The sequence below is a fragment of the Cinclus cinclus genome, chromosome 17 (assembly GCF_963662255.1).
Source record: "Cinclus cinclus chromosome 17, bCinCin1.1, whole genome shotgun sequence".
Taxonomy (NCBI): Eukaryota; Metazoa; Chordata; class Aves; order Passeriformes; family Cinclidae; genus Cinclus; species Cinclus cinclus.
Window position 1 is genome coordinate 4,607,651 of NC_085062.1, and position 63,949 is coordinate 4,671,599.

Consider the following 63,949-nt stretch of genomic DNA (forward strand, 5'->3'; position numbering starts at 1 on the left):
CCCGGTGGCTGCTGGTGGCCTCGCTCTCCCCAGAGCTGCAGCCCATCCCTGCCGTGCTCCGGCTGGTGGCAGGAGCTCAGGTGGGCAATGCCCGGCAAGGTCACGGTGCTGCCGGCCTGGCACAGCTCTGGGGCCGGCAGCAGCTCCTGGCTAACTCTCTCCTCTCTCTCTGCCTGGCGTGTCCCCTCGTGTCTCTGCACAGCACCGTCCTACCTCGCCACCACCATGGCCATCTCCTCGCGCCTCGCGCTCTGGGAGCAGAAGGAAAGTCTCTGTCCAGGCTGGCACTGGTGCTGTTTTGGGGCTGGGTGCTCGGTGCTGGGGGGGGGGGAGATGTCACCGCAGCAGCCCCCGGGGTTGCATCCCCACAGCTCCTTGTGCAATTCCTTGTGCTGTGTCCAGCATCCCAACTCTGGGATCCTTCACAGCCTGAGTGCTCTGGTTTGAGTGATTTTTGCCTGCCTGGGTGAGCCTGGCAGGAGGCTGCAAGGTTTGATGCTGGTGTTGCTGCTGGAAAAGCTGTGGGAAGTGGGGCTGTTTTTTGCCCTGAGCCTGGCACAGAGGGACCTGCGGGGTTGCATGTGGCTGGGATGATGCTGGAGCTGCTTCTTGCGTGGCTGCAGCCAGGATGGTCCCTCCTGTGGCCAGGCCAGGGCTGCTGGCACAAGAACAGAGCTGGCAGCGCACGAGGGCTCCTGCCACGCCAGCCCTCGGGGGCTGCACCAACCTGGGCGCTTCTCTTTGGGCTTTTCTCAGTGCTTCTGCTCCAACAGCATCCCTGACCCAGCCTGGTGCCCATGGGTGCCCCGTGGTCTCACCAGGAGCCTGGGCAGTGCCTCAGCCTGAGCAGGGTGCTGGTGCTCAGCCCTGCTGCCGCTAACAGGCTGTGCTGGCTCCTGTCCCTGTGCCTGCTCTGTGACCCACCTCTGCTCCCAAACCCAGATTCGTGACGAGGACCGGGGGCCACCCCCATCTGCACCCCCCCTGCTCCTGTCGGTCATCCCGGGGGGGTTCATCAAGCAGCTCGTGAGGGAGACTGAGCAGGAGGCCAAGGCAGCACGGCGGAGGAAGGAGAACAGGGTGGGCACCAAGGAGGAGGTGAGCACTGAGGGTCCTCGCACGGCACCGGGGAGCTGGATGTCCCCTGGTGTCCCCAGGTGTCACACCAGGCTCCTCTCCTTTGCTTGGCAGCCCGTGGGGAAGGACAGCGAGGCCCGAGGAGGGGGGGCCAGCGAGGGGCCGCTGCAGAACGGGCTGAAGGCAGAGGGGCAGGGGGCCAAGGGGGTCACAGCCCCTCCCCAAAAGGAGCTGTCCCCTGAGAAGGCTGTGCTGGGGACTGTCACCAGCAAAACCCCAGCCTCTGCACCTGGCCCAGCAGCGTCTGCCCCCAAACCAGCAGAGACGCCCCCCAATAAAGCAGAAACATCCCGCAGAACAGCAGCACCTGCCCCCAAACCAACGGAGACGCCCCCCAAAAGAGCAGAGACCCCCTGCAAACTGGCAGAGACATCCTCAAAACCAGCAGGAACATCCCCCAGAACAGCAGAGGCTTCTTCCAAGCCATCAGAGACCACCCCCAAACCAGCAGAGACTCCTCGCCCAGGGGCTCCCAAGGTGGGAAAGCCATTGTGGCTGGGGAAGAGCCCCAAGGACTCCTTACAGGGGGGCAGCCCTCCAACTCCAGCCCCTGCACCCAGCCAGGGCCCCCAGGGTGGCAGCAAAGTCCCTGTGAAGGAAGGGGACGTGCCCAAGGGGACAGCCCTTGACAACACCAAGGAGAAGGGGACAGTCCCTGAGAGCACCAAGAAGGAGAAGGGGACAGTCCTTGACAGCACCAAGGAGAAGGGGACACCCCTGAAGCACAAGGAGCCCCCAGCCAAGGTGAAAGCCCAGACGGAGCTGTTGTCAGCCAGGAAAGAGCAAGAGAAGATGAAGAAAGATGTTGGAGGTGGCGAGAAGGAGCCAAGGGAGGTCAAAAAGTCTGAAAAAGCCACAAACAAGTCAGAGGGTCTCAAGGGGCAGCTGGGAGGAATCCAAGAGAAGTCCACAGATGTGGGGAAAGAGATGGGGAAGGTGAAGGAAGAGCTGGGAAAGAGTAAAGAGATGCTGAAAGAGAGCAAAGGCACTGGCAAGAGCACAGACACGGACCAGGCTAAAGAAACATCAGGAGGGAACAAAGAGATGAGCACGGGCATGGAAAAGGACCAGGATGAAGAGGCATCAGGGGAGAGCATGGACAAGGACCAGGTAATGTGTGAGGTGTTATCTATGTTTTGAGGCACTGATGCAGTTTTCTGGTTTCATGCAGCTCCTCCCGTTCCTGTGGGCTGGGTTGGGGCTGGCAGGAAGGCGACCCCAGGCCTGGATGAGCAGGGGGCAGAAGGGCAGGAGTGTGAAAATGTCTCTGTCTGTGGGGCAAAGGCAGTTTGTGCAGCTCAGTTTTCTTCCTGCTCCTGCCCAATCCCCCTCTCTCCTCCCTGCAGGCTCCGAGGGATGTTTGGTACGAAGCAGAGAAGGTCTGGCTGATCCAGCAGGACGGATTCACGCTCGGTAACTCTCCCTCCTCTGTCCTGGATGAGACGCGTCGGGAGCAGAGCAGGCTCTGGGTGCCGTGCCCCGCTGGGGCAGGGGTTGGGTTTGGTCCCTTGGCATCTCCTCAGGTCACAGCCAGCTGTACCCCGGGCTGGCCCAGGCTGGGGACATTCACTAGCCTGTCCTTCAGCCACACAGATGAAACCAGACGTGGGGACACCGGAGCTGCCAGCAGGGAGGGTGAGGGTGCGCCGGGATGAGGATGGCACCATCACCGAGGTGGACGAGGACAGCGTGCAGAGGGTGAGTGTTGGTCCTTGGGATATGTATTTTTTTCATATCTTATATTTACTTATGTATATGTACACAAACAACAGGATGGGACTGCTGGATCAGCTGTCTTGAAGCCTTTATTCCATCACAATCATCAGCCTCATTTTACAGAGCTAAGCACAGGAGATGGAACAGCTTCAGCTGCTAACAGCAGCAGATGAAGTTCTCTTTGTTACAAAGTCTTTTAAATACTTTGCAGCCAATAGTATAATATTAAAAGCTGGGAAGCGTTTGCTCAGGCCAATTAATGAAGCTGTAAGTACATCTTACTTTGAATAATGCTTGCTTGTAATAGCTCAAAACAGTGGATAAAGCTTCATTATTAAGCTTAGGTGTTTCTACTATCTTGCTTAACCTATTTCCCTGAGGCCTATCTTTACACAGCTCACAGCCCTATTGTTTCTTGTCCTTGCATCTTCAGCATTCTTGCATTTCTCTATCTTTCGCACAGCTTTCTGAGAGTTTTACACCTTTTCTATTTCCCACAGGTGAGTCCCTTGCCGAGCCTGGGCTGGTGGCAGGGACAGTGACCGGGTCACAAAAGATGCTTCGTGCTGTGCCCAAGGTGTGGAGGCGCCGGCGGGTCTGGCACAGCCCTGCCATGCCAGCAGAGCTCGAGGGGTCTCTGTCTCTGTTCCCACAGACCAACCCTCCCAGCCTGGACCAGGCTGAGGATCTGGCTGCTCTCATCAGCCTCAACGAGTGCAGTGTCCTGAACACGCTGCGGCAGCGCTTCCGTGCCCACCTGCCCTGCACCTACGCGGGGCCCAGCCTGGTGACCATCGCCACCGGCCCCGAGCCTGCCGCCGGAGCCGGGAAGGTGAGAGAAGGGACCTGGGACACCAGGACATCCCGTGGGAAGCGGCCACCAACCCTCCCGGGGACAGTGGCGGAGGGCGCCGGGCACGGCGGGGCCGGCAGGTGGCACCGTGGGACTGTCACAGTGCGGGGACAGTCGGGATGCTCTGGGGACGTTTGGGACCGGAGATGCTCTGGGGACGTTTGGGACCGGGGATGCTCTGGGGACGTTTGGGATCGGGAATGCTCTGGGGACGTTTGGGATCGGGAATGCTCTGGGGACGTTTGGGACCGGAGATGCTCTGGGGACGTTTGGGATTGAGGTTGCTCTGGGGACATTCAGGACAATGGCTGCTCTGGGACACTCAGGACCAGGGACGCTCTGGAGACATTTGGGGACTTGGGATGCTCTGGGGACATTTGGGACCGGTGATGCTCTGGGGACACTCGGGACCGGGGATGTTTTGGGAGGGGGATGCTCTGAAGATACTGATGGCCAGGAGTGCTCTGGGAATGCTTGGTCTTGGGGCTGGGGATGCTCTGAGGACTCAGTCCCCGGTGATTCTTCACCCTGGGGAGCAATCATCACCCTGAGTGTGAGTATCTTGAGGATTTTCTATGTGAGAAGCCTGTTTGGGACGTGCTCTCTCACTCTATCCCTGCCCGCAGGTTCCCAGGGGGAAGCGGGACAACCTTCCCCCGCACATCTGCTCGCTGGCACACAGAGCCTACAGGAATCTGCTGATGCAGCGGCAGGACCAGGCCATCGTCCCCCTGGGGCACAGCGGGGCAGGCAGGACCCGGTGCTGCCAGAGCGCTCTGGAGTACCTGGTGGGCACGGCAGGCAGCCTGGACGGCAGAGTCTCAGGTGTGGGCACGGTCTGAGGTGTGGGCAGGGTCTGAGGTGCGGGCATGGAAGGCTCTGCATGCTCGGTGCTGGTCACAGACAGCACACAGAGCCTGTGCAGGCTGGGGGCACACAGACACACGAATCCTGGCCCGATTTGTGCCCCCTGGGGTGGCTCCTAAGCCCCCGGTGTGGCCGCGAGTGCCACTGTCCCCATCTCAGACTCAACGGATTTGCTGCTCTGATAAACACCGGTGTGAGCAGGGAGGGAATTACTCGAATGACCCCGGTGCTTGGGGCAGCGCTTTCCCACCTGCTCGGGTTACGGGTGACGTGGGAGGAAGCGCTGCTCCAGCGTGGCTTCAGAGGGCAAGGTTGGATTTCGGAGCTCTCTTGGGTACAGCGTGCTCTTGTGAAGGGCTGAGGGATGGCCTGGAACAGGCTGGCACATCCTGTTCCCATCAGTGGGCACCCGGTGTGGGGTGCTGACCCCGTGCCCGTTCCCCAGGGCTGGGACAGACCCAAGAAGGAGCAGGCAGATGTGAGGCAGGAGGAGACACCTCCTCCAGAGCTGCAGGGTGGCTCAGGGGGCTCTGATGATGGTTTGTTTTGCAGTGGAGAAGATCCAGGCAATGTTCACAATCCTAGGAGCCTTTGGCTCGGTGACCACCAGCCACAGCAGCAGCTCCACACGCTTCTCCATGGTCCTGTCGCTGGATTTCAGTGCCACTGGCCAGGTCACTGCTGCTCACCTCCAGGTACCTGTCACCTGGTGAGATGGGAGGGTTGTGGCTGAAGATGGGGGTCCTTGGGGTGGGGATGAGCCTCCCCTGTGCTGCATTTCCCAGCCAGGCTGAGCGTGAGGAGCAATGCTCCGCTCCCTGCTCTGCTCCCTGCTCCTCCTAAACCAGAGGTGCCCAAATGGCCCCTGAGCAGAAGCTCTGTCAGCAGCGTGGCAGGGTCCCCCAGCCTGTCCCCATCTCTGGCAGGGAGCTGGGAGCAGTGCTGGGATGAAATGTTGATGAGGAAATGTATAATTCAGCATTTCAATAGCAGCACCTCACAGCTGCCTGGAGCTGAGCCTCAGAGGGCTTTTATCACCGGCAGGGCTCTTATCAAAGCTCTTTAATTAGAGCTGCCCGTGCCCCTGGGCCTTGTCTGAGGGAGGAGAGGGCTGGAGCCTTGTCTGCTCCTGGGGAGCACCAGGGCTTCCCACCGCTGCTCCTGCTCTGCCCTGGGCGCCCACGGGGAGCTGGTGGCCCGGTGGAGCTGTCCTTGTGCAGGAGTGGGAATGTCCCCGTTGTACCACCAGAGCCACCCTGGCACGTCCGTGGGACAGTGTGATGGGGAACCCCAGCTCTGCAGACTCACTGCTGGCTCCAGGGCTGGCACTGAACACCTTTGGCAAGGCTGGAGGTGACCTGGGCTTGTCTTGAGCCCAGGCAATGACTTATCCCAATCCTGCAGCATCTTTTCTGGGGCCATGGCACTGCCCAGACCCCTGGGAGCTCAGAGGGACCGTGGCTGTTGCTTTCATGCACTGAAGTGTTGCCTGGATCATGATTCAGCTCTTGCTTGCACAGCCCTGGGTGGGAGGAGCAGTTCCCAAACCCAGCTGAGTCCCTGCAAGGAGAAATCCAGCCCCTCCTTGGCAGCTCCCAGAACATCTCCCCATCTCCCTGTCCCCTTTTCCCTCCCCAGACCTTGCTGCTGGAGAGGGCCCGTGTTGCCCAGCAGCCCGAAGGAGAGAGCAGCTTCAACATCTTCCCACTGCTGCTGGCAGGGCTGGATGTGGCAGAGAGGTGGGTGTGAGGCTCCAACAGCCCCGGGCTGCCCAGAGATTCCCCATTCTTTATATCCAAATTCCCTCCATCAATGGGATTTTGAGACCCCCCTGATAAGAGATTGTGAAATTAATGCAATTAATGGGGTTGCAGGGATCTCTCTGCACATACAGAGACTTTCTATGAAATGAGGGCATTTCCTGGTGCTTTTTTTGCCACTCCACTAAAGCTAAAATTGGGGTGAGAAATGAGACAGAGCTCACTTTCCCTCTCTCTCACTTCTGGTTCTCCCCAGGCTGTGTGCCCAGGAGAAGGCTCCTGGTGCTTGTGTCCCTGCATAGGGCAGTGCTGTGGTGGCCTGTCCCATCCAGGAGCCTCAGATAGTCCTGTAAAGGTGGCTGGGGATGCTGAGGGTAGGCAAGGAGGGAGCTTGACTCTCATTTTTTTTGTGACTACTCCCAGGACGATGCTGCATCTGCACCAGGTGGCTGAGAGCAATTCCTTTGGAATCAAACCATTCACAAAGGTAGGGAGAGGGAAATGCTGGAGCCTTTGTCACCACCAGTTTGAGAATGACTTGGAGTCCCTGGTTCCTGGGTGGCTTGTGATGATGCCACTGTACTGGGATCCTGGAGGGGAGGGAGGGAATGTTGGGATGTGAGGGAGGGTCTGTCCAAACAGCCCCCCAGCACCCCCCTGACAGCCACAGGGGAGCTGCTGGGACTGGGGCTGCCCTGCCTGGGATGTCTGCTTGGGTTTTGCACATGTCACAGCTACCTTGGGACCAGATCCTGCTGCTCCAGGGTCACCTACCCCTGATGTTCCCCTGCAGCAGCAACTCCCAGCGGCAAGAGCATCCTTTGGGCAGCCCAGAATGTGAATTTTTGGGGTTAAAGCTCCACAGCTGATTCCCACCTCCAGCCCCTCATTAGTCTGAGCTGTCTGCAGAGCCCCAGCAGATTGTCCATGAGCCAAAGTGCTGGGATGAATTGCAGCAATTTGCAGTTACATCATCTACTGATGAATCCAATATTCCATCTTCATTAGGGAGCTCCTGCTCCACTTTGGCAGCCAAAGGAATTGGCTGCTGGAGCAGCAGTTCTGGGGAGGGCACAGCAAGGTCCTCACCCTGCTGATGCAGCAGGCTTGGGTTCAGACACGGGGTTTTACCCTCCTTCCACAGCTCTGATTTCTGGGGATTTGCCATCCCAGAATGGAGAGTTTCCCCTGGTCTCTGCCAAGGAGGGATGTTGCCTGCTGGAGCTGGTGGCTCCCAGCCCCACAGAGCCAGCTCAGGGACTGTCTGTGGTGGGAGATGGCAGGTGAGGTCCTGCTGCTCAGCTCTGGGCAGGTGTATGGTGAAGAGTGAGGGGACAGGGCTGCATGGCCAGCCTGGGCTGTGGAAGGTGTCCCTGCCTTGGCAGGGACTTGGAAGGAGATGAACTTTAAGGTCCCTTCCAACCCAAACCACTCGGTGATTCCATCATATAAAACATTCACCTCCAGCTGCCGCTCTGCACACACTCATGAAGTGGGAATTACACACCTGTATGACAAGGTGATGCACCCAGCTCGCTCCTAACACCAGGCACCCAAGGAACCTGACAGTGGCTTCCCCACTTGGTCCAAATTTTCTGAGGGTCCGTTGCTGTCCTGATGGTTCCACTCTCCCTTCTGTTGGGCACGGTGCCCAGCAGTGGCAGTGACATCCCCTGGCTCTGTCCCCCTGCAGCCTGAGGACAAGCAGAGAGCCTCAGTGACCTTCCACCAGCTCCGGGCTGCCATGGGCACGCTGGGCATCACCACAGAGGAGCAGATGGCTGTGTGGCGTATCCTGGCTGGAATCTACCACCTGGGAGCTGCTGGAGCCTGCAGAGGTGAGGGGAATCCTGCCTCTGCTTCCCTCACACCTTGTCTGACAGCGTTGGGTCAGACATCACACACACACACACACACACACTTGAACAGAATAACAATGGTGTCCTCCTCTATTTCATGTGTTTTCTGTGCTTATATGGAAATAGGGTTTATATATTTAGAAATATATATAGAATATATATATATATCCAGAAATATATGTAATATATACATATTCTATATATATTTAGAAATATATAGAAAATATGTGTACATTTCTATATCTATATTTTATATACCATATATATTCTATATATTCTATATCTATTTCTATACTCATATATATTTCTATATTTATATATAAAAATACAGTTTATATTGAGTATACAGTTTATATATTCTTAACAATTCATGATCTTAAGTCATCGAACAAGAACTTATTCATTGGTGCAAGGCAACTAGCGCCAATATATTTGGCAAAAGTTTTTCAAAAAGTAAATAAGGCAGGTATGCATGTTTACTTATGCACATAGACTAACTACAAAAAATTTTTATGTGTCTTTTTAGATCAGTTTTCATGCTAACGGCTTTGTCTGCTTCTTTGCTATGGATACACTCGGAATTCATCAATTGCTGGTTTTTTTTCCTAACTCAGTTTGGCTTACAGGCCAGCTGTCAAGCCTCCCTGTACTTGTCTACGTGCTTGGAGTGGGGAGGAATCAGTGTTTGGGGATGTGCAGGGATGATGCTCATCCCAAGGCTGCTCCATCTCTGGTGGTTCCAAGTTCTTCCCTGCTCTTCCTCCATGCTGGAGTATGGGATGACAGGGTCCTGCCCCCGTGGGGGCTTCTGGAGCAGGTCTGTCCTTGCCACATGGGGACAGGACACTCATGCCAGCTCCTTAGGAAGGACTGGGGTGGGTGACTCCTTTGTTGGCACCTTGTCCCCAATGACACTGTGAAGGGACAGCCTCAGGTAGCACTAATTTCATCATCTCTTGAGTGTCTACCACAGTAACTGAATTACAATAGGCTGAGTCTGGATGAAGATTGTATTTATAGAGACTTTGTTAATACGGGCGAGCAGAAATTGCCTTATCCCTTACAAATTATTTTAGGACCTTCTCTAACCCATTTTAGAGGCAGCCACATTGATTTATACACTTCAATTTATGAGGGCTGCATAAAGGCTGCCATAAACTAAGCCAAAGACATTTACAAATGTCTCTGCAACATGTCATAACACATCTTATGGTAATTTATGCCATTAATCATTTATTAATTATTTTAAAAGGATAGATGCTGTCATGACTTACAGTGAATTCTCTTTTCTCCTTCTTTCTGGTGTTCTCTTTCCTCATTTCTATCTATCTTAATGCCCTTCCAGCTTTTATAGATGACCCTGTGCTCTCAGGCTAATGAATGTCAGAAGGCACTTGGCCAAAAAATTTGAAACTCCTTCTGCCCTGTGAGTTTTCAGGAGAGCAGATTTTGGAGACGTGTCTCATTTTGGGAGTGCCAAGCTCAAGGGCAGCTGGAGGGATGCCACGGGGAGTTTTGCTTTGCTCAGACTTCCTGCACATTCTGTCCTCAGCCCTCTGTAAATCAGTCTGGGAGGGAATGGAATGCTGTATCCAAGAAATGCTGCTCCATTCTTTGAGCAGGAACGGGAATGGGAGAAGCAAATCCAGGCAGGGCTGCAGCCCCGAGCACACTCTGGTGTGGGATTAACACGCAGAGCATGTCTCAGTGTCGCTCACTCTGGTATTGATTCCCCCACCGTGTGTCAACAAAAGGGGAGAAATGAAAGGAAAAATGGATAAAAAATGGATCAAAGCTGGGTGGAGCAAAAGTCTCGGTGGGGGCGACGACTCTTTTAATGTGGTTAAACCTGTCTCCCGATAGCCATCTCTTCCCTTCCCCTTTCATGCCCTTTGATGCTGTGTATTCCAAATCCTCTCCTTGAAATCTCACTGAAGGGAGCCTTGGCACTGTTTTTCCAGGGCATTCAGGAGCACCCCCATTCACAGCCCCAGCCCCAGCACATGTTAAATGACCCCCAGTGTGGGTTAAAGGCACCTTTTTCCCTTCTCTCCTCACTCGTTCAGTTTGTGCAGGAATAAACCAGGAGGGAACAGCACCACCTCTCCCTGGCTGGGGGTGGAAAATGCATTTGCAGCTACAAAAACGCTGAGAAGAAAAGGTTGAATTTCAAAAGCTCGTTCTGCTCTATCCTGGCGTCAGCCCTTCCTGCTGCCTTTGAAATGTATTAGAGCAGCTCTTTTATTAGGAAAGCAGCCTGGCAGCTGGAGGCCAGCAGGACACCCCGGGCACCATTCACCTGAGTGCTCCAGTCCCTTTGTGGGCTGCAGAAAATCGCCTGGTTTAATTTATTTGCTGCCCCTGTAAGCAGAAGGGAGGTTTGGGGTGCGGCAGGGGGGGCGTTCAGCTGGCTCTCACACTGTCCTTTTGCTGGCTGATATCAGAATAAATCATCGTGGCTCCCAGCTCCCTGTGGGCTTCCCTTCCTCCTGTAATGGAGGTGGATGCCCTTCCACCCTCCTGGTGCTGCCACAGGTGTGTCAGAAGTCACTCCAAACCCCCTGGCACAACAGTGCTGCTGAAAATCCAGCACCCTGAACTCCTTTGGATAGAGGAAAACCTCAGGGCAGGAGGGCTGGAATGTGCTGTTCAGGTGGAGGACACTGAGCTGCCCCAAACCCTGCAGAGATGTCAGGGGCAGCAGGAGGGACAGGAGCACCCAACCAACCAGGGGAGAGTTTTGGGGTCAGCAAGACCACCAGCAACAGCCCAGGGTGAGTGCTTGAGCTGCTGGTACGTGGGGGCTGCTGCAGCCCAGGGCATCCTGCACAGACCCACCCCTGTGGCATCATGTCCTGGGAACCCAGGAAATTGGGCAACGAGCAGCTTGGAAATGGGCTGGGGCTGTAGCAAGAGAGGCTGAGCTGTCCGCATGAGTGCTGACCCTGTGTTTTCCTTCTGCTTCCCTTAAATGTTACCTGGGCCAAAATAATTTCCTTCAGGTCTTAAAGTCAGTGAATTTTCCACGGTCACATCACACTCAGGAGAGTCACATGGAGCTGCTGCTGGTTATAGTTTATGGAGGGTAAAATGGTGCCTGGGGATGTCAGGGCTGAGTGGACCTTCTTGATTGTCCCAGGGATGCTGGAGTGGGCAGTGTGGGATGCTGGAGTGGGCAGTGTGGGATTCCAGCCAGCTCTGTGCAGCCTTGTCCCCCCCAGCCCCTCCAAGTCTTTGGCAGGCAGAGCTTTTGTGTCTGACAGGAATCAGCGTCTGTCCAGCCAGCTCAGACAAGAATAAGTGAAAACAGAATAAATCAAAGCCTGGAGTGTTGAGGCAATTCCCCTGCCTGCTCCAGCACAGCGCTTGATGTTGGAGTCCTTCAGTCAGCATAGAAAACACTGGGAAAGGATCAAAGGGGAAGGGAGAAGGGGGCTGACTCTCATAGGTGTGAGAGCCCTCGAGCCCTGCTTTGTGCATCCCCTTGGCCAGGAGTGGGTTCCCCATGGAGCTTCCCAGGATCTGGCCACCTCTCACTCTCCATCCCACACCCACTTCCCTGTCACCAGCCACCAGCCCTGTTTTAATTTTAGCTGCGACCCCCCTGAGCTCCTCACCCACCACGCAAAAGTGTCACCCTGAAGCCTCTGGGTGACTTTGGCTGCTCCCATTTGTGCTCACCCCAGTGTTCCTGAGCTGTGCTGCCTGGCTGCCTCCACTACACCTTTCTACCCTGGATTTGTAAAAAGATTAATCCTGCAGATTACTTCCCTATTGATTTTAATCATTAAGCTGGAATCATTATCACCGTATGTGAGTGATGTCTGCTCCTGGCTGTAGGGACAGCAAACACTACTGGGACCCTGAAAGGTGATCCTGGATTTCCAGGGATTGGTTGGTAATCCCATCAGCTCCCACCAGCACATCTGCTGCTGTGCTCCACTGAAACTCTTAAAACACTGGTGTCATGTGGTTTGCTTGGTCCCTAACTTGCCTTGGACCATTTTGATTTTGGGGGTGCCTGAGGGAGGGCGTGGGGGTGTTTTGGTGATGCTGAGGCAGAGCTGGCCCTGGCTGAGCCCCCCGTGCCCCTCTGCAGTTGGCAGGAAGCAGTTCCTGAGGTTTGAGAGTGCCAGCCGTGCTGCAGAGGTGCTGGGCTGTGACGTGGAGGAGCTGGGCACTGCTGTCTTCAAACACCACCTGAGGCACATCCTGGCACAGGTGACAGCACGGGGCCGGTCCCAAGCAGAGGAGAGCCCACCAGGTACTGGGATGCCCCATCCCTTTTCCCTTTATTTCTAGGGGGGTGGGGAATGGTGGGGCAAATTGTCACCTGTTCTTCTTAGGCTGTGAGCGAAGCCCAGTTCGGTCTGTTAATATTAATAAAATCATTAACTGTGCTGCCCTTAGCTCTCCAGCTGGCCCTGCCTGACCCTCCTTAGGGACACATGAAATCAGGTGAATTCAGATAAGTGATGTGGCTTCAATTGTGTGAGAGCTCTGCCTAGAAAAATGGGGGAAATCCCCAAACTCCACAAACGGAGCTGGGCTGGTGGTGTGCTCTGAACACCTGTGTCCTGCAAAGAGATCTGGATCAGGGATTGTGCTGCTGAGCCGCCATAATCCTTAAATTATTGTATGGATCTAATTCGTGGAGGCAGATCCAGCACGTGCAAGGTGGGAGGGTGAGATATTGCCTGGATTTCAGGTCAGCCTTCCCACACTCCTTAAAGTTTGGACTTGATGATCTTGGAGGTCTTTTCCAACTTTCATGATTTTGTGATGCTCAGCAGCAGAATTCTGGCTGGGCCCTGCATGTTTTCCTGATAAAAGCAAGGACCTGAGGAAGTTGGTCTTTGACATGGCAATAGTTTAATTCCTTAAATCCACGTGAGGCAGGAGAGGAGCTGAAGGCAGGCAAGGGGATGTGCAGGGGTGATGCTGTGGAGACACGTGGGTTCTCCTGCACCACAATCCAGGGAATCCTGGGTCCCACCTCAGCTCTGGGCAGGCTGAACTTGGCTGGAAATAAATGTGTTCCTGCTCTTCCTTTCACTGTGCCAGGGCCAAAGCTGACAGGAGTGGAGTGTGTGCAGGGAATGGCCTCGGGGCTCTACGAGGAGCTTTTTGCTGCTGTGGTCTCGCTCATCAACAGGTACCAAAGAGCTGCTGGGCACTGGGGATAGGGGTGGCAGCCCCTTCTCCAGGGGCATGGAGCAGGTGCCTGATTCCTGCTGGAAAAGCAGGCAGTTGTGCGATCCCACATCTTAATGTGGGAACGGCGCTGGCACTTTGGGCTCCCGTGTCCCACCCTCTGCTCTGCTGCCTGTGGGTAAATCCTGGTGCTGTGTGTGCCTCTTCCCAGGTCCTTTTCCTCCCAGCACCTCTCCATGGCCTCCATCGCCGTGGTGGACACCCCTGGCTTCCAGAGCCCGCGGCAGCAGAGGAGCGAGCGAGCGGCCACCTTCGAGGAGCTGTGCCACAACTACGTCCAGGAGAGGCTGCAGGGGCTCTTCTATGAGAAAACCTTCCTGAGGGAAATGGAGAGGTACAAAGAGGTGAGGAGCAGGGGCTGGGAGAAGCTCCCAGCACCTGGGAGTGGGGTTGCCTTTGTCCTCAGGGGTCCCCGTGTCCCACTGTGGTATGAGTGAGCAACTCAGGAGCTTTACTGGGAGGATTGCAGCAGAACTGGGGGAGTTCTGCATGGAGCAATGCCTCTCTCTCCACCCCCTGACTCACTTCTGAATCCTCTTGGCTGTTTCTGATGTGCCAGAGATGCTTTCTTGACATCTTTGTGGAAACTGCCATGGCAGGGAGTTGGAATGAGATGATTTTAAGGTCCCTTCTGATCCAAACCATTCTGGAATTCTATTATATACTTGCTCCAGCTCAGGAGACTTTTTGCCCTTCTGTTGCCACAGCTGACTTCTTCCCCAGGTGATGAATAATTGAGAATAGAAAGGAAAATGATAAATTATTGCAGAAATAAGCTGTTGAGAAACCTACAGGCAGAGATGAACTTATTAAAGGCTTGAAGGAGTTACCATAATGCCTCTAACCCTGGGAAAATAACTGAATTCCTACGGTTTAACACACACATCATTGAGTAAGGATAGATGTGCCCTTCCCTAGTGATGTAGACTTCCAGATGCCATCCCACGACTGAAACAAGCTCTCAAATGATGTTTTCCAGGAAAATGTTGAGGTGTCTTTTGATCTTCCAGAGCACTCCCCACTGGCCACACTGTCCATCATAGACCTGAGCTGCTCCCAGGTACCCTGTCCTCTCTGTATTCTGCTGCTCCAAGCAGTGAGGGCTCCAGAGGCAGAGTGGGACCCTGTGGAGCATCCCAGAGCAACCTGAGGTGTTGCAGGGAAGTGGGCGGGGGGGGGGGGGGGGGGAGGGGGTCGGGGTCACAGCGTCCACCGGGACCTTTTTGGCTTTTTAAAATAAAAGGTCCCTCCCTGACCAAGCTCTGCACTCCATTACCCTTTCCAGCCTGGGCTGATGGGCTCCTCTGGGACACTGTCACTGCTGAGGGTGATGTCCGGACATCAGGGTGATGTCCAGAGCTGGATCAGGTCGGGGGGCTTTGCTCTGGGGTGGGCAGTGGGAGCAGGATGGAGGGAGCAGAGCAGGCTGGCGTGGCTGTGGCTGCAGCACAGAGCCCTCGTGTTCCTCAGCAGCCTCAGGTGCTCTCGGGCAGCCCTGGGGCCGCTCGCCGGGGGCTGCTGTGGATCCTGGATGAGGAGGTGCTGATCCCAGGCTCCGGGGATGGCACTGCCTTCGAGCGCCTCTGCTCCTACTTCGCCACCAAGGGACCCGACCAGGAGGGTGAGTTGGGCTTGGCTTGACCGCCCAGCCTCTGCCATCGGCATTCAGCTTGGGGAGTTTGGGAGATGTGGAGGATTAAACCCCTCACTGGGCTTTTCTCTGGGCTGGCCCCGGGGTGCTGTCACTGTCACAGGTGATGGACACCTGCGCAGGTGTGAGCAGACACTGCACTTCGAGATCTGCCACCAGCTGGGCACGGCCCCTGTGCGCTACGACCTCACGGGCTGGGTCAGCAAGGCCAAGTTCAACCTCTCAGCCCAGAATGCCATCCAGGTGCTGCAGAATTCCACGGTGTAAGTGCCAGGAGGTGCCACAGCGCCCAGGGGGAACCCTGTGCCCGTGGGAGGAGGATGGAGATGTCCCTGCCCGGAGCTGCAAACCTGTCCCAGCTCCTGAGACAGAGGGTGGTGTGGGGCATCCCTGGGGAATGGTTTCCCATTGCTAGAGGGCAGCGTTAGGTGGGATACTGGGGAGAATTTCCTGGCTGTGAGGGTGATAAGGCCCTGGCACAGAGAAGCTGTGGCTGTCCCAACCCTGGAAGTGCCCAAGGCCAGGCTGGACAGGGCTTGGAGCAACCTGGGCTAGTGGGAGGTGTCCCTGCCTGTGGGGGTCCAGCACAAGCCGGAGCTGTGAGGTTTCACCAGCAGCTGCCCAAGTTTTCCCACTGCTTTGAACAGCCTTGTAAAATAAATTGGAATTGAAAGGGAACTGAAGTGCTGCAGGTGTCTGTGCACACAGGGGGATTTTAACCCTCCGCTTGTGTACTCCTGCCTCATTTGGTTCGGGCTTCAACCCAGGGAGGCTTTAACAGCAGTGAACAGCTCCATGCTCAGACCAGAGAGGATGGAGTGGGTGGGGGTGTCCCAGCATCCTGATCCACTCTGCAGAGCAGCACCAACTGGGAATTTGGGGCCCTGGGTGTTGCATCCCTGTCGAAGAGGCTGGGAAACCAATCCATGTCTGCCCTGGCAGAGCCACGGTTCGGGAACTGGTGCAGCCACGGGCGAGAGCTCCGCTGTCCTGCCGAGCCCTGGCCGGGCTGGCCGGGCGCTCCCAGGCTGCCCTGCACCGCAACGCCTGCCTGAGGAAAACCTTCGCCAGCAGCTTCGCTGCCGTGAGGAAGAGGTCGGTGTGTGCCCAGATCAAGCTGCAGGCGGTGAGTGCCAGGGCGTTGTGGCACAGAGCGTGCTGACCACACACCGGGACCTTGCCTTGCTCCCTTAGCAGGGAGCCCACACCCCCCAGCAGTGATCTCCTGCCTGTCCCCATTGTGGCTGGGGCCACCGGGAGTGCTGTGCTGGCCTGTCCAGTGCTCAAGGAGGGCCCCCCCCCAGGCAAAGAGATCAGGCACAGATCACACCCAAGATCGTGCACAGATCACACGGATTACACAGCACCTCGATGCTTTAATCCTCTTAAGTGCTCAGACAGTAACCAGCCCTCGGCGCTGGGCACATGCCAGGCTCCTGCTGCTCTCACACCTAATTAAGTGTCCAAACTCTCTCGAGGAGATGAGGCTCAGGCTCTCCCTGACCAGCCCGTTTTGGGGTCTTTCCTGTCCCTGGCAAATCCCCTCCTCCCCATGCCCCAACCATGATGATAATCAATCCTTCCAATCCAAGCCGTTCCATGATTCTACAAATCCTGGTAAATTTTCTGGCCACCATCTGAGCACATGGGACTTGAGGAAGGAGGGTCCTGCTCACCACCTGTGTTCACCCCTCTGACTGATGCTGTTCCCAACTCGGAGCTGACTCCTCCACCTGCCCAGACAACCTGCAGGTGCACAGGGAGCATTTCCCACTGCCAGAACCTACTGACTCTTTGTCTCCTCCATCCCCACTGACCTCTGCTGCCCTCCAGGATGCCCTCACCAACCTTCTCCGACGGTCCCAGCTGCACTTTGTCCACTGCCTCCTCCCAGGGATGGGCAGGGAAGGGCCGGTCCCTCGGTCCCCAGCGCCGCCAGATGCAGCCCCACAGCTGGATGTGGTGGCCCTGAGGACACAGCTGGAGGGGACCCAGCTCCTGGATGCCCTGCGCCTCCACCGTGTTGGTACGTCCAGACCGTGCCCTGGTCTGTGCCTGTCCCAGCTGCTGCTCCCTTCCCCTGGCTCAACCCTTCCAGCCTCTGCTCATCACCTGCTTCTCACCAGCAGGCAAAGAATCCCCTCCTTCAGAAATTCCCCATTCAGAAATTCTCCTCAATTTTTATTCCTGCTTTTTGCAGAGATTCTGACCCCCTCTCATGCCTGAGCTCTGTGGCTGCAGCTCCAGTGCAGCTCCTCTTGGAGCATGCATAGATCAGGCTGGACCTGCACTGATCACAGCCACAGCCCATGCCACGGGGAGAGGGAGCTGTGCAGGAGATCCAGGGGCATGTCCTATGTGGCACGAGGTGCTGGGGTGTCATCTGGTGTCACATCCAGTTCATCTCAGTGCTCTCTCCCTGCCCTCACTGCAGAGGTTTCTCTCTCATGGCAGCTCCCCATGCCCCCACCACCCCCCCCACCCGGTGCCCTTTGCTGTGCACAGGATGTCCCAGCAGGTCCCTCCCTAGTGTGCCAGTGCCCTGGTGCAGCTCCCAACACCCCTGTGTGTCCCCAGGGTATTCGGATCGGCTGCTCCTCACCCAGTTCTGCAGGCGCTTCCAGGTGCTGGCTCCAGAGGTGATGAAGAAGCACAGCTCTGCCTATGAGGTGCCAGATGAGAGCAAGGTGTGTTCTGGACTGGGAGGGCACGAGCTGAGACCTCCCCAGTGGGGCTGTGAGGATGCCAGAGCTATTCCAGCAGGACAGGGATAGGAGAGGACAGGATGTGGGTATTGCTGTGGCCCACCAGAACAGTCCCTCTCCCTGGGTCCCCCAGAACCTGGGACTGAGGACAAGCCAGGCAGCATTCCCAGGGACCCAAGAGAGCAAGGACTGTGGAATCTTCTGCACTGGGCATCACCTGCAGCCCGGGGTGACTCCTCACCTCACCTCATCTCACCCCATGATGCTGAAAGCCAAAAGAGCTCAGGAAGGAATCAGGACATATGCCAGTTTTATTTGTTTCCTAGTAAATTTGTAGCAAAACCAGCTCAAAGCCGTGCCTGGAATAAGGCTATGGATGAGCCAAGAAGAGCTGAGAGGAGCTGAATTAAAGCTGGGCATGTGCTGTGTTGTGCAAACTTCAGCCAGCATGTGCAAAGGCAGTTAAGACTTCGGGATTTAATAAGACAAGTCTGACAATCGGGAAAGGTCAATATTGCTATGAAATGCTGTCGGAGGCAGAGGGTGCCTTGTCAGCACCGTGTAAGCAGGGGATTTGGAAAATCCCATCCTCCCTGCAGCTTACTGCCACGAGGGTTTGTCAGCTGGGAAATGCTTCCTGGGACACGGCATTAACCTGGCTGCTGGAGCAGGAGAGAGGCTCATCAGCTGTGAGGGGACAGTGCAGGGAGAGCTGGCCCTGTGCTTGTGCTGGGCTGGGACTGTCCCACACAGCCCCACACCAGTCTGAGTCCCAGCAGTGCTGCCAGAACAGGCACAGCCACAGCACTGGTGCTTCCTCACCTTCCTCACGCAGTGTTTGAGGCTCTGTGATCCATATCCTCATTCCCTGGTGTGCTCCATCCCCTCCTTGCATGGCTACTGCTGAGGCCAGGGGTGCAGTTCTGCTGCTCCTGGGTCTGTGGTGGAATATTGCTTCTCTTTGGAGAGGAGCTGTGTGAGGCTGCCAGATGATGTTGTGTGGAACGAGGTATTAGCAGAGGATATTTTTTTTACAATTTCCATAGCCCTGGGACTTTCAAACCATCCATCCATCCATCCATCCATCCATCCATCCATCCATCCATCCAGTGTGGCTGCCCAGGGGAATGGCTGGTGTTGCTGGCTGTTATGTTCATGTTCTGGTCCAAAGCTTGGAGTAATTTAGTTCAGTCTTTTCCTTGGGATAATCTCCTGGTTGAATCCTCCAGGAGTTCTGTGCTGTGCCAGTGGGCTCAGGGGGGAACTCAGCCCTTCCCCCTGTTTTTGGCTCCATGGGATGAGCTGTCGGTGAGGTGGGCAGGAGGGGAGCACCGAGTGCAGTTGGATGGTGCTGGGACAGGCACTGTCCCCTGTGTCACCTCCTGCCCGTGCACCAAGGCTCTGCCAGACCAGGGATGGGAACAAAAGGGGAAAAACCTTGCCTTCAGCTGCAGATCTCTACTCCCCATCCTACTGAAAGCCTCAGGGGAGGAGAGTCCTTGCACTGGGACCCGGGACTGGGCAGATGGGCTTTGGCAAGGGGAGGAGGAGAGTAGGGCAGAGCTGGATGAACCCTTACTGGAGACAGGGGGGATCTCTGCACCCCATTTCAGCAGCTCATGGCAGGCTGTGAGTGTTTCCTGAACAGTGCCATGATGTGTGCCTTCTCCCTAGGCTATTGAGGCGCTGTTCCAGGCACTGGATCTGGAGAAGAAGAGTGTTGCCATGGGGCGCACCCAGGTACGATGACTGTGCCCTGTTTCCCCATTGCTCTGGTGTGTGTGGGCACAGCCCCATGCCAGGTTCCCCAGCAGCCCATAGACCCCCAAACTGAGGACAAAGGCTCTCCTCCACTGCTGCATGTGGCACCAGGTGGGCTGGGAAACAGACTCGCTAAATATCAGATCAAAAGGCTCCTAATTCTCATCTGAAAGCAGTACCCAGGGTAAATCCTGTACCAAATTACCAAAATCTAGCCAGCTTCTGGTGGTATTTAAGTTCTTAATTACCACTGATGTCTCCTGGGATTGAAGGGGTCTTGGGCAGCTCGTGGGTTTGCTGCAGAGCAGGAACTGTCACAGCAACCGCACTTGAACTTCAATGGTGATGGTCTCAAAGAAAAATTAATTTCATGTGCGTGCTTGCCTTCAGCTCTGGAGTTTGTAAAGAAAGAATTCATGGAACGGTTCTGTGGAGCAAAATGACTTTCTTTTATCCTGCACTGCGCAGTTTGTAATTATCTCCTCTCTGGAACCCTCGTTCTTAATCAATAGCGTGGTGGCAACCCCGGTCACATTTCGTTAGGGATGAGTTCGCTTCGCCGTCGCTTTGAGCATTGATTTTGTACCAGCTGCAAAACTTGCGGGGTTGGGGAGTTAATTCAGACATTAATGAGGCAATCGAATGGGTGGTGGAGCAATCATGGCATCAGCTCGGGAGAGCCACTTTCCTTGGGATTGTGCTTTGATTCAATTTGGCATCATTAAAATGCAGCTCTCTCAGCAGAGCCCCGGCCTCGCCCGTGTCACTCTGGGGTTATAAAAGCTGAGCCATGCTCGTGGTTGGGAGCTCCTGATCCTGGATTCCAAGGGCTTCTCCCATCAGTGACCCAGGGACACTTCTGACACTCAGAGATCGATACTGGCCTGGGTTTGATGGCATCAGCAAACCTGTGTCATTTCTGAGGTGTTTCTGACCAGTTCAGAGAAAGAAAACAATCCGGTTTATTTTGGTTTCGTTATTGTAACACATCAATTTTCTGTTACCTGTGTGCATCTGTGTCAGAATCCATGGTCAGTGGAGGTATCCATCCATCCATCCAACCATCCATCCATCCATCCATCCCCACAGTGGGGGGAACAGGCAGCATCCCACGGGAAAAGTTTTGAGGAATTACACTTTGTGATGGTCAATACCTCTGTCAAGCAGGAGGAAGGAGAGGTTTCAGCCCCAACCTGGGGCCTGTAACCTGTTCCTTGCTGCCAGGTGTTCCTGAAGTCAGGAGTCATCTCCAGGCTGGAGAAGCAACGGGACAAGCTGATAGCCCAGAAGATGACTCTGCTCCAGGCTGCCTGCAAGGGCTTCCTCAGCCGCCAAAAATTCAAGAGATTGAAGGTACCCACCCTGTGGGCTAGGGATATCTGAGCCCAGCCAGGGCAGTGCTTCTGGGATATGGCCCACAGCACCCAAATAACAGCTCTTCTGAACTCCTTTGAAGGGTGCCAGCTTTTCCCTGCACCATGAGATGCTGTGCTATCATCCCTGGTCTCCTCTGCCACCCTTCTCTCTCCAGCCCTGTGTCCCATCCTGGTCCTTCCTGGTCATGGCTGCTGAGGGTCATGGCTGCTGTGTCCCCACAGATCCAGCGCCTCGCCATCCGCTGCATCCAGAAGAACCTGGTGGTGTTCCAGGCAGTCAGGCACTGGCCCTGGTGGCAGCTGCTGAGCCACGTGCGGCCCCTGCTCAGCGTTAACCTCACCGAGGAGCAGCTCCGTGCTAAGGAAGTGAGTGCCAAGGACTTGGGTGGGATGGGTGGGACGGGTGGGACAGCACAGGACAGCACAGGGTGCTTTAGGGGCTCTGCCTTGTGGATTGGTCAAGTTGGAAGTCACTTCTGCCCAGGCAAAGATTGTTTTCCTACCATCCAGGAGTTGCCATCTGTTCTTAGCCCAGTGTCACGTTCTGCAGAGCTGTGGAGGGAGAAGCTTAGAGGGACAGTAGCAAAGACATCATGTCCCCAGAGTCAAACCCCATCCCAGGGTTCCCCCACTGCCCTCCTCATGCCCTCTGCAAGCTCCAGGAGCTGTGTCCCTTGAGCCAGCCAAACCCCTGAGTATGGGCTCGTCAGCCCATGGGGTGCTAGAGGATGAGCATGCAAACACCCCTGTGACAGAGGGGACTCTGTTCTGTCCCCAGTGCTGTGCTGCCATCCAACTGTGTTGTCCTGGGTCATGGGAGATGCTAATGGACATTTTTTTGGCCCAGGAAAGGCTCCTTTCATCCCTCTGCATGCTCTGAGACCTGGGCTAAATTCTTTGTCCATTTTCCCTGGAGTCCTGCTCCTCCTTCTGCCTTAGTGAGGTTTTAACAAGATGTTTTCAGGCTGGCTCAGATGAAATTAAAGCTGCCCAAGCTTCTGTTTTTTGTCTCTAAACCCACCCGGGATCCATCAGGCCCTATCATCTGTTAACCTCTGTTTTTATCACGGCTCTGCACGTTCTGCTCCTGCTCTGTGTAGGACATCAAAGTGGGACAAGGCTTCATGGAGCAGCTCCTGCTGCCTGGGAAGGGATCACAGCCAGCACCATGCCTTTGCACTGTGCTCTGATACCTGCCAGGGCCCTGGGACACTCCCTGGGCATGATCCAGGCCCCTGGCTGTTCATCCCAGGCTTTTGAGGTTTGCTGCTCTCTCATAAAACATGCTCTCCACACACCAAAGCTGACATTCCCTCCGATGGAATTCATGTCAGGAGCTGTAGTCCCAGCAATTTGCAGTGAGCAGCCTTCAAGGTTGCCTGGTAAATTTTATTAATAAGGCAGCTATGTCTCTTCCACTTATTTTGAACAGAAAACAAGGTTTTCATAAATAAACCGAGGATGCTGGAACTCTCTGTGTGTTTTTTTCCAATCTTCCCTAGGAGGAGCTGGCGGCGCTGAGAAGGAAGCTGGAAAAATCTGAGCAGGCATGCAGCGAGCTCAGACAGACTACAGAGAGTCTGGAGAGCAAGGTACAGCCCCAGAACCCTTGATACATACCCCAAAACATCTGATACAGACCCCAAAACATCTGATACAGACCCCAAAACCTCTGCCACAGCCCTGTTTGGGAAAGGAGCTGATGGGGATGAGCAGAAGCACCATTTCCATCAGAGCAGGAGGAGCCATGGGCAGGGGCAGCTGCCAGGGATGGTCCTCTGGACAGGGCTCAGAACAGGCTGCAGTGTCCAGCTGAAGAATTCCATTCTGGCATCACTCCAGGCTGCCCAGAGAAGCTCTGACTGCCCCTGGATCACTGAAAGTATCCAAGGCCAGGTCGGATGGGGCTGGGAGCAGCCTGGGCTAGTGGAAGGTGTCCCTGCCCATGGCAGGGGATGGAACTGGATGAGCTTTAAGGCTCCTTCCAACCCAAACCGTCCTGGGATTCCATGTTCCCAGCTGGCTGCTGGTCCTCTGTGGGTTCTGCTCTTGGATGTGCAGCTCCTTGTGATTGTGCCTGGGATTTTGCCAAGCATCACGAGGAGAAGGAGCTCCCAAGGTTTCTATAAATACCCTGGGTTTTCCCAGCTCCCTTGGCTGCAGCAAGGCTGAGCTGGGTGTAGGCTGCAGCTCTGCCTAATGGAGGCATTAGCCCCCAAGGCCAGGACCCTCTTCATCACTGGGAATGGGGTAAAGATGATTTAGTTTAAGCTCTTTGGGAGTCATGAGCAAGACACCTCCCTCAGGACAGACCTAGGAAAACACCATTTCTCTCCAGGGAGAGAAGTCCTCTGAGATTTGCTTACTGGGTTAAATTTGTGGGACTCCCTAAGGAGCTGGTGCCTGCACAGTGTGAGACACCTTAAAATGCTGTCAGACACAGGAAAGGAGTGTTGCAATGCTGTGTTTTCCTGTTTCCCCTCGCTGGACCCGCTGAGCAGGAAGGACCATGGGCCTGTCTGCTCTGCAGAAAATGGAATTGATTTTCTGGATTAGTAGTTCTCTCCTTCTGCTCCTGGTTTCAAAGGAGATTTAATGTAATCAAGTAGGACAATGGAGAGCTGTGATGAGCCCTGCCTGCAGTGCAGGAGCCTGGTGACAGTGGTGACACTGCTCAATGCTGCTGGGCACTCCTAAAACCAGGCAGAGCTGTCAGGACTCTGGATGGATGTGGGATGGCAGAACCCCCCCAGCCATGCCCAGACTGACCCCCTGCTCCCCCAGATCATCGACCTGACCACGGAGCTGTCGGACGAGCGGTACAAGGGCGATGTCACCTGCCAGGCCCTGGATGGGGAGCGGGCGGAGCGGCTGCGGGGCACCCGCGAGCTGCAGGAGCTGCAGGTACCCCAGCCCTGAGTCCTTGTGTGGTGACAGTGGCCGTGCTATCCCCCTGACACAGCCCTCCTGAGTGCCCCAGAGCCGGGTAGAGCTGCTCCCTTCCTCCCTTCCCTAGAGCAAACATGACCAAGTGCAGAAGAAACTGGAGTTGGTGGAGAAGCAGCTGGAAGAGGCCCAGCAGCTGGTGCAGCTGCGTGAGATGAAGATAAGTGGCTCTGGAGGAGGTAGGTTTTGTCCCCCTGGAGGCAGTGCATGCTCTGGGCATCCAGCCTGACCTGTGGGGTCACAGAGAAGAGGGCAGAGGTTTGTCCCCCCCAGTCAGTGCCACTCTCCAGCCTCTGGCCACTCCAGAATGTTCTGTCACCCTGCATTGCTCATCCAGTGGGAGCTGGCAGTGACAACTCAGTCACACGACTCTGGCTCTGGCACGGCGCTGGTGGTGCTGTGCCCCAGGGTGCTGCTGGCACTGCCTGGCAACCCTGGCACTTCAGGGTGTGCCTGAAGCATGTGGAGTGAAAAGCAGGCAGCTGAGGAACAGGATGGGATGGGATGGGATGGGATGGGATGGATATGGGATGGGATGGGATGGGATGGGATGGGATGGGATGGGATGGGATGGGATGGGATGGGATGGGATGGGCACACATGCTGTGCCTGAACCAGGGTACATGTTCTATGTGAGTGGGGCAGCCCTGGGCACACAAAGCAGAGCTGTGCCCCATAGGCTCTGTGCTGGTGTCGGTGCCTTGTTCATCCCCAGCACCCACCCTGCACCCCTGGGTGTCTCTCGTTGGCAGAGGACGAGTGGCAGGTGAGGTTTGACTGTGCCCAGACCGAGATTGTTTTCCTGCGGAAGCGTCTGGCACAGCTGGAGGAGCGGCTGGAGGCAGAGCTGGGCACCAGGACAGGGCTCGAGCAAAAGGCAAGTGCTGCCAGCCCAGGAGGTGACAGGGACACCCAAGGCAGCAGGGCTATTCCAGGGCTATTCCTCTCCCTGCTCCCAGCAGCTCTGCAGGGCTGAGGCTCAGCACAGCGTCTGCTTCTTGTTGCTGCTCCCACTGACCAGGGAAAAGCAGATATTTTCTACTAGTTTGAGCTTCAAAAATCACTTTTGCATAGCAAACTTCCATCTTGCTCAAGTGTGAGAGTGGGCAGAGGGTGAGGAGCTCTGGGCAGAGGGTTTTCAGTGGTGGGTCTTGCTGCTGCTCTGGCTTTAGGAGCTGTACAGGGTTTGCTCTCCCCATCTGTCACACTAAGAGCTGCTGGTGAAAAGTGCTGGCAGCTCCCGAGGAGGGAAAAAGCCAACGTGCTTTCCTGAGAAGTGCCTGGGAGCCAGGTCACTTCCCATAAGGATAAAACAAAGAAATAAAGATTTCTCATGGTACATTAAATAGTAATGAGAAAGAAGCTGAGTAAAGTAGGAGCTTGAGTAGAGCGAAGCAGCCCATTTGCTCTCAGTTAGTTCGGAATTACAGGCTTCATTAATGCAGGATTTTGCTTATTTAAAGTCATTCCTTAACGACTCCATTCCCTGGCGTGGGAGAACTCTGCGTGTCTGTCCCAAACACAACGTGAATCCTTGGGGATTCCAGTCCAGACGCTGCTTTTAGCAGAGGAATAGGATCAGGCATCGCCCCGGGGCAGCTCTGCTGACTCAGCAGGAGGGGCTGGGATGCTGCGGGCACTCGGAGGGGTCACAGCACCTCAGGTTGTTCTGGTTTAGTGAAAATTCTTCTGGGTGAACCAACAGAGGGGAATGAAGTGAGGCTGAGTCCTGGTGGGGGTTTTATCCAGGGGATGTGTGCTGTGGGGTCAGTGGGATTCCTCCTCTGTGGGGTGTATGGGGGGTCAATGTACCCTTCCTTTGTAGGGTGTGTGTGCTATGGGGTCCATGAGTCCATGTGTCCCTGTGCTGTAGGGTGGGTGTGCTGTGGGGTCCTTTCTTTGAATTGAGTGTGCCGTGGAGTCTATGGGATCCCTCCTCTGTGGGGTGTGTGGGGTCCATGTGCCCTTCCTTTATGGGGTGTGTAGGGTCCATGTGCCCTTCCTTTATGGGTGCGTGTGCCATGGGATCTGTGGGGGTCTGTAAGGTCCCTCCTCCACGGGACATGCACCCCATAAAGGAGGGGCACATGGATCCCACAAACCCCACAGAGGAGGGAACCATGGACCCACGGGCCCCACACAGGACGGACCCCACGGCACACACATCCTACAAAGGAAGGGCACAGGGATCCCACACACCCCACAGAGGAGGAATCCCACTGACCCCTGACACATGTTCTGCCGAGTCCATGGGGCGCACGTGTCCATGCTCTGCGGGGTCCCTGGGGTCCATCCACGTGTCCCTGCCCGGGGTCCATGTCCCACGGTCCCTCTGTCCCCTCCTGCAGCTGGCCGAGGCGCAGGCTGCGTGCCAGGCGGCGCGGGACGGGGCGCAGCGGCTGCGGCGGCGGTGCCAGCGCTTGGGCTGCGAGCTGGAGGATGCCCGGGTGCTGGCTGAGAACCAGCAGAGCCGCAGCCACGAGCTGGAGAAAAGGCAGAAGAAGTAAGGAAGGAGGGTTGGGGGTGCTGGAGCAGGAGCTGGGGAATGGGGAGGATTGGGGTGGGTGAGGAGCTGCTGTGAGAGTGGAGCTGTTTTCATCTGTTTCAGCTGCTGGGTGTTATTTTCCCATCCCGTTCTGTGTGACAGATGTGTGGGCTGATCCCAGACTGGTTTGGGTTGGAAGGGACCTTTAAGCTCATCCAGTTCCATCTCTTGCCAATGGAGAGGGAATATCTTCCTTCCACTATCCCAGATTGTTCCAAGTCCTGTCCAGCCTGACCTTGCTGTGCTCCCCTCCAGGTTTGACCTGCAGTTAGCCCAGGCCCTGGGGCAATCTGCCTTTGAGAAGAGCCTCCGTGAGAAGCTGTCCCAGGAGAACACGAGCATCCGCTGGGAGATGGGCAAACTCCAGCAGAGCCTGGAGGTGAGAGGAGACCCCACTTTGCTGTGTTTACCCAGTTTTGGGAGCAGCTCTGGGAGCAAAGCTGTTAGCTTTGCAATTAGAGCAGAGGCAATCATGAAACTTGATTCTGATTTCTCTTAGCACATTTCAGCGTGTTTAAAGAACTTTCTCCTTCCAGAAGGGCTGTTGCTGTGTATAAATGATCCCCATCCCACGATTCAGCTGATCAGGATCACCCCCATTTTCACTGGGGTCACTTGTGCTCTTCCTTACATCCTTACCCCCAATCCCACCTTGGGCAAGGTGCTGATCTGTGCCCTGTGGGATGGTGCTGCACCAAATGCCACTATGGGGGCAGGGGCACAGCTTCTGGGGTGGAAGGAGCCCCCAAGGTTGCTGCCAGCACCCCCAGGCAGCTGGGGCTGCAGGGAACCCATGGGGGACACCCCAAGGGAGTGGGAAGATGAGGTCAGTATCAAGAGGGAAAGGTGGGGATTAGGCTCTTGGAGTGGGGTGGGGGCTGCCCGACTCCTGCTGCTGCTCTGGGGGGTTGGGATGGGGAAATGCTTTGGAAATTCTGTGGGTTCTGAGAGTGGGGTTTGAGTGTCCAGGCTCTGATCCCTGCTCTGCCCAGCACAAGGAGGCCGAGGTGGCCAGGCTGGAGCAGCAGGTGGCTGTGCTGGCTGGCCAAGTGAAGGAGCTCAGCAACCCTGGGGCCACGGACACGGTGCCTGCACTCAAGAAGAAGCTCTGGGACCTGGAGGGCAGCGCTGCTGAGCAGAAGAAGGAGCTGGAGCAGCAAACAGCTGCTGTTGATCACCTGGAGCAGGTAATGTGGGACTGGGAGGGGCTGGGGGTGTCTGTCCCCACTGGTCACATGGAGCCCAGGCCGACACCGTCCTCATCCCCTCGGGGCTGTGCATCATCTCTGGGTGTTCCAGGTCCACGAGAGGCTGGAGCTGGAGATTGAGAGGATGAAACAGATCCACCAAAAGGAGCTGGAGGACAAGGACGAGGAGCTGGAGGACATGCAGAAGTCCTGCCAGAAGAGGGTAGGTCCTCGCAGGGTGGGTTTGATGCTGAGTGCTCTCCAAAGCTCCCCAAAGCCCTTCCAGGGGTCTATGTTCCCAGGGAAGTGCCCCAGCATGAGCCTCAGTCACAGCCTGGGGGTGCAGATCAGGCTTTGGGTCAGGGCTGAGCCACTGCCACACCAGAGGAGCTGTTGGGGACAGCATGTGAGAGCCACGTGTGATGCAGCACATGTACCTGCTGCTCCCTGTGACACCAGAGTCACACCAAGGGCACCAACCCCAGGGCTTCGTGTTTGGGGATGATTTGCAAGAAATATCCTTTCCTCAAGGCCATGAGTTTGGTGGGTGCAAACACGAATTCCAGATCTGCAGGGGCAGCCTTTGGGCATGTCTGGGTGTGCCTCAAATAGCCCATCCTGTCCCCAATGTCCTGCAGGTGCCTGGAGTGCTTCTTCTTTTCTGCACTGGCCCTGCTGGGAGTAGGAGGTGCTCCAGGGGAGATGGCCCATCCCTGGTCCCCAAAGACCTTGGTGCACTCCCTCTCCCGGGGAATGCCAAATCCCCACTGTGGCAGTGGCTCTGCCATGCTGGGACTTGGAGGGGTGGCAAGGCACTGAGCTGGGTGGGTTTCTCCCACACAGCTCCGGCAGCTGGAGATGCAGCTGGAGCAGGAGCATGAGCAGAAGCAGATGGTGCTGCATGAGAAGCAGGACCTGGAAGGGCTCATTGGCACCTTGTGTGAGCAGGTAAGGGGACAGTGCCCTCCCAGGGGCTGCTCTGTGAGCGATGCCCTGCCCTAAAAACAGGAGTGGGGATAAACAAGTGCAGCCAGAGCAGCAGCCTGGTGTTGGTGCACGTGGAGCTGCTCGTGGTGTTCTGTCCCTCATCTCTCCCAGATACCACCCAGCCACAGCAGGTACTGGGATCTGGAGGCGTTGGGACTGCAGGGATCCACAGGAGCCACATGATCCCACTAAGGACCCGCAGAGGGGAACTGTTCCCTTTTGTACAGAATTATCCAAACCAGGGGAGGCATCTGCTTTTTTGCTGGTGTTTCAGGAGAGTCAAACTAGCCAGGTCTAGCACTGGAGTGCATCCAACCACCTAGAAAAGCAGTTTATCCAATCCTGCTCATTGCAGAGGAATTATATCCCAATAACATTTGGTGAACAAATCCTTTTTCCCTCTCTGATGAGTCTGTGGCAGCAACTGAACAAAAGCATGCTCAGTTCTGCTCCTGTTCAATCAGCACGTGAGGGGCTGGACTGAGCCTCTTTGGGCAGCATTTATCAGCCTGGGCATCCCTTGGCATCACCCAGAGGCCACCCTAGAGCTCTGGTGACTGAGGTCCCACCTGGCCCTTTGCCCAGGGCTGAGGATGGCACCAGCTCAGTGTCACCATCTCGGTGGTGCTGCACCCCAGGACTCCCCAGAACTCAGTCCAGAGGATCTGTCCTGATGCCTTCTGCCTACCCTCATGCTGCCTTGTCCCAGTGCCACTCACCCTGGCACAGAAACCAAGCTTTGTGTCCTCTGGCTGTTGGCACAAGCTGGATTTCACCATTTCACCAGCCCTGGCAGTCATGTGTGTTCATTAAATGGGATGAATCTGTGATCTTTGCATCACTGGAGTGAGGGACAGATTTCAAGTAGACACAAAATGGTCTGATGAAGCTTATCCAACACATCCCTCCTGCTCCTGGCTTAGAAAATGTTTTGGGAGCTGTCACAATAAATAGTGCTGTATCAAAGCAGGGGATTGTTACAACAGTCCAACATGTCCTGCTTGTTTAGTGGAGGGGAGCTGAGATGGATGAGGAGGCAGTAGGAGCTGGGGGGGCTCAGGAGGAAAGGTCCCTTCTGCCTCCAGGGCAGTCCCCAGGTGTTGCCCCAGTCCCCCAAGGACACTCCTGGTGTAAGGGAAGGGAAGTGGGGCCATGCAGCTGGGATTGCTGTGAAACACAACCACAGTTTGGCAGCAGCTATTAAATCAAATCCTGGCTTTGTCACTTAAAAATCCTGGGCTGCAGTGGTGGGAGGGGGCAGCTGCTTCCACCATGGCACCAAATTTATCCCCTGTGGTTGTGGATGGACCCTGAGGGACAGAAAAATGATGTGAGCAGCGTCCAGGATCCAGCTGGAGGGATGGCACAACAGCAGTGGTGGTGCTGCAAACACCGTCTGGTTTGCAGAGGACAGTTCATTTAAAAATGGGAAGAAAACAACCAACCCAGAAAACTAATTAAGGAAATGGAGATGCCAGTGATTTCTAGTTCCAGCAAATTCCAGCCAGCTCCAAACCAGGCTACAAAGGTCAAATCCACACAGTTGATTTTAGCCAGTGAACAGAAAATACGAGATGGAAGGGGTTTGAAACGAGAGCTGTGGAAAACCACCCAAATGGAAAATGTTCTTCAGATATGCTGAAATCAAGCATTGAAACCTATTTATTTGGTGGTTTTCTAATTCCTTTATCCCTGTAACCATGGTTGCTCTCTCCCTCTCTCTGGGGGTAGCATAGAGGGTGGGTTTTTTTTAAGGTGCTTCTCACATCTGTGTGGTCAGGCTGTCCCTCTGGCCACAAGGATGGTCACTGGGGAAGATGTGGCTGATGGGAGACCAAGGGCGGGCAAATGTTTGCAGAGGAGCAGCTCTTTGGTGAGGAAAAATATGCAACACCTTGGAGGTGCTCAAGGAACAACTGGCCGTGGCACTCAGTGCTCTGGTGTAGTTGACCAAAATATCCCTAAACCGTGTGGGGAACTCCTTGGGGTGGGGTGGAAGGGCCCGATGGAGGTTTCAGGGGACAAAACACCACATGTCCCCTCCCCAGATCGGCCACCGCGACTTCGACGTGGAGAAGCGGCTGCGGCGGGACCTGCGCAGGACCCGCGCCCTCCTGGCCGATGTTCAGCTGCTGCTGGCGGCCCCAGCAGAGCCCGGAGGAAGCTCCCAGGAGCTGGAACACCTGCGCAGACAGGTAGGGAGGGATCTGTGAGAGATACAGGGAGCATCCCCAGCTCCCCCGCTTTGACTGAGCGCTGGCTCCCGGGTACCGCCTAGAGTCTCCTCGGAAGGAGCAGTTCCCTGTAATTAAGCCAACGCTGGTGAAGTGTTTTTCCCCTTTCTTTCCTGTTAATTTCTTTCTGTTCGGTGCGTTTCTGTGTGTCTCCTACTGCTGTTGCCATAGGGATGCCGAAAGCAGGAGAGGGATCGGGTGGGATTTGCCGTGGTTTGGGCGCAGGTAGCCCCGGGCTCAGCGGGGTTGGGTGACCTGGGGAGCGGCTCCAGCTCTGTGCCAGCTTGTGCCACCACCCTGGGGACCAGCTCGGCCCCAGGGTGAGCCTTTAGTCCTGTAGGATGCCCTGCCACGGGACAGGGGCACCACGGGGCCATCCATCCCCTTGTGGGCCGTGTATTCCAAAGTGCCAAGCAGGGGACCCAGCTAAAGATGCCGGCCCTCCGAAACCACTCAGGAATGAATGTGTTCTGCACATTTCCCCTGGAAACGATGGAATCTGGAGGCACGGGCAATTCCAGCAACATCGAAATGTGATCGGGAGGGTCGCTGTGCATAAATAACAGCTGCGAGCTGCAGCTGTTCCCACCTGTGCTGAGGGAGAAGGGGAAGGTGAGCTGGGTCTGCTGGAACCAGCAGTGTCCTGTGCCTGTTCCCATCTCCTTGCCCTTGCTTGTGTCCATTACCTGAATGTCCAGGGCAGGAGATGTCCATGGCTGGGACAGGCAGTGGGAATGGCCATTTTTTGCATTCACATGTTGTTAAATATTATTGACCCACTGCTGCACTTAATTAATCCCTCAGTGTTTCCCAAATCCTGCTTCAGGGCTGGAGAGGTTGCACTGCCCCTGTTTGTTCTCAGTCCCTGGTGGGAAGGAAATGTAGCAGGGCCCTGCCCTCAGGTCCTTTCCATGTGCTAATTTGAGGGATGTACATCAATGCTGAGGTGTTTCTTGTGCCCATCCCGTGGCCATCCTGCAGTGTCCAGCCCCATCTCTCTGGGGAATAATACCCAGCTCACTTGGGGAACAGAGCTGGAGAAGTAAATCTTTACTCTAGAGAGTAAAGTCATAGGGAGAGCAGCTGAGGGATCTGGGGAGGGGGCTCAGCCTGGAGAAAATAAGGCTCATACAGGAGGGGGGACCCTTCTGGCACTGCACAACTCCCTGGCAGGAAGGGACAGCCAGCAGGGACAGGCTCTGCTCCCAGGGAACAGGGACAGGATGAGAGGAAACTGCATCAAACTGTGCCAGCGGAGGCTCAGGTTGAGTATTCTTAAGAATTTCTTTGTGGAAAGGATGGTCAGGGAGTGGAAGAGGCTGCCCAGGGAGGTTTGGAGTCCCCACCCCTGGAGGTATCCAAGGAAGGACTGGACGTGGCACTCAGTGCTCTGGGCTGGGTAACAAGGTGGGGATCAGGTAGGATTTGATGACCTTGGAAGTCATTCCCAGCCTTAAGGAGTCTGGAATTCTGAGATTCTTGTCTTCCTGCACACCTCAGTGCCCACAGCAAGGCAGGAGGTCACTCTCTCTCCCTGTGATTCCATTCAGTCCATCCCTGGGCTCCCTCACTCCATGCTCCCTTGTGTTCGGAGATGAGCAAACAGCCTGGATTTGGGGAATGTGGAGTTTTTGCTGTGCCACCAACACTGAGACTCTGCATGTGTTTAAAATACCACATGATTATTCTGTCCTTTAAAGTGAAACAATTTCTAATGGCATTCATGACGACTTTCTCAAAAGCCAGTGCATCCTACTGCCAGCCCACGGACCTTCAAGAGAAGAAAAACTTTTCTAAAATGCTACATTTCCGTTAATCAAAATCCATATGGCTGGAAGTGCAGCATTGTTTCTTAATAAGGCTGAGGCATCCATTTTATGCAGGTATTTAACAGATGGTGTTCACAGCAAACTAATGTTGTTCCACATTTCATACATTATGCATTTTTTGGTGGGAATTTCAATTTATTCTTCCCAAGTGGGAAAATTCCATTACACAAAGTGAATTGGAAGCTGATGTTTAATGAGGGGTCCTGGAGATACTTTTCAGTCTGACTGAAGTATCAGGAGTTTGGTGGGAATTGTGGCAGGGAAGAGGCTGGTCCAAGGGCTGATTGTGGATGCAGCTGTTTCTGGAGCAGCTGGACAGGTGGGAAAGTCCTCGGCCATAAAACCAGGAGCTGATCTGAGTGGCATCTTCAACTCATCCCTGCAAAGCTCAGAGATTTTTTTTTTTCAGCTGACAGAAGAAAGTTTGAAAGGTCTCAATCTCCTCAAACAGTGGAGGGAAGCAAGCCAAGGATTGCTCCAGTTATAGTATTCCATGATTCCCACCACTTTTTTTTTTTTTTTTTTTTTTTTTTTTTTTTTTTTTTTTTTTTGAGGCAGAGGGATAAAAGAAAGTAAACCCAGAGGAAACAGCCTCAAATTCTCAAACTCTCACCATGGTGTGCAGCTTTTCCCGTTGCTCCCAGGAGCTCCACAGGGAAACCAGGACCAGGCACAGGAAATGAGCAGTGAGCGGAGGGGTTTAGTTGTCTTTTTCGTAAAGAAATAAACCCCTAAAAAAACAGGGGAAGGAACTGGATGTTCAGGTACAGCCTACAGCAACTCCTCCTCCCAGGCAAGGGGGGAGTTTTGGGGATGACGCTGCAGCTTCCAGATGTTTGCAGCCCATTGAAGATCGCTGTGATCTTAATGGCTGAGCTGTAAAACCCGAGAGCAAATTAGCGTTTATAAATGGGATCTTCCACGTGGATTTGCAAATGCAATTTACGCCACGTGAAAAGCCCATTTGCAAACCCCGAATCATGAATTGCTCTAATCAGGAACTACATGTAATTCACATAATTTTGCAAATTAATGATCCCAGCTCTACCTCACCGAGGAAGAGGGAGGATGTGCCGTGGGGGCCCTGGCTGCTGGACTCACCAGGACAGTCAGTGATGTCGGGATCTGTGCTGGGAGGTGCCAGGGAAGCTTTGCTTGCTCTGTGAACCAGGAGCAGACAATCTGAGGAGCAGCACGGGTTTAAAAGGTGGAGAGTCTGTGTTCTTCAGCAAGGAAAAATGCTCTGTGGGAGTGGAAATAAACGTGTGTGGTGCCGGGGACAGCACCATCACCTTGTGGTTTCTGCTCCTTTAATGATGCCCTGTAACTTTTCCCAGCTGGAAGAGAGCGAAGCAAAGTGTGCAGAAGCCCAGCGATCCCAGCAGACAGCAGCTCAGGAGCTGGAGAACCTGCACACGGAGCTGGAGACCCTCAGCAGAAACAAAACCCTGGTGGGTTCCTGGAGATGTGGCCAGGGCAGAGCAGGTGGGAGGACCAAGTCCCACCTCAGGGGGTTTGGCAGCAACCAGCAGCTGCTTTGCTAAATCAGCCACTACCATTAATAAATCACCTCAGTGTTAATTGCTCTACAGAGGATATTTACAAAATCTCCCAGGATTTACTAAGTCTCCAAGGATATTCACTAAATCACCTGGACTGTTTGGAAACAACAGCCCCCAAGGCGGTTTAATGGGTGGGCAAAATTCCTGCAAGAGAGCAGCATCCCATGGTCCTGCTCTGGCACTCTGATGGGTTGGAGGCTGTTGGCAGCACATCCCAGAGGGGACTGGGTGGGTTCACACATCCCAGAGGGGACTGGGTGGGCTCACACATCCCAGAGGGGATTGGGTGGGTTCACACATCCCAGAGGGGACTGGGTGGGCTCACACATCCCAGAGGGGATTGGGTGCACTCCCTATGGGATCTCTGAGCCAGTGGTCCCCCATGCAGGTGGACGAGCAGCTGTTCCAGCTGCAGCATGAGAGAGATGACCTGCTGAAACGCATCGATGAGGACCAGGAAGACCTGAATGAGCTCATGGAAAAGCACAAGGCTCTGATCGCCCAGGTAGGAGCTGGGGCAGTGTCTCCAACCCTGGGAGGGCTCTCAGAAAGCCCTGCAGGCTGGCACAGAGAAGGTCGTGGCCCCTGGGGGTGCACAGCAGGGTGGGGACCCCAGGACACAGATGTTGTGGTGAGGAAGGGAAGAACCAGCTCCTCTCACCTGCAGTTTTGAGTCTTTCCAGAGATGTTTTGCCCCTAGTTTCAACACCTGGGGAATCCTACAGCTGTCCCTCTGGGTCATTTTTATTCTTCCTTTCACCATTCTCTCATGCAGAAGTTAAAAAATGCTGCCAGACAGCCCTGGAGCTTTCAGTGCCATATCCAAACTATGTCAGGCTCTCCCAGAGGATTGTTCTGGGAGCTGAGGGACCCCAAAGCTCCCATGGGAGAGGGACAGGCTGTCCAGGCTGACAATTCACAGTCTGGTGCCCCTTGCAGAGGTGATAGGGATCCAGATAGGGATCCTGTGTCTAGAAGGGCCCTGAGGACAGAAATGACAACCTGGTTTCTGCCCTGATCCACAGATATTTTTTTCAAAAATTAGGGAAGCTGTAGTGAGTTGGGAGAATTAAGCTCCATCAGGGCAGTCCAGGAGCAGCTCACTGTCCCAGTGGCAGGAGGTGCAGGCAGGAACCAGCCCTCTGCTCCGAGCCCTTGGTTCTGATCCTGCTGCTCCCACTCCAAATTTTCTGTTTCTGCAGTCAGCCACAGACATCGCTCAGATCCGGGAGCTGCAGACACAGGTGGAGGATGTGCAGAAAGAAAAGCAGAGCCTTCAGGAGAAGGTAATTCCTGCAGGAGAAGGTAATTCCTGCCCAGTCTGTGGCACCCCTACTGAGACCTCTTTAGGCTGGAGAAATCTTTTCCTGGCAGAGCTGTTGGGATGCACAGCCTGGCTTCTCCCTCCTCCCTTGCTGAACAGCTGGGGCTGGGATGGGCTGACCCCAGGGCTGCCCTGGGGTGGGCACCAGCAGGGGCTGAACCCCCTCGCCTCTGTGGCTCTGCCAACCCTCCTGGAGTGGTGGATTTAATTTTAAACACATGAGTAATCCCATTAAGTTAAGTGCTTTATTGGAGCGTGGCTAAGCTGCCCAGGAATCAGAAGCAGGACTTGCTCCCTCCAAGGCAGAGCGGGTGGTGCTTTGGAGATAGGCTGGATGAAAAGAGACAACAATCCCATAGTTCTAGGTCAAATTCAAAATCTGAACCCGAGCTGCACGGGGATCACTAAAAGGGCAGTTTCCTTTGGAGGTCTCGGTGTAAGAGCTCCGAAAACAGCTTGGTCCAGGCAGCTTTCCACAAAGACTGTGAATTTTTACGCCTGCTGTTCTCAAAGAGTCCGTGAGGAGAGAAGAGCAAAGGAGCCCCAGCCACGTGTCCCTGGCCAGCAGGTTCTCCATTCAGAGCCACACACTGATGTCAGGCCTGTGCTGTGTGGCTTTAACAGCCAGGAATTCTTTGGGAAGTGAAGGCAATGCTTGCAGTGCCCATCACCTCAGGGGCCAGGAGAAACCCCCAATGCATGTGAGGGACTGGGGAGGGGTTCAGCAGAGGGGTTCAGGAGAGGGGCTGGGGGATGCTGACACAGCCCCTGCTCTCCCAGCTGCAGGCAGCTCAGGCCAGGGTGGCACAGCTGGAGCAGTGCCCGGCCGAGCGCTCCATCGTCAGCCGGCAGGAAGCGCGGATCCGGGACCTGGAGAGCCAGCTGGACTTCCAGGCTGTGCAGATGAAGCGCTTCGAGGTACCCCCTCCTCACCTGTGGGGAAAGGAGCACCTGGGAAGGGCTGGGAGGAGGGGTTGGGGCAGCTCAGATGGTTTGTGGCACTGCTGTTACCTCCGCGTGGGGGTTTCTGATAGGCTTGGTGCTCACAGAGAACTTTCCAAAACCTTTCCAACTTCACCAGGTGCTGGTGCTGCGCCTGCGAGACAGCATCATCCAGATGGGAGAGGAGCTGGAGAAGGCAGCTGAGTCAGAGGCACGGGAGAAGGAGAACACCAGGTACTACCAGAGGAGGATGGAGGAGATGAAAGCTGACATGGACGAGCTGGTGCAGAGGGAGCTGGAGTCCAGCCGCCGGCGCATGGAGCTGGTGAGGGGGTGCTCCTCCTGGGGTTTGGGTGGTTCCATGGCCACGGGAGGGGTCTTGCTTCAGCTAGAGGTGACCCCTCATAACCCCCGGGTTGTTCTGAGGGCCCCAGAAAAGTCATTTTCTGTGTGGTCCTTTGTGTGCTCTGGGGATGGAGCTGTTCCCTGCGCAGGTACTCCCTGGGTTCTGGGCTGCTCCTCTGGGAGGGGCAGGGAATTGTTTTGCATCTCTCTGCGGCCCCAAACCATTGAACCAAAGCTGTCCTTGAGGACCTTCATGTTCCCTTTCTCCATGGCTGGTCTGGGAGCCTGGACAGTCACTCCGCTGTGTGTTGGGGTTTTTTGGTTTATTTTTTTTGTGGGAAGGAGGTGGCTTTGCCTTCCCCACTCATAGAAATGCAGTTCTTGTGTGGATGTGGCACCTGGGGACATGGTTGAGTGCTGACTTGGCAGTGCTGGGGTAGAAGTTGGGCTGGATGACCTTGGAGGTATTTCCATCCTAGATCAATCTAGGATTCCAAGTTACTCAGGTCATTCCTGCAGCTCCTCATGCTGGCTCTCCTCATGCCAGGCAGAACCACAGTGGGTGGGAAATGCCTTGGCCCTGCAGCAGGCCCCAAGTGCTGAGTGCTGGGTGTGCCAGAGCTGGGTGTGCCAGGCTCAGCCCAAGCACCAGATCCTCCTGGAGCTCCTGGCTTTGCTAAACCATCCCCATGGCTGCAGCTCAGACAGTGGCAACCAGCAGCTAAACCTGCTCTGAGTGAGTAGAGCCCCATCTGGGTTTGGAGAGGAGCAAAAATAGATTCACCTTCACTTTTCAGCCCTTTCCCAGTGTTACTTTTCATGTTGTTCCTTCCAGTAATCCAAGGGAAAGCCTCGCTCCCGAGCTGTAATTGAAATATATTGCAGTTCTGCTGGCAGCAGGGCTGAATTAAGAGCAGTTATTTTATCAATAATCTTTTAGTTAGCAATCAAGGAGATCTCAGGATTCATTCTGCCCAGAGGCTGCCAGCCTTCCCGAGGGGAATGGTGTGAATGATTCCCAGTCCTCTGCCTGCTTTGTCCTTGCCCAGCCAGGCTGAGCCCTGTGCACTCCGGTTGCCAGAGCAGCCTCCCCTGGGCTTGGAATGAGGTCGGATCTCTCAGCCTCTGAAGCTCTGCAGAGCCATGAGATGGGGGAGTGAGAGGCTCTGCTGAAGTGCCATGGGCATTCTGGGCTCCCTGGTCCTGCTGCTTTCCCTGTGGGACTGGGGGAGCTGTGGTTGCTCTGATATTGGGTGGTTGTTGCAGCTCTGCTGGAAGGGCAGTGCTTGGAATGTGGATGCTCTGGATGTTGGGATAGGGGTAGGTTCTTTTTGCTGTATTTTTGGGGTTGTGCCTATATTTTTATCAGCTTTTTGAATGTTTCATATGAGGATGTGAGTGACGGGTGAAGGGAGGTTCAGGAACTTCTTGGCACTCTTGTGTTCTCCTAAATAAAGTGCGCAAAGAGGTCGGAAAGGGATTTTAGAGGCACCTCCCTCAAATAAGACAAAAACCCCTGTAAACAGCTGAACCTATCAGACACAACTGAGAGGTCTGGGTTTATCCAGACACTCAGATATTTGGGGTTATCTGGCATCTGCAGGAGAAAGGAGCGGGTGGGCTCCCCCAGACACACCTCCCCATCCCAGCTTTTCCATTGCTCCATGGGAACTGGCTCCATGTGCACAGCCAGGGACTGCTGTGACATTCCTGGGAGCAGAGGCATTCCCCAGGCTGTGTGTCCTCTTGAGAGCACTTCACTAAAACATGGGGCAGAGCTGTGATCGAGGAGCCCGGCCGAGCTTGTCGGGAGCCTGGTGGGGAGCATCAATAGTTAATAGAAACCCACTTATGGCTCTGCTCCTGCTAAATCCCCCATCAATTATAAATCCAGCGTGAATTATTCACTTGACATTACTAAAGTCGTGCTCTGCTCCTAACATTTTTTTTTAATTTATTTAAATACATGGTGGTGAGGTTGTGGACTTACCACACACTGTTGAGGTTTAAAGGGGGGGGGGGGTGTTGAAGGGACAAATTTCTGGCAGGGACTGGGTTAGAAATCCTGTCTTGTTTCAGAGCTGCTGCCTGTATATGTAGATATATATAGAGAGCATATATATACAATATACAAAGTAGAAGGTATTTTGTTCTCACACCTCATATTCATCAGTGGTGGATCCACCGGAAAATCCCACACCACCATCCCCGGCCAGGCTTAGGGTGTTTATTCCATCCCTCCTTCTTTTCCCACCCAGTTTAGGTCAGCTGGGAGGCAGTCTTGTGCCATTCAGCAGGGAATATCCAGTGAGGAGCAGGGATGAGAGCTGGCTGCCAGGCAGATGGCTCTGCCTTATGAATTTTGTAAGAAGGATGGGTTTTGAACACTTTCCAAGCATGTTTGGTAATGATGGGGGTAGGACTTGGCCCTGCTGGACTCTCTTTGCTCTGGCTGCACATCCTGGGTTTCCTCCCTGGAGCTGGAGCTCCTCTTCCAATAAAATTTGGATCCCAGCCTCATTTCTCAGCTGCTGTGCTGACACCCAGAGCTTGCCAGACCGGCCCCAGCCCCCTGGTATCCTCAGACCACGGCACACTCAGAGTCATGGTGGGGAGGGAGGGGTGGATTTCCATCTTGGAGTTAATCCAGGGGATCTTAAACCCAAGCCCTGCTCTCTGTGTTCATTGCGTGTAACACTCATGCTTATCCCCTACGTGTGTCCCCTGGCGAGGCTGCGGTGCAGGGAAGGATGGAACAGGGCTGGGAAAGATGGAGAAGGGCTGGGAAGGATGGAGAAGGGCTGGGAGCAGGCATGGAGGAGGGATGTGGGACAATGGGTGGCTGTGAGGGTGTCTGGGACAAGGCACTGTCCAGGATTTCCCTCCTGAGGCTGCTCTTAGGGAAGGATGATGCTGGCTGAGCTGCCTGCACAGCTCGAATTTCATGGGAAAATTCAAGCGTCTGGATGAGGACTCTGGGATGAAAACTCTGGAATGGGGTCCAGCCATGGGCAGGAACCCCTCAGGTCTCTTCTCCTGGAGAGCCAGGTGCCTTCCTGATGGAATGCCTAAGGAAAAACAGAGGCTGATCGGGTTGGATGAGCCCTGGCTGGCCCGAGGTACAATCCAGGGACTTGCTGGGTCTCCTCCAACCCCTCTGTAGCCAGCACAGCTCCACTGCTCCCCCTGCTCGAGCACACCACGGGTGCTATCCTAAAATCAGGTTTCTTTAATGAAGCTGTGAAATTCATCAGCACAATAATTAACTAATTTTACAGAAAACTGAAGTACAGGTGTGAAGATACTCTTCACAAGTTTTTTGATTTTGTTTGTGTTTTTTTTTTTTTTGCGAGAGCCTCAGTGTAAATAAGCTTCTTTTTTTTTTTTTTTTTCTGGTTCTTTTGCTGGCAGATCTTTGTACCTTGGTCCCGCTACGACCATGTTGTGTAACACAATACAGGCTGAACTCAAGGGCTAGGGGGTTTTGCTAATTTGCAAGCTTTTAAAGATTTTTGTTTTGTTTTGTTTTGTTGTTTTTTTTGGTTTTTTTTGGCGCTTCCAGTGAACTTGAGAAGCAAAGCGGGAGCTGTTTGTGCCCGCAGCCGGGAATGCCACGCTCCCACCCAGGCAAACGCTCAGCTCCCAGCCGGGTCCCAGCAAACCCTCTGATGTCTCTGGAGCTCTTGTCCCCATCCCCACCTGCTCCTGGGTCCTTGCAGCTGCTCTTCCCTTCAAGAGAGAATGTCTTTTAGGAAGTGTAATGACAATTATCATCAAAGGCAGCCAGGTCCTTAGAGGTGAGGGTGAGTGATGGAGGAGCCAGGAGCTGCGTATGCGCTAATTAGGGCTGTTGTGATTCTGCTTTGCCATTAAAAGAGTAAATTCCTCAGGAATCCATCAGCGGTGCTGGCTGCAATTACACGGTGCTCGCCCCATCTCACTCAAGCCTTCAACTGCGCAAATTTTGTCGCTTCAGACTTGCCGAAAAGCCGCGAGTTAAGGGCTTAATTAAAAGTAATAATGATGGATGAATTCCGCAGGTGCGCGCTAAGTTCTTCGAAGAAAAGTGATCCAAATTGGGCTAATTAGATTACACTTCACTTGAGGTGGATGGGAGCGAGTGTCACAGCAGAACCATAAACAGAAATACAAGGTGGTGACAAGGACGTGGGGCTGGATGCTCCGAGGTGCCGGCTTGGGAATCCTTTGGAGTCCCACGGATCATTTCAGTGCTGGCTTTGTTTATCTCCTTTTAACTTCTCTCCAAATAACTCCGAGACAAAATTAACTGGAGGGGGGAAAAGCCTCATAAGAAAAAGCAGGTTTAGAAAAATCCCTTTTCCATGAGGGATGTGCAGAATCTTTTCACTGGGAACCCCTGAGCAAGGGCAGGAGTCCAGCTGAGAGCAGCTCCCCGTGGGTTTGCTGGGTGCCAGCCATCACTGAGTGAGCTCCTGTCCCTTTGTGTTGGGGAAATCTTTAATCCAGGCTCCCTGTCAGCAAGAATCAACCTCAGCCTTCTGAAATCATGGTTTCTGACCCACCAGCAGAGCCAGTCCTTTGCTCTGGGGCAATCTCTCCCCTAGTGTGAATGGGAGAATCTGATTTGGAAACTTATTCAGAACCAGGCAGAACGTATATTTTATTTATTGATGATAAAATATACATCAGCCAGGGATTCTGAGCTGGTCAGGCTGGTCCTGCTGTGCATGTCTGACTGGTTTGATGGAAACAGCCAGAGGTGCTGGTGCCAAGAGGAGTTTAACAGCAGAGGATGCTCCTTTCAGCCCCTCAGGTCCAGCTGTGGTGCAGTTTGCCCAATAATATGAGTTTTCTCAACTGATATATTTTCTCCTTTATTTCTCCCCTTTTTCTGCTCAGAGGAAACAAAAAGCCAGCTCTTCCCAGTGTCGGGATGTCAGTTCTCAGCCCAGGGACTGTGTAAAAAAGAGAAAAGCTTCTTGGATTTACATTTAGAGAGAAACAACGTGTGTCAAAGGTGTCCAACAATTCCCTGTGTGCCAGGGGCCTGGTGCTGGGATGGGCCTTGTCAGTTTGTGTTATGCAGACAGTATTTTTCCATCTGAAATTGAATCATATTGGCAAAATTATTCCTTTCCTTGAGACAATTGTAGGGTATGGAGAAAAACACAAGGTGTCTCCGTGGATGAGAATTGGGACAGCTGGGATGTGGGGTTGAGCAGTGTCAGCTCTGTTTTCTAGCTCACATTCAAATTACCCCTCGGATGGCCTGTGGGTAGGGGACCCCAGGGTCACCCCAGTGCCCTGCAGGTCCCCTTCCCGGGGCCACCAGCGTGGGTGCCACAGAGTGTGGGTGCCCAGGGATGTGCTGGGGGTGGCAGGTGGGGCCCCAGCTCAGCAGCATCCCCTGGGGTGGTCCCTGTCCCCTTAGTGAGGTCAAGGGGGACCCCTCCAGCCCCCAGGACATTCTGTTTGCTGCTCCTACACCCATGCCAGGGGATTTCTGTGTCCATGGCCAGAGGAAGCAGGTTTGGGGTGTTGGCAGGGGGATGTTCCGTGCCTCCCTGCCCATCCCTGTTAACTTCAGAGCAGAGGAGTGGAATGAAGTGAAGCCACTGAACTATATTTAATTTGTGCCATAGCCTACAGATGAGGAGCTGGGTCAATAGAGGCTCTTATCAGCCTGTGGAAGGGCTCAGCTCTTTATCAGGCAGTGGTTTCACTCCCTGCTCCTGTCATCCCAAATAGCTGAACACAGGCACGTAGGCACCCGGAGCTTGGGGCTCTTTTCTCCTCTCAGGGGTTGTTGTTTCACTAAGTGTGCCCTGTTCTGAGCCCCTGAGGTCCTTGATGAAACAGCTCCTTTCCACCTTGTGCCTGAGCGAGGAGGGAAGTGGAGGGCTTGGAAATGCCAAGTTTCAAGAAACTGCTCCTCAGCATTGAGGTTTTCAGTAATATCGGCGTGTTCCCAGGAGCTGCTATGACACCGTGCCACCCAAACGGGGCTGTTTCTTTTCGTGTTTTGATGAACTGACATGCTCTTCCCCTGGGGGCCCGTGTGCCCAGTGGTTCCCGTCCTTCCATTATTTCCTGTGACAGCGTGCCAGCTCCTGTGCCGTGGCCTGTCGCAAATTATCCCTCACCTTGTCACCACTGCCGTGGCGATTTCACAGCTGGCAGCTTCAATCACTGCAGGTCTGCTGCTCCCTCCTCTCTGCCCTGTGATGGCTTAGGAGCAGCAGGAAGGGTTCCTGCCCAGCTGCAAGGGCTTGGAATGGGAGGAATGTGGGTGCAGGGCCAAGCTGGTGTCCTTGGTATGCAAGGTGGGTGATGCTGGGTCCATAGACCTGTGTGGGCTGTGTCAGATTGTGAATCATGGAATGGTTTGGGTTGCAAGGACCTCAAAGCTCTTCCTGTCCCACTCACTGCCATGGGCAGGGACACCTTTCACTATCCCAGGTTGCTCCAAGCCTTGTCTAACTTGGCTTTGGACACTTCCAGGGATCCAGAGCTTCTCTGGGCAGTCTGTGCCAGGTCCCACCACCCTCACAGGGAAGGATTTCTTCCCCACATCCCATCTATCCCTGTCCTCTGGCAGTGGGCAGTCATTCCCTGTGCCCTGTCACTCCAGGCCCTTATCCAAAATTCCTCTCCAGCTCTCTTGGAGCCCCTTTAGGCACTGGAATGTGCTGAAAGAAGCAATTTATATTCACAGGAGCCACAGGGCACAGTCCACCAGCCCAGACAGGCACTGGGCTGAGAGTGGGATGGTTTCACAGTCACCCACTCTCAGCTCAGGTGTCACTCAGGTCAGATAGCCCTCACCTGGTGTCCCCCTGTGCAGGAGCAGCAGCTGGCAGAGCTGGCAGAGGTGAGGCAGGTGCTGCAGGCTGACCTGGGCACCTCCATCCGCCGCATCGCAGACCTGCAGGTGGCCCTGGAGGGGCTGCGTGACAGCGACGACAGCGATGCTGAAAGGTGAGGAACAGGGGCTGGGGGCGGCTGGGGAAGGGCTCAGCTGCTCTGTGAAGCAGAGGCAGAGCTGAGCAATGCCAGGGTAGTTTCGTGTCCTCGTCCTCACGTGTTCGCGCTGCGCGTGACACCCAAAAACTTTGTGTTAATGGAAGGTTTCATGGAAAGTGTCACCTGTAAAATTATCCTGTGTGGCACGGCTTAAAGCGAGCAAAAAAGGGTGGGAATAGATCCATTTGTACAGAAGGTCCCCAGCAGCAGTTGTTGGTGCACCAGCACTGAGTTCATCAAGTGAAAATCCTGCTTTGATCGCCCCCAGGAGCTGGAGGAGCCAGTGAATCTGGGTGATTTGGTAGGGGGTTTTACTAGGAAAAAAAAAAAATGAGGAAAGAATTCCAGTGCATTTTTCAGGTGTTATTTCTAAAGCCCTTTAATTTTCCCCTCTGCCACACAGCTAAAGGGGCATCATGACAAATGGAGACAAAACAGATAAATGAGTTTAAAAGGGAAAAAAAAAAAAAGAAAAAAAGCTGAGGTGTGCTTATCACCGCTTGCTCTTGCTCTGTGTGGTGATTAAACCAGGGAAGGGTGAGATAGAAACCGTGAGCTTAGACGCTCGCTCGCTGCTTCCCAAAAGAAGAGTGATTTCCAATGTAGCTGATGCATCAGTGGAGGTGAGAAGTGCTTCCCGGCAGGAACAGCAGCTGCTGCCGGCAGGAGCAGCCCCGAGCATCACTCCCCGTTCTGCCCCCTCCTTTTACCCTGGGGTCCCGTTTGCAGCCAGGTCTGACCCGAGCAGGGAGCAGGGAGCAGGGAGCAGGGAGCAGGGAGCAGGGAGGGGTCTCCAGCCCTACTCCCTGTGGCTGTTTTGGGAGCGTTCCCCGGCTCAGCCCAACCCCTGCCAAGGCCACACGGGCTCTGCTGCAGTCGGTCTGGGAAGTTTTGCACCTCGTGGTGGGTTTGGGGTCCCCAGGAGCCGTCGCTGACCCTCTCCTGTGGTCCTTGCAGCGTGCGGACGGCGCGGGAGTCGCTGTGCTCCAGGAGAGACACGTAAGTGATCCCAGGAGAGGATGCTGCCAAAGGACAGAGCCTGTGCCTGCTTCTGCCACAGCTCATGGACCACCAGCTGCTGCCCTGAGGGGTTATGAACCAGTGTCTGCTGCAGCTGCACGGGCAGGGATCACACTGGCGTCCAGATGTGCTGGTGTTCTGTGCCCATGCCCATTGACCCACTCCTGTTCCCTGGGAGCTCTGGCTCTTATCCCCAGGGATGCTTCCCCTCCTCTGGGCTGTGCTTTCAGAGATGATGATCTGTGGCTTTGAAGGAAAACTGAGATCCTAAAGGATTTTATCCACTCCACCTGGTCTGGGGGCTCCTGGTGGATGGACCGGGGTAGCTCTGGCTCTGGGAGAGCCCAGGGATGCACAGTGTGTACCCAGGGTCACAGCAGCTCTGTCACTGCAGTTCCAGCCCTGGGGAAGTCCCGGGGTGTGTAGGGCTCTATGGGGTGCCTGGGGTCACACTGGCTCTGTCACTGCATCTCCAGCACCAGGCAGAGCAGGCAGTGCAGCATTCTCCTGCCCAAGGTCTGCAGGGCACTTGCAAAAGCTTGATGAAATAATAAATGGCAGCAACAATGGTACAAGGACCAGGCTGCCTGGAGAGCTTTCCTCTCTCTGTGCTGGTGCCACAAACCAGCCCAAGCAGAGCCCACCAGCTGGAGCTGCTGTGGTGGAAGTGTGAGGACCAGCCGCTCGGTGCCCTGTGTCACCATCAGAGTGACCCACAACCCCTCCTGCCTGCAGCTACAGAGCTGACAAGTCTCTCCTGTCCCCTCAGGGATGCCTGCTCCAGTGTTGGCTCCGTGCTCAGCCTGGAGCCCACAGAGAGCATCAAGTCCTGGCCGAGTTCCTCCACAGGCTGGACGTCCCTGGCGAGTGCCAGCGTGGCCGGGAGCATTTCAGCACCATCCATCGGCAGCCGCAGCACCCAGAGCCTCAGGTAAGGGACCCCCAGCCCATCCTGGGTGTTTTAGGGATGCTGAGATGTGGGGGCTTCCTAGGGGCTCTCTCGGGACATGCAGAGCAGAGATCAGCAGGACCTGTGGTGTTTAAGGTCAAAGCATCAAATTAAGGAAGGCAGTCACTGCCACGCCAGGATCAGTGAAGCACCAGATGAAAGTCACTACATCAAAAACATGCTTCAAGCAGGAAAATATCCCTTGATGTATTCTCTGGAGATAATTTAAAGAGGCAATGCAGCATATTTGAGGATTTGTATGCCATATGCTCGCTGCTCACTGCTGAGGGGGAGGGACGCATTTCTACTGTTCTAATATCAAATATGTTAATTTTTGATAGTGATGCTGATGGGCTGGGACAGAGCTGGGGGGGGGGACCCAAGAACCTGCATGGCTCAAATGCCTCTGCTTTGCTCTGTGGGTGCCCAGGTGCCCATCCTGAATTGGTGCCCATCAGAGGGACCACGCAGTCCAGAGAAAAACTCAGTTTCTGCGTCACAGATAAACTGGTTCCTTGTGCTTCACGTGTGAAACAATCATATGGGTTGAGCTTGGGAAAGCTCAGTCAATCAGAGTCTGGGGCTGCTTTGTGAAGAGGGGTGGTGAGGATGGAGGTGTGTGTCAGATCCCCTTGGAGGGCAGAGATGGAACAGGGATGGAGTCCTGGGGCAGGGAACAGAGTGGGCTCCAGAGAGCACCATCCCCCTAATACAGAAGGTGGAGAAGGTGCCAACCATCCAAACTGTGGGTGGGAAGGGCTGACAGTGCCCCTGTTTGCAGCCCCTGTGATTTGGGGCCTCCCCACCCCACTGCTTTCCCAGGGATGGTGTCTCAGGATATGCATCACAATTTTTCCAGTTTTTCTCCCCATAACCAGGGCAGGTGCCAGGCTGAGGCTGGGCACAGCTCACTTCAGCTCCCAGCTGCTCCCTGCAGGTGTGTAGGTAGATGCTCCAAGGCGACAGAATTTGTCAGGATTGTGGAGTTTCACTGCAGACATTAGTATTAATCTCCCTGCTCTGATTCTGGTGAGCTCTGTCCCCACGGCCCCCACCTGCCTTGTACAGGGGAATCACTGTTGTCAGAACTGATGTTCTGAAGAGCAGCTCCCTGGCAGGAAACACCCTGGGTGAGCTGGAGCAGTTTGGGGAGGTACAAAGCAGAGTTTAAGAGCAGTCAGGCAGGGCAGAGACTTGTGGGGAGATCTCAGGATCCTGGAATGGTTTGGAGTGGAAAGGCCCTTAAAGATCATCTCATTCCAACTCCCTGCCATGGTCAGGGACACCTTCCATAGAGCAGTGATGAGTGGGAGCCCTGAGAGCAATTAGCTGAGCTCACTGGGATCCTACACAATCAATAAGATCCTTCCTAAGTGCTGCTGAGGAGGCTTTGGTCCAAATGACCCAACTCTGATCATTATTGAATGACAGAAAAACAGGTATTGCGGCTTATACCTTCTTTCTGAGCTGAAACATCTTGGATTTGTAGCAAGTTATGCAGGCTTTCAGGTTTGACATTGGGAGGAATTTCCTCATGGAGAGGGTGGTCAGGTCTTGGCAGGGGCTGCCCAGAGAGGTTTGGAGTCCCCAAACCATGGAGGTGTCCAAGGAAGGTGGCACTCAGTGCTCTGGGTGGGTGACAAAGTGGGGGTTGGTCACAGGTTGGACTCGATTCCTTTCCAGCCTCAGTGATTCTGGGGATGCTGGGCTGCCTGTGGCCCGTGTGAAAAGCAAATTATCCCGAGCCCTGGCCACAGTGTGGCCATCACCCTCTGTCCTGGGGTCTGTGAAGAGGCAAATTGCAAATGCTGCTGTGGAAGCTGTGTTTGGCTGCAGCTCATCTAAGGTGGAAATAGAGCAAGGAGGGGATGAAATGCAAACAAACAGGAGACGAGACTGGAGGTAATAAAAACGAGATCAGGGAAACGAGCTCTTCCTTATTAAGATTCCTTTGTCTTACACAAGCTCCTAGTAATGAAAAACGAGTCTTGCTCGTGTTGGCTGCTCAGCACCACATCTGGGGTGTTTGCTGAACAAACAGCTGCCAAGAGCCAGAGGAGAGCGAGGAGCTCTTATCACCCGTGTGCTTACAGGAGGGAGAGCTTTGATTAACGTTTCCTTTAATTCTCTGCTATTTAAATGCCTGTACGAAACTCTGGCCGGCAGAGCTAAGCCTCCATAAATATGGCACAGCACACATTGGAATAAATATGATTTTTTTTTTAAATTAAGAAGACAATTTAAAAGTATACGTATTTATTCTGCCCCTTTCCAGGCAGGTCAGGGTTGTGCTGTGTTGGAGGTTATCCAGAGGTGCAGTCAGGGAGTGGATCCACAGCCCAGGATCTACCTCTCCATCCTGCAGCCCGCAGGATTGTGGCATCCAGAGCTCTGGCATCACCTTGACAGCAATTCCCCTCCCACCTTGGTTCATAAAACCTCATCCTGAGACCCCAGAGCCCTGATCCCAATGCTACTGGGGATCCGACACGTTTATTTTTAACCATGATTGTGTCAAAACCAAATCATTACGTGGGAAACTGGGAGCTCTTGTGTAGATGACGGTGTGACAAGAAAATCCACTTCTGACAGAAATGAGGCCAATGTCTCTTCCCTCCCTGAAATGGAGCTGTCTTGCCTTTATTTGTGAGCTCCCAGGAAAAGCATCCCAGCCACACTTTCAGCCCTGGTCATGTGTTGCAAAGCATGTGTGGATTTTATTGTATAAATGATTTCAACTGGTATAATTGTAATCATGCTAATTGCTATGTAATCTTCACTAATTATTGTTGTATGTCATTTGGTTTGGTGTGAATGGCAGATTGCAGAACTCTGTTGGCTTCCAGGTGCCTCCCAGACTCGGCATCTTTTGCCTTTTGCTGGGAAAATCATTCTCCCTGAGGATGATGGAGGAGGAGGAGGGCTCTGCTCAGGGCTGGAGGGGCTCATGGTCCTTCCTCCTGTGGCATCACCTTCCCTTGGGGCTGCCTGTGACTTCCTGGGGTGATTCCAAGCTCTGGGAATTCGTGCTGGCACATCAGCCCTTTGCCAGGGATTTCTGGATGAGCAGAGGATGCTACAGGATGGGGTGTGACTTGTATCCTGCCTTGTGAGGAGGATGAAGATGAGGAAGCCTAGCAATGATTTTGGAGGGGATTTTGGTAGGCATGAGGGAACAGTTAAAAAAAATTATATAGTTGAGGTGGGGAAGGAACGTTCAAAATCATCCAGTCCCACCCCCTGCCATGGGCAGGGACACCTTCCACTATCCCAGGTTGCTCCAAGCCTGTTCTTGGACACTTCCAGGGATATCCGGGACAGCCGCAGCTTCTCTGGGCAGCCTGTGCCAGGGCCTCCCCACCCTTTCAGGAAAGAATTCCTTCCCAAATATCCCATCCAACCCTGCCTCTGGCAGTTTAATGGATGCAGAAAATGGGAAATCTTGGGAGAGAGGAGAGACAAGGATGGATGGGGCAGTCTTGGCCTTTGGCTAGAAACCAGGGCATGGAGAGTGTGAGGTCCCTCCTTGGACTCTGGGGCTATGTGCCCCTTGTCAGCCAGGGAAGATGGAGCAATCCCACCTTTGCAGCTTTCACTTCATTTCAGACTCTGAATATTTTCATAAAAGCAGTACCTGTCCATCATGCTGAACAGGACAATAAATACAGCATGTTCACTCCTTGTTCACAGCCCATTAGTGGTTCTCACCTCTCCACTCACTTTTATCTCAGCCTTAAAACCCAAATAAAAACCCTGATGCCGGTGTCTAATTTATGAAAGCCATTCATGCAGCACACAGGTTACAACATTATTTGGAAAGGTACAGAATGAATGGAGCAATTTCTGTACAAAACCTCACCGAAGGATTACACCAGCCATTTAAGTAAGATGCAATTTAGGATCCTAAAATCCAGCATTATTGCAATGTCTCAAACTATTAATCAGCTGCAGTGCTTCAGCAGCATCAGCACGGGATGGCCCTGAAGGGTGCAGTGATTCAGGGAGATGAAATCTCTGGTTAATTCCTTTGGTGTTGAATAATCAAATGGTTTAGGCTGGTTTAATGAGCAGGGAAATGCGGTGGGTACAGGAGGGCTCCTCTGTGCCCTGGGCTGTGTCAGCGCTGCTGGGAAGCCGGAGCTGCTCCACTGCCTCTTCTCTTCTGCACTCACGCATTTCCCAGCTCTGGAGTTTGTCTTCAGACCGTCTCGGCTTGTAAATTATTTCACGGGTCAGCAGAGCCTGGTCCGAGCGTCCCGCGCGGTGCAGGGATTTATCCGCTCCCGCCCCATTCCCATGGCAACAGCGGCATTCCCAGGGCAGGAAGCTTCATCAGGGCCATGAACAATTTGAGCGCTGCTCCTTCCATGAGATGGGTTTGTTGCTTGGGTACTGCTGCTTTGCTTGGCCCTGTTCTCTCTTTTCCACTCCTCCTTTCTTTCCCAAATTCACATCCCAGCAGAAATCCCAGTCAGGCCAGTCCTGGGTTCCCTGGGCTGAGCAGTGAAGGGGTACCTGGAAGTGGGGACACTGCCAGCAAGCAAATGTAGGTGCTTGGAGGGGGTCATGAAGTGTCCCATCAGGGGCTTAGTGACACCAGTGACCCCAGTGCTGACTGCAGCCCCCCATCCCTGTGCAACAGCCCGGCTGGGGCTACTGCTGTGGATCCTCAGGGCTGAGCAGAGGTGGATCCCAGGTGGTTCCTGCACCAGCCCTTGGCTGGAATGTGGCCCCGTCTGGCCACCCCTCCCTCTCTGTGCACTGCCCAGGTGTTGCAGGGTTCCTGCAGATCAGAACTGTTTGTGCAGCAGCCTGGGTGAAACATGCCCAGCAATAACATTGAGATGTGTCGGGGGTACACTGCGAGCTGGTTTCATAAAATTTTAGTGAATAATCTTTGGCTTTGACAGAAATAAAATAAATCCTACATATTGCTGTAATCTGTCAAGAAAAAGGATATTTGGAGGTAAGTGCTGGCTTGGCAGAGCTGAAGCTGGTCACACCACATGCTCTACACCAGGAATTATCTGGGCTGGCTGACCTGGGTTCATTTAAGATAAAATCCTTGGGCATTGCCCAACTGCTGGATGCAGCAGTGAGTTTATCCGAGACTCCCATGGCAATGCCAGCTTCTCACTGCTCAGCCTTGTCCTTGTTGAATGACATCCCGGTCACTGGGAATCCCACAGTCTAAATTAACACCAGTTTCTTTTGTTTAGGGTGAGCAGAGACACCAAGGACCCCGCTCTGAGCCGGCCACTGTCCTCCCGGAGCGGAGATCCAGGGAGGACAGCGAGTCCCCTGCTGGGGGCCAGAAGACGGGAATATGGAAAACCTCTGGGAGAAGAAGAGGAGATGGAGAGCCCAAAGAAGCCCGCGGATAAGATAGGAGAGACATCCCCGTCGCTGCTGCGGCGGGGTGGCTCCCCAGCTCCGGACGGGAGGTTCCCCAGCGCCGTGTCCCCTCCGGTGCCCAGCAGGAGAAGGCTCTCGGTGGCCTCGGGGCCGGTGCCCAGCTCTGCTGCCCTGTCCGAGTACGTGGAGGAGCTGCGGAGGCAGCGGGGAGCGGAACGGGAGCAGGGGCTGCCGGCACTGGGGGACACCTCTCCGCTCCCCATTTACCGCACCACCGGCGCCGCGGCCCTGCGGCGCTCCAGGGCTGTCCCTGCGGCCGAGGAGCCCCCGGGGAGGCTGGAGGGGGATCAGGCAGGGGAAGGAGACGGAGCAGGTGCCAGCCTCACACGTTCCTCCAGCATGCGGAGCACGGCCTCGGAGCCGGCCGAGCCCCCGCGATCCCCAGCGCTGAAAAAGGCATCGAAATTCGGCTCCTACGACTCGCTCCTGCCGGCCCTCGACGGCTCCGGCCGCCGGCCGAGCTCCCCGGCTGCCGGCATGGAGGTGCCACGGCTGAGCTCCTGGAGGAGCTGCCTGGAGCCGTCGCTGGAGGATGTGGAGCTGGGGAAGGAGCCGGAGGGATTTCCGAGCTCCCTGTCCAGCGATGGGCTGGGTGATGGAAAGGGGAGCGACCCCTTCAGCTGGCGAATACCCACCCTCAACTACGAGAGGAGAACCAAGGTTGACTTCGATGATTTCCTGCCGGCCATCCGCAAATCCCGCTCCACCAGCAGCCTGGCCAGAGCCCGCAGGGACAGGAGGGATGGCCACCGGCCCCTCACCGTGCGCTTCGAGGATGAGGCCATAGCGGGCACTCTGGAGTCCTCTGACACCAAGGGCACGGCCAAGTGCAGCCCGGCTCCCCGGGAAGAACCCGGGGACCTCTCAGATTCCTCCTCATCCTCTGGTTCCCACCTCTCCTCCCGCAGCACCGACAGTGTCAAGCGCCGGCCGCAGCCCCCGAGAGGGGACGGGGAGGGCTCCAGTGGCAGAGCTGGCAGCCAGGGCAGCGGGATGAGCCGCCGAGCCGAGGCCGAAGGGAAGGAGGATGATGTCAGCAGCATCATGAAGAAATATCTGGGCAAAGACTAAGGTAACTGCTGAGCCACCTGTGGCACTGGCTCAGAGCACGCCTGGGATGCTGGCCCTGAGCCGCTGCCCCTCCTCGGTGCTTGTGCTGATAGCGGGGAGTGTGTGGGGACAGGGGCAACAGCAGGAGCCCTCATGTTCCTCCTGGCATGTCAGAGCATCCCAGGGCTGCCAGGGTGTCTCTCGGAGATGCGTGGCACTGGGATTGGTCTCCCCTTGCCTTTGCACCTTGAGAGCTGCAGTGGGGACACTGCTGGTGCCAGGGACAGCCAGCAGAGCCATCCACAGCACCAGCTCAGAACGCACCGGGGTTTCCCAAAAACAGCATCCCTCAGCTCCCACACCAGCACCTGGCAGACTCATCCTCCCAAGGCCCTCAAGTGCTCCCTCCTCAGGGGTCCAAGGAGGCCCACCAGTTCTTTTGGTGGTTGGAAATCAGCTCGGGCTGGGCACTGGGTGTTCCCTCTCTGGAGGATGGGGCTCCCGGCTGGCCCAGACATCCTTCCCCCAGTCATCAACAGCCTCTGACACCCACTTGGATGCCATGTCTAGATTGCGACTGACACTTGGAGAATTAGGATTTATTGCTGTAATCCAGGTTTGAAAGTAGAGTCCCTAATGAATGCGCCACAACTGTAATTAAGTGTTTAAAATAGATTAGAAAAACATTTTGTAAAACCATTGCCTTTAGAGTAACTTATTGGATGTCAAGCTGTGACCAAATTGACTAAGCCAACACACGAAGGGAGCGCATGTTAATAAAACATTTCTTTCCAGGAAGCAAATTTGCATAATGCAACATCCCACTTTCTGCAGGATTTGTTTCGATCAAGCTCAGCAGCTGGCCCCGACCCACAGTGATGAGGAGCCACGTTGGGCACACAGCTTCCCTGCTCCTGGCAGAACCACCTCACATGAGCAGAGACCTCAAATGGCTCCACAAAAGTCAGGGGGTGGTTCTACAAACTTTTTTTGGTCTTGGACATACCGTAGTTTCCTTATGCTCCTGCCCCGTTTCCCAGCTCAGCAGCTTTGCTCAGGGCCAGCCGCGGGGACAAGGACTTTCCTGTTCTCCTGCAGTTGTTTGACTTGGGAGTTGGTGCTTTAATTAAAACCCAGCGGCTGCCACAGATGCTGAGGATGTGCCATGGCCTGGGAAAGGCCACTCTGAGAGGAGCTGGAGGGACACCAAACCCCTCCTTTGTAACCCAGAACTGCAGCCCAGGTGTCTCGCATTGCACTGCTCAAAAATCAGCTGATCTTTGAGGATGCTCTTGGGTGTCAGCGTGACATCCAGCAACAGCTCTGGAGCTTTCATAATTCCACAGGTATTTGAAGATGGATCCCTCTGTGCTTCCATGGCTCCAGCCTGTGGGGGACATCTGGGCACATCCCAGTCGCATGCAAGGCACATGGTGTGGGGGCAATGGGAGCTCTATTTAATGTCTGCTTGGTTTTTACACAATAAAATATTTGCTTCTTTGACACACAGGTCCCTTCTTGTTATTCTTTTCCCCAGGTCTGTGGAAATACTGCAGAGCTGAGCACATCCTTCCACAAAAAGCTATTTCCTCATCCTCATCCTTCTTTCCTAGAAGAGACCCAAACTTATTCCTTGATCAGAGGTTTGGGGCAAAAGGATATAGGTCCATGCACAAATCTGTCCTCTCCATCAGGAATTTCCAAGCCATTTGCTTGGATGGGAAATCTGCACCGATTTACACAACCTCCCGGGACCCCCTGGGACAGCCACAGGGCAATGGCAGCTTGAAAGGCCAATTGGGCCCTGTTCAGCATTTTGTTTTGCCTGTTGGATTCTTCACCTTCACTTCTAATTTAAAGCAAAGCCTTGCAGCAAGCAGCATTTTCCTTGTCAGCGATGGATGGGGAGCCTGGGGATGAGGGCTCACATCAGCACTTTGCTCGGCTGCCTGTCAGCAATTCCCAGCCATTCCTCGGTCCCAGCAGCTCTTCAGGGCCAGCAGCCTGGCAGGATGCTCAGGGTGACATTCCCTGTGCTCCCATGTGTCCCTTTCATGATGTGAGCCTCATGAGAGAAGGCAGCAGATGAAGAAATTTTCTCTAATTAGGTTTAAATCTGTCTTTTTAAAACGATTCTGCTATTTCTGGGAGAAAAAAGCAAGTGCTTTTCTCTTTGCAGCGAGTATTGCTCCCCGGAGGGATTTCATAGAACCACACAAGGGTTTGAGTGTGAAGGGACATGAAAAATCATCCACTTCCACCCCCTGCGATGGACAGGGACACCTTCCACTATCCCAGGTTTCTCCAAACCCCGCCCAGCTTGGTCTTGGACAATTCCAGGAATCCAGGGACAGCCACAGCTTCACGGGGCACCCTGTGCCAGGGCCTCACCACCCTCTCAGGGAAGAATTCCTTCCCAAATATCCCGTCTACCCCTGTCCTCTGGCAGTGGGAAGCCATTCCCCCTTGTCCTGCCACTCCCAGCCCTTGTCCCAAGACCCTTTTGAGCTCTCTTGGAGTTTCTTTAGGCACTGGAAGGGGCTCTGAGCTTTCCCTGGACCCTTTTCTTCTCCAGGTGAGCACCTCCAGCTCTCCCATCCTGGATCCATGGCAGAGGGGCTCCAGCCCTCTGGACTCTGATCTGCCCTGAGCTGACTGGTGGCACCTGAGAGGAGGGACAATCAGGGCCAGGAATCCAGTGCTGCTCCACCTTCGGCCTCTCCAGTCTGACCTACAACCACCACCAGCCGAGGTGTTGCTTTGCAGCTCATTTTTAATCTAATCTCCAAAAGTGACATAAATTGCTCATTATTTGTGGCTGTAGCAAAATTATTCTCTTGACACAAAGCCTTTCATTTGGAATTACTACAGGGTTGGGTTTGCTGGAAATTAAGCTGTTCCTATTTCAACTTGCAGAAGAAAAGCAGATTTGTGTGTAATACGCTGACTTCTTTCTTTTCCTTTTGCTTTGCAGGACACAAAGGAAATTGCTCTGTCACTTGGAATGGCTGTGCACATCCTTTAATGACAAACCAGGACAAAACGATGCTTGGCCTGGAGCGTTTCAGGCTGAGTCCAGAGAATTGTTTGCCCTTGGAGCAGCCAGAGAGCAAAGCTCATGGATGGTGAGACCAAGCCATCCATCAGCGCTGGCCAGCAGAAAATACGGCGTGTGCATGGCACAGGAAGGAAAACTCTGGTTCTCTGCTCCCCCCGGGATGCTCAGGAGACACAAAAGTGATGGCTGAGGCAGCCAGGAGCAGGACCACAGCCATTTATAGCCTGGAGTGGGAGGACAGGAGTTATTCTCTTTGCCCCTGTGTTTTAGCACATTCACCTGCTTTCAGCACAAGAGTTTTGCCCTGTGCTGCTGGCAGGGATAGAACCCATGGGGAGGGAGGTGTGGAGGCTCCATGTCACTCCTGGAGAAGGGAGAGTGCTGCCAGTCAGGCAGGATCCTTCACCTGAGAGCACCTCGGAGCTGGGATCAGCAGGAAGGTGAGGGTAACACCGCTGGAGCCCAGCACTCCTGTGCCCACATCCCTCCCTCTCCAGAAGGGGCAGATCCTGGCAAAGGGAAATATCTCCACATCAAATGCAAAAGCATCAAGCAACGAGACTGCCAAGTCTCTAATTAGCATAATTAAAGCGTGTTCTTTTTGTTCTTTTCTTCCACTGGCTGTGCCTGTGGAAAGCCTTCCTCAGAGGAGTGATCTCTGTAAGAGCTCCTTTTTTGCATGATGCCCATCACTCAGGATTGAGTGTCCAGAGCCATCCTGCAGCACTCCTGGAGCTGGGACCAGCTGCTTTCTGCCGGCAGAGCTTCCTTTGGCTCATCACATCCATGTCTCATGGAGAATCCAGGGGCAGTGTGGGTGAGCTGGGCAGGCTCGGGTGCAATTCCCAATCCCTGCTGAGGTGGGTACCAGGGCTAGAGATCTCCCTGGTTCTCACCATCACCCCCCTGAACCACAGCACCTTTGCAGGAGCTGAGCATCAAGGAGATCATAGAATTCCTGAGTTGGAAGGGTCCCACAGGGATCATGATCCAACTCCTGGTCCTGCACCAAACCACCCTGAGAATCCCACCGTGTGCTTGAGGTGCTCTGTGGCCTCCTCCAGTGCTCTCAGATCAATCAGGAAACTCCATTTACTGCACTTCCAAATGATTAGCTGGGTCTGTGAACCTCTTTTCAAACAAATAATCTGTTTCTCCCAGCACATGTATCTGTGAATGCTTGGCTTTGACTCCTAACTCTGCTCAGGGGGATGTGAAGCACCCAGACCTGCATCTGGTAGAGCAGCCAGGGTTGTCCTGATGGTTTAGTGGCTCTTGCAGAAGGATGGGGATGTCGGACCCCCACCTCTCCTGCACTGTGTTCAGCTCCTGCCTGCTCTGACAGGATTCAATTTCACGGCACTTGGACGCAGTGAGTTAATTCCTGATTGCTGCCATGCACGGAGCCTCTCTGCCATTAAATGTGTCCTTTCCAAAAGGGAGATAGAAGCAAAATTATTCTTCCTTGGGGCACATAGAAGTGAAATTTTTCTCCCTTGGGGTGGCTCAGCAGGCGTGGCAGCCTCCCCCTGCCCTGCTTACTGTTTGCTGGGCTTGTGCTCTGGCAGTGTCCAAACCCACCCCCAGCACAGCGACTTCCAAATGGGTTTGGAATGGGGAAATGGGCCTGTGAAGACATGAGCCAAGTCTTTGGCATGGCGTGGCACTGCAGAGATGGATGGACGGATGGATGGATGGATGGATGGATGGATGGATGGATGGATGGATGGATGGATGGATGGATGGAAAATGCTAATGGACTGGATTTGCCAAAGCAGCGCTGCCTTGGCCACCCTCCTCATTCCTGTGAGGATGGAGAGCAGGAATAGCATCTCTGTGCTGTGCAGAACCACTGAGGGTGACCCTAAATCCCCTGTCCCTATCAAAATCAGGATCTTCCCCCTGCCCAGGGTGTCTCCCCACTGCCCATCCCAGCGCGGGGCATGTCAGGAGGAAGGCAGGATGCGCTCCCTGCCCAGCTCCTGCCTTTTCCTCTCGCTCAGGGCCATCTGTTAGGCTGGGACTCCTTTCTATCAGGCTGAGCTTTATCCTTTTTGAAGTCCCGCTGGGATCCCTGCCTCAGTGCCAGCCAGCCCACACCCTCCTGCTGTGCCGGTGACAATCGCGGGCTGTGCTCCAGCGAAACTCCCGACGATCCCGGCAGAGCCTGGAGCATCCCGGATCATCTGGGGAATATCAACCGTCCCACACGTGCCAGCACCTCACGCTCTCCGAGGGGGAAAAAACATCCCTGAAGTCAAGACAAGGAATCAGGAAGGAGCTGGGGTCTCTGGGCTGAGGCTCTGCTGGGCTTGGTTTAAGCTGGCACTGATCCTGCTGCTCTGGGGGTGTGGGGAAAGCTGAGATGCAGATGGCAAAGGGTGATGTTCAGTGACCTCCCCAGGCTGGGAAATGAACAGTAGGGACAGGGCTGGCCCTGCTCTGGTCCCTCTCGTTTCAAAAGGTCCAGAATATGCATTATATGCTATAAATAAATCATATGTATCTAATATTACATATTCTGCAGATGTGTTATAAATATATAAATATATGGTAGATACATATTATACATTGATACATCTTATAATTACATTGTATATTATATAATAGGTTATATATTATATATCCTGTGTTCTGTATGATGTATTTTATTGATTCATTCTATATTTATAGAGGAGTTTGCTATGTCATCAAATGACTGATAGAGTAGGGAAAAACCACTATAATCATCCTCATTCTGTTTTCCACTTTCACTAAATGTACTTTTGAGCTGTTATAATGGCTATAATTAATTTTTGGTTGTTATTTTGGAGTGAAGGCCCACAGAGGCCTTTCCCACCTATATCCAAGAGATCGCTTTTACCACACACCCACTCTGGCCATTAAGGAAAATTACTGCCAAATGAACTTAATACAAATTAGATTTAGCTGGACAACCAGTGAACATTCCCAGTAATTTGGGTTGTGCTAAATAATTTATAAAAGGACTGAGGGCAGGAGATGGGTCCTCATTTCCTCACCCTGGTGATGAAGAGGGAGCAGTACTGCTACTGGGCATAAATCTCCATACACGAGCCGTGGCTTTGGGGGGAAAGTGTTGTTTTCCCCTCAACTCCCAGCCAAGCTGCTCTTTCTGAATGATGAATTTCTCTGAATCGAAGTCCTGAAAGAACAGCGAGAGCTTAATTACAGTGCAAGGTCTTTGTGCTCATGTGGCACATGGCAAAGCAGCTGGGGAGAGAGCTCCTGCAGCAGGAACCCTCCCAGAGCTTCGTGCTGGCACTGGGGTACCTGGAGCAGAGGGAGGGTTTTAAAGGCAATAAAACCCACCCAGCAGAAGCAAACCCCAGATCTAAGGCTCATTTGCATTCCCATTGTAGAGCTCTGGGCTGGCACTGACTCCAACCCACCCAGGCATCACCTACAGCAAAAATCCAGAACTGGGGCACACTGGTGCCGCTGAAAATGCTTTTCCTAAGGAATATTCATGTTCTCATTTGCTGGCTGGAGCAGCCAGGGCACCATGGCTGTGCCTTGGGAGAAGGGCCCCTCAGAGCCAGCCGTGACCCTGAGCTTGTCACACTGCTGCCACTTTCTGCTGATGTGTCAGAAATAGCTCAAGGTCTCCAGGGGTTTTAAGACAAAGGTTTGGTACCTGTCCATTTTAATTACTCTCCAACAGTACAGACTTTGTCAGCTGCCATCCTCAAGGATAAAGCCATCCTGTTTGCCAGAATTTCCCAGCAGTGGAGGGTGGGATTTCACAGGGATTTGGTCTGCCTGGTGATGTACAAACACACCCAGGAGAGGTGCCAGGGAGGGGGAGCAGGGTTTGGTGCTGGGGGGCCCCAGGCAGGCACCAGGACCAGCACGGGGACGTGGAAGCTCAGCCGAGCACAGGGAGCGTGGGCAGGGATCCAGGGAAACAGGACTCTGCTGGAAACCTGAACATGTGCTTTCTGGAAAGTGCCAAGAAAGCAACATTTGGAGGTTAAGAAATGGCAGAAAACAGACAGATTTTTCCATGCGAAATTCGGAGAAACGACGGCTGCGAGTTTGGCGGAGCCCAAGCTGTGCAGTTTGGGTGATTAATTCATTAATATTTGCAGGAGGCTCTGGGCTCCTCAGATGAAAGGTGCCAGTGGCATTGCTGTGATGGGTGGCCGAGGACAAGGCAGGAGTGGTGGAGTGCAGGAAGGGGAGCGTGGGCTCTGCCCCAAGCCCCGTTTAACCCCATGGGTTTTGGGATGAGCTGGAGGTGCAAACCAGGTGTGTGAGGGGGGCACACCCAGGGCACACCTGGAAGGCTCCGTGCTCAGATCCCTGATCCCTGCTGGAGCAGAGTGAGATGGCAGTGCCTGCTCCCCTGCCCCAGCTCTGCACCCCCCAATATCTTAGCATTGTGGTTTTGAGCCCAAAACACCCTTCAGATTAAATTATTTATTCCTATGAAATGTGCTTACAACTGCAGAAGGATTTCGCTTAATTGAGAGTGCAGCCAGCATTTTAATAAAACTATAAAAGGGTGAAACGTGCATAAACAGAAGAAAAGTGTTTAATCTCGGCGCAATCACTTGATGTTCGTGAGAGCATTTAGCTTCCAATATAGCAAAGCAAATAATACTGAGATCCCACGAGCAAAGAGATATTTTTATCCTTTTGCACAAGCCCTGGGTTTAAATCTGACATTATAATTGTGAATTATGGTAGTCCATTACCATAGCTACAGGAGGCTCTGACCAGCCAGGGGATCACGTTACTAATGGCTGTCACAGGTTGGCTGTGGTGACAGCAATCCCTTGGGACTGCAGAGGTGGCATTCGTGGCACCAGGGGCACAGCACGGGTGTGGGGTCAGTGTGGCAAACTCGTGTTGAAGCCACTCCTGCCTGTGCTCTAGAGCTGGGATCGGCACCCTCCCGTGCCTTGGATATGGGATCAGCACCCTCCCGTGCCTTGGATATGGGATCAGCACCCTCCCGTGCCTTGGATATGGGATCAGCACATTCCTGTGCATTGAATATGGGATCAGCACCCTCTTGTGCATTGAACATGAGATCAGCACCCTCCTGGGCTTCCTTGGATGTGCTGGGTGAAAGCTGAGGCTCTCTGAGCCCCACGCTGTTCCCCATATCCTCACACCAGTTACAACAGGCAGCAAATCCTTCATTAAGTCTTGTTAATATCTGGGAGCAGCTTGTCTGGGCTTTGGGATTTGGGATTGTGCAGAGCCCACTGGATCTGCTCTGACTGCATGGCTCAGACACCTCTGCAGAAACAGCAGGAGCCCCTTCCCCACCGTGCCCTGTGCTCAGCATCCTCTCAGCAGCACCAGGTATGAGGCAGGGAGATGGGGAACCCCTCCAATCTGGGATTCAAACTCCCTGCTCACAGCCTGCTCTCTGAGAACAGCAATTGTGTGGCGTACTGTAACCAAGGAGACTGGAAACTCAGGGAATAGCCAGTCCCACTTATCAGGAGCTTTTCTTCATCTCTGCTGGCGCACAGGATTGTGCTTGGTTTAATAAAGAGGTTGAAAACCGCGTCGCCCTTTGCAGGGAGAGACAATTTTTCACCAGGCACTGACGTCCCAGCTGGCATCTGCCGACAGGAAAAGATGGACAGCTCAGAAATCAGTGCAGACCACAGCTGGAATTCTCTGCACTCCTCCAGGCACCAAACTTCAATCCCAGTTGCAGGAATTACCACGCAGTTCCCAGACCCCGGCATCACGCCAAGGAAGGCTCCTCGTGCCAGCTGGGGTGGGAATTTAGGGGGCTGCATCCACAGGCTCTGCCCAAGGGACCCCTGGGCTGTGCCCAGGAGACAGAGATCGCTGGGAAAATCCCAGTGGGTGCTGCACTGTCTCCTCTGTGGCCTCCAGCAAGGTGCTGCTCCTTCCATCCGTGGGACAGAGCATAAATATATTCCTGCCTATCTCAGAGCCTGCTCCTGGGGACGAAAGCCATTATTTAAACATTAATTCCTTGTGTGGGCTCTCTTGCAATAAAACAGGAGTGCGGAGGTGTAGAAGGAATTACGTTTTTATTTAATCACGGAGTAATTACAGGACCAGAGCTCTATGGAGCAGCTGTGATTGACTTGCCAGCTCAGCCCCAGCTCACAGGAAAAGTCAAACTGTCTGACACAAAACACACAGGGACAACCTCACCCCAGGCATGGCCACTGCAAAGGTGCCGCTGCTGGCAGCCTGTGCCATAGAAATGTAAATAGACAAATATAAATATATGTGCAATATTCATAGTGTCCTGCAAGGAGAGCCCCAGCTCAGACAGGGCTCTGCTTCCAGAGTGGTTTTGCACCAGGGAGCTGCAGCTCCATGAACCAGAGCAGGTCCCTGAATCCAGACCATTCTCCAAATTCCAAATTTTGTACAGACATCATTTACCAAAGGACAAAGGAATTGCCCCAAAGGTGACAAATGTAAGAGCATGGCTTGTGGCAGGACCAGTGGTCCTGGCTTCACAGGGAATAAGAATGTGTTGGGAAATGTCTCTTCTCCCCATTCCTGGGCAATTACTTGCACCTGTTTTTGGCCTAAAAATTCATCAGTTTTATCAAAAAATCTGATTTTGAGGGCAGAGTGTTCTGAAGGCTCTGGGCTGACGTTTGAGCACAGGCAGTAAATTCCTCCAGTTGTTTTTTGCTCAAGTGAAGCTTTTCCTTGAAAAAAACATCCTGACTTAATTTTAAAACTTCAAGAGACTGAGAAAGCACCACTGCCCCTTGATAATTCGTTCCAGTGGTTAATTACCTCACTATTAGAAATGTGTCTTTTGTTCTAATTTAAATGTGTCTGGCTCTGGCTTCCAGTTGTTGGCTCTCTTGTGCTTTCCCTGCTGGATTAAAAGGCCCTTTCAGAGCTTGCTGTAACCCAGGAACAGTTTTGCAGAGCGGATTCAAGGCACCTCTGGATCCTCCTTTGGAAAAACCCCAGGGACCTCACTCCCTCTTTGCCTTTCAGTGGTGTTTTTTAAGTCCTCAAAGAATTTCCCTCCCTCTTTTATTCACCCTCTCCTGTTTGCCAAACCCCTCTTTAATGAACCAGATTTCCCAGCCTTGCATGGAATATTCCCCTTGGTCCCACAGGTGCATCAGGACCGTGCCAGGACCATGGCAACCTCCTAAACCTTCCCAGGGCTGTGCTGGGGCCACTGGCTCCAGCCTTGGAGGGTGTCAGAACCCTAAGAATGCCTGTGGAGCTGCTTTTGCTCCTCCAGCCTCTATATTTTTTTCATATTTGACGTTTTCTGGGACGCAGCCTCCCAGTTTGTGAGCGTGGCCTATATTTCCTGTGTCTAGAATGCAGCATTGCCTTGGATTTGATTAAAATGTGTTTTTTTCTTGGATGGCAGTAGATTTACCAAGGAATCCACATTCCCCCGTTCCCTCAGGACACAGTCTCACCAGCAGTCGCAGAAAACAGGGCTTTTTACCCAAACTTTGTGGGATGGGAACTGTTTCTTAATCCCAGAGAACCACCCTCAGCATGGAGCCATGCTGCTGCCAGCACTAACAGGTTTAGCATCAGCCCCACGGATTAAGCTCCTTAGTGGGAGCAGTGCTGGGTTTGTGGGAAGATCAAGGCTCAGGGATCCCTGTTCCCATCCCAGCAGCCTGGGAAGCACTGAGGGAATTCCCTGCCCTGCTCAGTCCTGGTGGCTCTCCCACAGCTGCTTCTATAGCTATGCCAACAGCACATCCTGGCATGTGAGGGGTGGCCAAGCCACCCTCTGAGGAAAGAAGAGGGTGACAATGCACCCTGCAGGGCTCTGGCTTGGCCACCAGAATACAAACCCAGAGAGGCCACTGGGAGAGCTGCTGGCTCCTGGGAAATGCAGGTGGGAAAGCAGAGAGTGTTGGTGGTGCCCTGCAGGTGGATGTCCCAGCACGGCCACTGGAACAGCTCCATCCCTGGCCGGGCATGCGCCCACGGCGGCTGCAGAACCCAGAGCTGGCACTGGCCCAGCCCTGGCACTGGCCCAGCCCTGCTGGCAGTCACGGGCTGCGAGCTGGAGGTGTTCTCTGCAATCAGATGTCACCTCTAACCATGTCTGCAGGGCAGCTCCGTGCAGAGCGGGGACAGGACAGCTCTGCTCCCGGAGCTCTACTCCGTGCTGCACCGGCTAATTAATGGTGATGGCATCACTCAGCCCTAAGGATCCCATCCCAGGGTCATTCCTCTCTCTGGAGCCCCTTCCTTCGCTCCCACATGGCTTGGGACTTTGTGTCACCGCCTGGTGAGCGGCGCAGCACCGGGTCCCTGTTTGGTGGTGACTTTTTGGTCTGTCCATCCTCCCTGGGGACACTGCAGAGAGCTCCCTGGGAATACTCACGGATTGATTCCTCCTTCTTCCCGGCCGGGTGACAAACAGGAGGGGACCAGGCGACACCCACCGCCACCCGGGAGGAGGAGATGTGTGGGTGTTTCCTCGGCAATGAGGAAATCGCTGGCAGCTTCTCTGAGCGAGGCTGGGGCCGGTTCCCTCCTTCAACAAGCCCAGCGCCTCTGTGCAAGGCAAAAAAGGAGAGTTCATAAATCAGCAGTGACTTGCTCAGCCCTTCTCTCGCCAGCGCCAGGCTGGAAGCGCTCACGGAGGCTCCTTGTGGACCTTCCCCTCCTCCTCCTCCT

General features: G+C 54.1%; 1 protein-coding gene across 1 annotated transcript; it reads left to right on the forward strand.

Annotated features, from left to right (window-relative positions):
* Window positions 1-225: 225 nt before the first annotated feature.
* On the forward strand, window positions 226-52,260 carry MYO18B (myosin XVIIIB). Its single transcript, XM_062504666.1, has 44 exons — window positions 226-262; window positions 941-1,098; window positions 1,192-2,151; window positions 2,203-2,247; window positions 2,484-2,550; window positions 2,723-2,835; window positions 3,509-3,685; window positions 4,333-4,531; window positions 5,126-5,268; window positions 6,212-6,312; window positions 6,757-6,820; window positions 8,027-8,171; window positions 12,292-12,456; window positions 13,257-13,347; window positions 13,558-13,750; window positions 14,386-14,466; window positions 14,880-15,027; window positions 15,161-15,320; window positions 16,000-16,183; window positions 16,891-17,083; window positions 17,635-17,744; window positions 19,437-19,502; window positions 20,748-20,876; window positions 21,122-21,265; window positions 22,402-22,491; window positions 23,684-23,803; window positions 23,916-24,024; window positions 24,598-24,722; window positions 26,194-26,348; window positions 26,646-26,769; window positions 27,383-27,577; window positions 27,690-27,800; window positions 28,421-28,525; window positions 30,613-30,759; window positions 33,965-34,078; window positions 34,578-34,694; window positions 35,392-35,475; window positions 36,294-36,431; window positions 36,595-36,780; window positions 43,627-43,760; window positions 44,763-44,804; window positions 45,595-45,756; window positions 50,994-51,146; window positions 51,252-52,260. Exons 1-44 carry the CDS (start codon window positions 226-228, stop codon window positions 52,258-52,260), a joined length of 7,293 nt encoding a protein of 2,430 aa, XP_062360650.1.
* The last annotated feature ends 11,689 nt before the right edge of the window (window positions 52,261-63,949 follow it).

Bases quoted from the DNA above. Each gene is read 5' to 3' on its own strand.
- MYO18B (XM_062504666.1), top strand. From the start codon at position 226: ATGGCCATCTCCTCGCGCCTCGCGCTCTGGGAGCAGA. The intron at 6,313-6,756 runs GTGGGTGTGAGG...GACTACTCCCAG, and splicing joins GGGCTGGATGTGGCAGAGAG to GACGATGCTGCATCTGCACC. The intron at 27,578-27,689 runs GTAATGTGGGAC...TGGGTGTTCCAG, and splicing joins CTGTTGATCACCTGGAGCAG to GTCCACGAGAGGCTGGAGCT.